Consider the following 60948-nt stretch of genomic DNA (forward strand, 5'->3'; position numbering starts at 1 on the left):
GTGTAGCTACTACACGTGTAGTAGCTACTACACCACCTGCCCCCCCCAACCTGCCCCCTCACCACCTGTCCCCTCACCACCTGCATTCTCACCACCTGCCCCTCACCACCTGCCCCCCCCACCTGCTCCCCCGTGCCGTGCAGAGCTCCATGAGGCTGCAGATGTCAGCGTGGCTTGCCCTCCCCCTCCTCCTCCTCGCTTGCTGGGGGGCCCCGCGGGGGGCCGAGGCCTACGGGGATGGGGCCCCCAAGGAAACCTGCGGCTCCATGACCCCGGGCCACGGGATGGCCGTCCCCAGCCTCGTCTACAGCATCAACGTCTCGGGGACGACCTTCACCAACACCTCCAGCCTCACTGGTGAGGAGGTGGGGGTGGTGAGGAGGTGGTGAGGAAGTGTGTGGGGGGGGGGTGAGGAAGTAGAGGGGGGAGAGGGGCTCTGCGATGATCCACTCACTCATTCAGGTCGGTCACTCGCTGGCTCGCTCACATGGCGGCCAGTCACCTCCTTGTTACTCTTCTACAGCGACGACCACCGTGGTTACTGTCCTCGTTAGTGAGTGGGGTGAGTGATGGCTGGGTGAGTGATTGGGTGGATGAGTGGGTGAGTGATTGGGTGGCTGAGTGATTGGGTGGGTGAGTGATTGGGTGGATGGTTGGGTGAGTGGCTGAGTGGGTGGGTGAGTGATTTGGTGGGTGAGTGATTATGTGGGTGAGTCATTGTGTGGGTGGGTCATTGTGTGGGTGGTTGGGTCATTGTGTGGATGGTTGGGTGAGTGAGTGGCTGGGTGAATGATTATGTGGGTGAAGTGAGTCGGTGAGCGAGCGTTGCCAAATCCGCCTGCGAGTCTCTCTCGAACTCACCAGATGAGTTCGAGCTGAAGCGGTCGCAGTCAGCGAGCGCCGGCGGCTTCGCAATGCTCGCGAGTTGCATTCGCGTGGCTGCGTCTGGTGGTGACTGGTGGGGGGAAGGGGGTGGCACGACATAGAACGTGGACTCTTACCCAACATTCATCCGGGTGGCGTTTTCTCTTTACCCACCCAATTATGAGAAGTAAAAATCAATCCCTTCTTCTTCGTCTTCACGATGGCGGTCGGTGGATTGGGATTGGTGGGACCCCACCCCCTCCCTCCGGTGCCCCACCCCCCCCCCCCGTGCCCCCCCTACCCCAGTGTTCCCCCACCCCAATGCCCCCCCACCGGTGCCCCCCCCACCGGTGTCCCCCCACCCCCTGGTGCCCCCCCCACCCCCCGGTTCTCCCCCCACCCCCCGGTCTCGATTCGGTTGACAGTGAAGCCATTGGCGGCGTAGGAAGGTTGAGGCCGGTGGAGGCTCGACCGGCAGGGTCCCCTGGACGAGATGTTTATTGTTGACGTCGGCTGCCCGTGAGCTTGATGTGAGCACACGGAACCCCCCCACCCCCTCCCCGCTTCCCCATCAGTGACCGTGAACGGAACCTACCAAGGTGTGATCATGCAGGCCCGGGCTCCAGGCTGCTCCACTCCCGTCGGGACCTGGGCCACTCCACCCGCAGACACCAAGGTCATGCAGGTATCACCACCTGGACCACCACCACCCACACACCGAGCCTCACCTGGGCCACTACCACCACCACCCACACACACCGAGCCCCACCTAGACCACCACCACCCACCCACACACACCGAGCCTCACCTAGACCACCACCACCACCCACACACCGAGCTCCACCTGGGACCACCACCACCACCCACACACCGAGCCTCACCTGGGCCACTACCACCACCACCCACACACACCGAGCTCCACCTGGACCACCACCACCACCACCCACACACTGAGCTCCACCTGGGCCACCACTACCACCACCACCCACACACACCGAGCCTCACCTAGACCACCACCACCCACACACACCGAGCCTCACCTAGACCACCACCACCCACACACCGAGCCCCACCTGGACCACCACCACCCGTGGACACGAAAGGAATTTTAGTTCTCATAATTGGCGACTTAATGATCGGAGTGTGATATGATCACAAATCGTAACCAAATTAGTTCCTAGTTCAGCACTAACCGGTTGTGTGTCGGAGAGTAAACTCACAACGTTTACAACTCGAGCACCGTGACGATTCGAGTACCGTGACGATTCGCTGGTGGTTACAACAACAACAACAACCAGCAGCAGCCTCATCAGGCGACAGCCAGAATCGGCAATGTTGTTTTACGTTCCAACACACACCTGGTTTGCGCTGTACTAAGTCACTAATCGTTCTCGTTGTGTTTACGTGGCACAAACCTCCTTACTGACTGGCTGTGTCGGGTGGTGGCGGCGGGTTAATGACACATTGATATATTTACGCGATCTAACACAAAAAACAAGCTCCTTTATTAGAGTTTAAGACGTAGTAGGCTTTCACGACCAATATCATCCATAATACAGGTTTTTTGGGGTTAGATCACGTAAATATATAAATGTAGTTAAACCCGCCATTACCCGATGCAGCCAATTAGTAAGGGTCGTCACATAAATAGAATGTGGCCAATTCGTCACCAGTTTTATAATTTTAGCTTGACCCCTCCCTCTCCACCTCCCTCCCTCCTATCCCCTCCCTGTTACCTCCCTCTCCTCCCCCTCCTCCCCTCCCTCCCTCTCCTCCTTCTCTTCCCTCCCCCCATTCACTCCCCCCCCAGTGCTCGTCTGCGAGTGACACGATGACCATAGCAGCACGACGAATAAGGTCAACTCCGTTTACATCTGGACTTCTCCCAAGAGCGGAGCGCCAGCCAGCGTCGAGTTTGTGTAAGGCTTTGGTATCTGTGTGAATGTCTGTGTGGCTTTTTTATCTATGTGTGTGTTGGTGTGTGAGTGTCTTTGTTATCTGTGTGTCAGTGTGTGTGTCTGGAAGGATGCCCTGATGGTCCCCATCTTTAAGACGGGAGACCGCACAGACTGTAACAACTACAGGGGCATCTCACTCCTCAGTGTGACGAGAAAGGTCCTGGCAAGGATTATTCAACTCCGCCTTGCTAGGCACGCTGAGGAGAGGCTTGTGGAGCCCCAATGTGGTTTCAGGAAAGAGCAGTCCTGCACAGATGCCATATTTTCTGTCCGTCTGCTACAGCAGAGATGTAGGGAATTCCAACAAGACCTACATCTCTGCTTTATTGACCTGGTCAAGGCCTATGATACCATCAGTAGGCCTGGGCTCTGGGTTGTTCTTCGTGCTTTCGGAGTCCCTGACCCGCTGCTCACGATCATTAAGGACCTTCATGATGGTGAGCGGGCCCGGGTAAAACTACGTGGCCGGGAGTTAGAGCCATTCCCTGGTCACCTTGGGGTGCGACAGGGATGTCCTCTGGCTCCAACATTATTTAACATTTATTTCGACCACGTAGTTCGTGAAGCCTTCAGTAACTGTACCGGAGGAATTTGCATCTGGTACAGATACAATGGGAGGCTGATCGATGCCCGGGTGCGGTCAAGGGATGGCTCCCTATTGGTCAACTATGTTACGTATGCCGATGACCTGGTAATTGCGGCTCACTCAGAGGAGAAGTTGGAGGCGCTGCTGCTGAAACTGGAGTGTGCCATTAAGAGGTGGGGCCTTACCATCAGCCCCACCAAAACGAAGCACCTGCCTGGGTATTTTGTACCATCGGGCACTCCACCCCCACAACTCCCAATCGGTGATGGGGCAGTTGTGGAGAGAGTGGAGAGTTTCCCATACCTGGGCAGTGTGCTCATGGCCGGCTCCGGTTTAACAGCAGAGGTCCCACTCCGATTCAGTCGAGCGGCATTATCTTTTCATCGGTTGTGTAACGCTGTGTGGAAGCTACCTGGTCTGTCGCTCCGCACGAAGCTTCGGGTCTTCTCGGCCACAGTCATTCCCTCCCTTCGCTATGCTTGCGAAACGTGGACCCCCCTAATGGAACATCTTCTCCGGCTAGAAACATTTAGGCTGGCCTGCCTACGATCAATCCTGGGTTTAACCAGGCTGGATTGTGTGAGGAGCTCACAAATCCTCGAAAGATCTGGACAAAGTCCCATCAGTGAGCTCCTCCGGCAGGCAAGGCTGCGTTGGCTGGGCCATGTAGCCCGCATGCCCAATCACCGCATGCCCAAACAGCGTTTGTTCGACTGGATCAAGGGGGTTAAACGGGCGCAGCACGGGCTAGAGAAGAGATGGAGTGATGTGGTACAAGAGGATGTGGAGCTGAGTGGACATGCCGATGACTGGTACCAGCGGTGTCAAGATCGGCCTCTGTGGAGGAGGCTCGTGAAGGATGCTACTGGGCAGTTGGAGGCAGTCGCCCTCCAACAACAACGGACGGCGGAGGAGTGACGCTCACAACAACGAGCAGAGCACCTGGTGGCTAAAGCACAGCAAGTTGGCACAGTAGGGGGCACAGGTGGTACATCAGCCAGTTATCTCGGTCATCTCAGTCAGTCGACCCGTGGCACCTGGGTCTGCCCTGTGACCTCCTGCCAGCGGGCATTCGACACTTCACGTGGCCTCAAGGTGCACATGGCCTATCACAAGCGTCGTGGTGACGTCACCGCCACTTAGTGGCGTATGGCGGCTGTTGTTGTTGTTGTGTGTCTGTGTGGCTTTGTTATCTGTGTGTCGGTGTGTGTCAGTGTGTGCGCGTGTCTGTGTGTGGGGAGCAGTCGCAGTTACTGCGCCCCACCTCGAGTCCCGCTCACAGCCACCAACCAACACCAGTGACGGGTTAATTGGGCCTCCCCTAGGTCGACTCCGCCTCAAATGAGTACCTGGTGTAGCGGTGTGTAGTAAACATCGCTACTGGGGTCTGTTAAGGCTACACGGGGGATCTTTGTGTTTGTTTGTGATAAACCGCTGCGCCACCACTCCCCAATACCCATTCCAACTTCCTGCCATTCCCCACTAAGTGACGGTGACGTCACCACGCCGCCCGTGCCAGGCTAGGTGCACGTTGTGAGGCCACCGTCACGTGTCAAAGGCTCTCGCGGCTGGCAGGGGGAGGTCACAGGCCAGAGCCCAGATGCCACGGGCTGACTGATGCACCGTCTGTGCCTCACCATCATCACCCTCACCACCACCGCCATCATCTTCATCACCAGCACCACCACCACCACGACGATGATGACGACGATGATGATGTTGACGAAGATGACGATGACGACGATGATGATGACGATGTGAGTTCCCGTTGTGCCCACAGGGCGACCGTTGCTCAGAACAAGGATCAGTGGATTAAGAACATCAAGTCCGCAGCCGTCACGGCCCAAGGTAGCACACACACACACCCGCACACAGACTCACTCTCACACACAGACTCACTCGCACACACACACACCCGCACACAGACTCACACACACACACACACCCGCACACAGACTCACTCACACACAGACTCACTCGCACACAGACTCACTCGCACACAGACTCACTCGCACACAGACTCACTCACACACAGACTCACTCAACACACACACACACACCCGCACACAGACTCACTCACTCACACACAGACTCACTCGCACACAGACTTACACACAGACTCGCTCGCACACAGACTCACATACACACAGACTCGCTCGCACACAGACTCACACACACACACAGACTCACACCCACACAGACTCACACAAAGACACAGATCCCCTGGGTAGCCTGAACAGACTGTTGGGGCAAGTGCTGTTAGCGAGCAGCACCTACGAAGGCCGACACTGTGGCACACGAGGGGGTGGGTGGCCAGCACCACGCTCGTCCGCATTTGTCTCCCCAGTGGCGATGTTTACTACACACCGCATCAGGTACTCATTTGAGGCTGAGTCGACCTAGGGGAGGCTCAGGACCAGTTCAGATAATCGTCACCGATGTTGGCCGTGAGCGGGAATCGAACTTGGGTCGTAGCTGGGTTCTTAGCGCAGCGTAGCGCGAACCGCTACACGACCGCCCCCCACGTAACCATCGTCTTGTGGGGAACATCGCCACTGGGGAGACAAAGGTGGCCGGGCGCGAAGGTTGACAGACCCAACCCCTCGTGTGCCACACTGCCGGTAGCCTTCCTAGGTGCTGCTGCTGCTACTCGCTGAAAGCACTTGCCCCAACAGTCTGTTAGAGGCTACACGGTGGAACCTTTGTCAATATCTTATTAGGTCTTCTGGCTCCGCGTCACACCCACAGATCGGCCACGTAGATTCAGCTCCTGCCTTCTAAAAACAGATTAAAATTTGAGCATTAAACCGATGATGGAGTTGGAACGGTGGCGCAGTGGTTAGCGCACTGCGTTCGAACCATGGATGAAGTGACCCGAGTTTGATCGCTAACCGCTGCGCCACCACTCCCCGTTCCCGTCAGCAAATTCCTATACCGTACACTCTGCACGAACACACATACTTGCTCGCATACCTCGGCCACACGTATCCTCATAGCTTCACGCACGTTACAAAGGCGGCAGGGCGTGGTGCTGGCCACCAACCCCCTCGTGTGCCGGTAGTCGGTTGACAGCACTTGCCCCAACAGTCTGCTAAGGCTACACGGGGGACCCTGTGTCTTTTGTCTGTGTGCAGGATACAGCACCATCACCACGACCTGCGGAGCAGGACTCGGATCGACGTTCCGGTCTCCGGCCTCCATCGCGTGGACCCTGCCGCTGGGCATCATGGTCTTTATGATAGCCCGTGTCTAGATGTTGATGGCACACATTCACTCTCCCACTCACATACTCACTCTGACACTCTCACACTCACCCTGACACTCACTCTGACACTCACACACTCACTAACAGACTGTTTGGTCAAGTGCTGTTAGCGAGCACCTATGAAGGCTGGAACGGCACACGAGGGGGTGGGTGGACAGCACCACGCCCAGCCGCCTTCGTTTCCCCAGTGGCGATGTTTACACACCGCACCGGGTACTCATTTGAGGCTGAGTCATCCTAGGGGAGGCCCAGGACCGATTCAGATAATCGGTGTTGGCTGTGAGCGGGAATCGAACTCATGTCGCCGGGTTCGTAGCGCAGTGCGCTGACCGCTGCACTACCGCTCCCCACTACACACACGCTGGACACACACGTGTACACACACACACACATGTACACACACACATGTACACACGTACACACACGCACGGACACAACAACCGCCATTCGCCACGGAGTGGCGATGATGTCACCACGACGCTTGTGCCAGGCTATGTGCACCTTGAGGCCACATGAAGTGTCGAACGCCCGCTGGCAGGAGGTCACGGGGCAGACCCAGGTGCCACGGGTCGACTGACCGAGATAACTGGCTGATGCACCACCTGTGCCCCCTACTGTGCCAACTCCCTGTGCTTTAGCCACCCGGCGCTCCGCTCGTTGTTGTGAGCGTCGCTCCTCCGCCCTCCGTTGTTGGAGGGCGACTACCTCAAACTGCCCAGTAGCGTCCTTCACGAGCCTCCTCCAGATGCCGATCTTGACACCGCTGGTACCAGTCATCGGCAAGTCCATTCAGCTTCACATCCTCCTGTACCACATCACTCCATCTCTTCTCTAGCCCGTGCCACGCCCGTTCGGCCCCCTCGATCCGGCCGAACACGGACACACACACGGACACACACACACACACGGACAGGGACACACACACGGACACACACACACGGACAGCACTTGGCCTGATTCGACCTTGATGCAGGGCGCACCCTTCGGCAGCCACATCCCGCCTGAGACCTTTCTGTTCGAGGGTTAACGCCTCTGTTGGTTTATTTTTAAATGATGTGAAGCGTCACTTGATGTTTGGTGTGGACGATAATAAAATGGTGGTGGATAAAAAAAAGCACACAAAGCGGGGGGGTTGATATTTCCGGGTCTGAATTCCAGAATACACCACGACCCAAAACCACCCCAACTCCTACCACACACACACCACACACCACCCACAGACACCACCCCAACTCTCACCACACACACCACCCACACACACCACCCACACACACACACCACCCACACAAACACACCACCCCAACTCTCACCCCACACACACCACACCACCCCAACTCTCACCCCACACACACCACCCACACACCACCCACAAACACACCACACACACCACCCCAACTCTCACCACACACACACACCACCCCAACTCTCACCACACACCACCCACACACACACACCACCCCAACTCTCACCACACACACCACCCACAGACACACACCACCCCAACTCTCACCACACATCACCCATCCACACACACACCACCCACCCACCCCACCCACACATACACCACCCACACACCACCCCAACTCTCACCACACACACACCGACGCTGCTTGTGTGGTGAATCAAATTCGAGCGCGAGATATAAAAAGGTGACGTTTTAGGCAGTGGTCCTCGTTCTTTATGGCACAGGGAACATCTACACAATGTGTATACCCGGGTATGAAGAATGCGGGCTGTGGCCCGAAACGTCTATTATTTATATAAACTAAACGATGTTTTTTCGATTTAAAGCTTTCGTGACTGCAGGGATTCATCTTCTTGGTTCTTTCGGTAAAGTCACGTAGAAGGGAAGTAATAAAATAATACTTTTATTATGTTTTATTTTTATAATTTTATTATGTTTTATTTTTATTATTTTATTACTTCCCTTCTACGTGACTTTACCGAAAGAACCAAGAAGATAAACGATGGTTTATTTACCAGGTAATAAGGCCCCACTGAGTTATGTAGCTCTTGTCAGAAGCGACCTGGCGACAAATGACATCCCAGCGAAGTGGCTGATGCCATCATCACCATCGTGTGATATGTATAGCAGGCAAATACTGTAAACGCGTTAAGTTGATTCATAAATGTGGAGGGGGATAAATCCACGAGACCACGGGGGAGGGTGAAAGAGACGCAAACTCCAAATATACAGCAGCAGGCATTGTCATGGTCGGGATCAAACCCACGACCTCCTGTACACCAGGCGAGGGAGTAAACATCTCCTAGCCACCGCGATACAGACGAGTCTATAGAAGATGGCCGAGTGGGAGCCCAAGGCCACCCTCCGTGAGTGATCGTGGGAGGTTCACGTCGCGTTCTTTACCGAGATGGGCCGCGAGCGTTCCCAGCGGCAGCTGCCGGGGACCCCTCCTCTAAGTTCTCCAACGCGGGTTCGAGCACGGGCCTGGCTCTACCTCAAGGGTGGCACAGTCGGGTTTCATATTAAACCCGATCATCTGAGATTGGGAGAAATCCGGTTAAGTTGGTTCTAATTGCAGAACCGCCAACTTCTCAACGATGGGCTTCATCCATTCCAAGCTCAGGAATTCACTGGCGCCCACGATTTCGGAAGAGAAGCTCTTGCTCATCGAGACCAACCTGCCCGCATTCTACCACTACCCCGTGCCCGACGGCCCGAGTACGATAATAGCAGCACGGACGAGGAAGCAGCCTAAGCCTTGGATCAGAGTTTCGTATTCATTAAACCAGGTTTTAATTCCCCGAAATCGGGCTTAATTGTATTAAAGAAAAAAACCCGATGCCTGCCGCTGGAAAATCGGGTTTTTTCCACCCATGCTCTACATGAGCCCCCGCTGACGCCGAACGTCAAAACCAGACCTTGCAAATGAACACCTGGACACTTTACCCCCAGACCAGGAGCCTGAACAGACGTGGGGCAAGTGCTGTTAGCGGCACCGACGGAGGGCGGAACTGCACACGAGGGGGTTGGGGTGGCTCTCACCACGCCGCGTCTCTATTTGGCGCTCCCATCATTCTAGTTTTTTGAGAGTTTGCTGTTGTGACTTGCTGACCGCGCGCCAATACCGGACGTCACAGCTCATCGGATTCCTCCTCCTAGAGTCGATATATATACTATATATACTATCTCTCTCAGGGCTAACAGCACTTGCCCCGACAGTCTGGCAAAAGCTACATGGGCGATCTTTGTCAAGACAGCGTTTATATAGGTCATGTGGCTCAGTGTCACACCCACAGACCGGCCACTTATACTCACATCTTGCCTTCCAAAACAATTCAACTTGTGCTGTAAACCGAGGATGGCGTTGGAGCGGTGGCGCAGTGGTTAGCGCACTACGAGGAAGTGGCCCGAGTTGGATTCGCTAACCGCTGTGCCACCACTCCCCGTTCACGTCAGCGAATTCCTATACCGTACACTCTGCACGAAGACACATACTTGCTCACATACCTCGGCCACACGTATCCTCATACCTTCACGCATGTTAGAAAGGCGGCCGGGCGTGGTGCTGGCCACTCACCCCTCGTGTGCCACAGTGCCGGTAGCCTTCGTCGGTGCTGCTACTCGCTGACAGCACTTGCCCCAATAGTCTGTGAAAGGCTACACAGGGGACCTTTGTCTGTGTCTCCTCGTGTGTGTGCTCTCAAATTACTACCTGGGTGCGGTGCGTACTAAACATCGCCGCTGGGGAGACAAAGGCGGCCGGGCGTGGTGCTGGCCACAACCACCACCTCCCCCCCAACCCCCCTTCGTGTCGGAGTCCCAGACCCTCATAGGCGCTGCTGCTGCTGCTCGCTCTGGCTGGCAGTGCTCTCCGCTGATATCTTGTGGTGGCCACCCCATCAGGAATGGGTCATTTTGTCGGAGCACCTACAGCTAGCCCCGTAGAGCGAGTCCTCGTTTAACGCGCCCGTCGGAGTCGTAGCAGCAGTACGGTGGTAGATGCGCTCCTGAAAAGTGCCGCGTTAAGCGAAAACAAATTCCCATTAACATTGAACGCTATGGGAGCTTTTAATATTGATTGCTATGGGAGCCATTAACATTAATCGCTATGGGAGCCTTTTAACATTGAACGCTATGGGAGTCTTTAAAATTGAACGCTATGGGAGCCTTTAAAATTGATCGCTATGGGAGCCTTTAACATTGATCGCTATGGGAGCCTTTAACATTGATCGCTATGGGAGCCTTTAACATTGATCGCTATGGGAGCCTTTAACACTGAACGCTATGGGAGCCTTTAACACTGATCGCTATGGGAGCCTTTAACATTGATCGCTATGGGAGCCTTTAACATTGATCGCTATGGGAGCCTTTAACATTGAACGCTATGGGAGCCATTAACATTAATCGCTATGGGAGCCTTTAACATTGATCGCTATGGGAGCCTTTTAACATTGTTCGCTATGGGAGCCTTTAACATTGATCGCTATGGGAGCCTTTAACATTGATCGCTATGGGAGCCCTTAACATTGTTCGCTATGGGAGCCTTTAACATTGATCGCTATGGGAGCCTTTAACATTGATCGCTATGGGAGCCCTTAACATTGTTCGCTATGGGAGCCTTTAACATTGATCGCTATGGGAGCCTTTAACATTGATCGCTATGGGAGCCTTTAACACTGAACGCTATGGGAGCCTTTAACATTGAACGCTATGGGAGCCTTTAACACCGTACACACAGCGAATAGCAGCTCCTCCATCGTTCCCAGGGAGATGGGGCCAAGGGGTTGAAGTCGACGGCAAATGTCGGTGGTCCGTAGAATTTATTTAGGAGGGTAAAACGCATAAGCAGCAGGTCATTCCTGACATGCAATACTCTGGAGTCTACAAACTGAGTTGTACCTGCGGTAGCAGCTACATTGGGGAAATGAAACGACATATCTCGGACCGGGTACGCGAACACAAGGCAGATCTGAAACACGGCAGAACCAATACCTCTGCCGTAGCTGACCATTGTCATAACGCTGTGGGCTCGCATGATATTGTTTTTTTCCGAGACCAAGGTGCTCTGCAAGCCGTTGGGCTACCTTCAAAGATTTGTACATGAAGCCATCCAGATCTATAAACACAGAGATAATTTCAACTGGGAAGATGGATACGAATTGAGCAACCACTGGAAGGATGTTATCAACCAGGTAAAACCTGAACTGGTCGTGATTATTTCCAACTTTCTGAGTTACATTTCCAAGTGAAATGTCTTTACGTTGACAGACTATATCCCTCTGGCCAGCTCTCCCGTCGCCGCCGCAGATCTTACTCTGCCCCCCCCCCCCCATCTCTAGCCCTGCCCATGTATTCTACTCAAATAGTCAACATAACCTCGTGCCACAGCAGCTCTCTCGCCTACTTCAGCAGTTTTTTCTTGCCGTAGTTGTCCCACCTGATGACGATTGCTTGTGTTGCGATCGAAACGTCGTGATTTTTTTGATTTTATTTCTACCTACGTGATTTACCGAAAGAACGAAAGAGTACAGAAAAAAAACTATTGGACAAATTTGGTTAACACAAAAAAATGCAAAAAAAACGAGTTTGCTGCAAAAAAAAATAGAATCGTTGTTGTTTCTAAATGTTCTGCGCATCAAGCGGCAAGTGGCGGAGCAGAGCTGCCGTGAGCCGGACCTGCGCGGGTGGCAGTGCTTTTTATCAGAATCTCTATTTAGACTGCAGGAGGAATCCGATTAGCTATGAAGCTCTTTTCACAGATGTCCAGTAGGGGCGGGTCAAAACGTTACAATACAAAAACACGATAGGACTGCAAAGTACAAGAAAGGTAAATTAATCACTCTAACACCTACAAATAAACCAAAGTCATACCCACCCTACCAGACAAAGCCCACTGAGGTATTTTATTATTTTTCAAAAGCAAGCTGGGCAGAAATGAAGGCTCAACGAAGTGGCTGATCATTTGGACATTTGTTGCAGCAAAATAATCTAAACACTCGAAACGCATTTTCTAAATGTGGAGGGATAAACCGGAGGACGCGGAGAAACAACGCGACCACGGGGAGGACGTGCAAACTCCACATAGTCACAGGCGTCAGGGTCGGGATCGAACCCCCGACCTCCTACATACCATGCGAGGAGGATAGCATCTCGTCACAGTGGCGCAACTTCAATAAATAAAGTAGACAAGTTCAGCTTGCACCATCAGTTCCGACCCTTATACTCGAGAGATGAGCGGGGGAGGAGGAGGGGGGGACACCGCGGGGAGCAGACAAACACAAGGGGGACCACATTGGTCACGAGGGGCCACGTCGGCTCGGAAAAATTGTGCAACGTGGAACATTGCGCAATATTTCTTAATTCTGCTGAAGCACAAGGTGTAGTGGTCTCGTCGTTGCGCTGCCCGAGGGGACTCGAAGCAAACGTCGCAGCCCCGAATGACCCCTCCCCGAGCGAGAGGACGAACCTCGCGCAGCAGCGCGGTGTCGGTCAGAGGACCGCGACGCTGAGGAGATGTTGACTACCTCGCCTGGTATACAGGAAGTCGTGGGTTCCATCCCGGCCCTGACGATGCCTGTCGTACATTTAGTCACGTGCATTTTTCTCCCGCACCCCCAATTTTTTCTCTCTTAACATTTAGAAACATGCATTTAGTAAAGTCACGTAGAAGGGAAATAATGACGTTAGGAAAAACCGCCACTTTTTTCAAATTGTCTTGCTGTGGATTTCACAACTGATGATGATTGCTTGTGTTGCAGTCGAAACGTCGTGAGAATTTTTATTGGTTTATATTAATATTATTTTATTATTTCCCTTCTACGTGACTTTACTGAAAGAACCAAGAATATGAATCCCTGCAGTCACGAAAGCTTTAAATTAAAAAAATGCATTTAGTAGTAGCAAAGCCGCTATTTTCATTTTTAGCAGGTAAAAGCCCACAGAGCCATATACATAGCTCTAATTAAAAAGCGACTGGACATGACAAAAAGTGGCCAATCGTCACGCCGTGCGCTTCAGAAGAATTCAAAATATTGCAAAATTTCAATTGCGCAATTTTTCATCTAAATCGCTGTGGCACCGTTGACCAATGAGTGCCACCGTTTTTGTCCAATCCACACTGTGGCCCCTATACCCCCTCATCCCTCGATTGTATAAGAAGCCCTGGCGCCCACGCAGGTCCGGCTCACAGCACCTATGCTGCTCCACTCACCGTTTGCACGCAGAACATTCGCAAACACCAACAATTTTAACATTTGAACAAAAGACATTTTCATTATTTTGTGGTTGTGTGCTGTTAACCTACGCCGGCTTATATAAAAAACAATTGGCCCCATCATTTATTTTTGCTCAAAGTTTTTATGTTTTACTATCCGAAATAAATTAATATTGAACACTAATATTTGTAGTCGACTTAAACCCTGTGGCCTCGTCTCTCTCTGGGAATTATGGAGGCGCTGCTGGCTGTGTGGATGGTGGGGTTGGTGGGTCTGCACAGAGCTCAGGGCTACGATGATGGAGCACCAGCGGATGTCTGCACCACCATGCTTCCAGATCACGGCACCAACACACTGACCGGCACACCCTACTCCATCGTCACCAACAGCAGCACCTTCACCACTGGCACCAAGGTTAACGGTGAGTGAATGACCCCACCACCCACCACCACCCCGACACAACTCCCTCCGCTCGTCGACTGTACGTACGTTGAGCTTCTTTCACACCGAACGTAGCCAACCGTGCTAGTCGCAGGTGCGGATTCCTCCATCCCGTATCGCGGACTCAGTCGACAGGACTGACCGCTGCTCATCTGCACGGCGTTCAACCATCACGGATCGCTCACTCAGCTATATAGTCGCTTGGAAAACGAGCAGATGCTACTGTGTTGTACTCTACTTAATTACGACAAGGCACCCTCGATTAACGAAGATATTTGTTCGTAAGTCAAAACGTAATAGCGCTCCATATTTTAATTGCCACACGATCATTGCTATGCAATTTGTTACGGTTCAACAAAAAAAGGGAAGCAGTTAAACTAATGAGAAATATTGTACATTTGCACGTAACACTGTGAACAAAAATACTGCACAGTAAATAAAACACAAATTAAAGTAACATAACATAAAAAATCCGTTTATTTTAACTTACCTTGAGTCAGGATGCTGGTTTGCTTGTATGAAGGGACGCAATTAGTCACCAAAATTGCACTCACACAGGGCACGCGCACACACACAGGGCACGCGCACACAGACACACACACAGGGCATGCACCCACACACATAAACACACACAGGATACGTACGCACACTCCAACTATCCCCCACTTAGCTTTAACACACTTTTGGAGAGCAGCGCCTATGAAGGCCGGCACGGCACACGAGGGGTGAGTGGAAAGCACCACGCCCGGCTGCCTTCGTCTCCGTGGTGTAAATATTTACACACTGCACCAGGCACTCATTTGAGGCTGAGTCGACCTCGGGGAGGCCAAGGAGCGGTTCGGATAATCGCCACTGGTGTTGGTCGTGAGTGGAAATCGAACTCGGTTCGCCGGATTCATAGCGCAGCACGCTAACCAGTGCACCACCGCTCCCCATACACACACCGCTCTCTCTCACACACACACTTTCACACACACACCGCCTTCTCTCACACGCACAAACACTCCCAGCGCAAGTTTGACTGATGACATATCGCGCAGGATCGCTCCGCTGAACAAAATTGTTCCCGCAGTTCAGTTTGCAAGTGCGAGGTCGCGTTTTAAGTCGTCAAAATAAATATATTTCATGGAAGCTAGTTCGTAAGTCGGGTGTACGTAAATGCGGGTGTTCTTAAGTTGAGGACTGTTTATGTTTTGCGCATTTCATTTGAACCTGGGGGATGGTTGATATGCACTGTACGGACATCTGGTGCCAAGACTGTTGAATTTAAAAACTGCAGTGCTCTGCGTGTTATCCCCCCGACGACCCATTTGGGAGATACAAATTTGTGACGGACGGACTTTTGCAATTCATTATGAACATTGCGCTGACTGAAAAATGTCCGCGTGAAGTCTCCAGTGGCGAAGCCGACTTGTCCTCTAGAGCTCTGTCCGTCTTCAATTCAAGAGAGCGCTGGGCTGAAATTCACGGGTAATTTAAAACGAACCCGTTTGTCCACTTTTACTGTGGAGCCTTCCCGGCCACTGCTCGCGTCACGAAAGTGGTGAGAAGCGCGACAGCCGAGCTAAGGTGGGGGGGGGGCTGTGAGCGTCTCAGAAATTGTCGCCTCCTTGTGTCTGTCCACAGTCACCATCGTGGGCACCTTCAAGGGCTACTTCCTGCAAGCGCGAATACCCGACAACACGACCATCGTGGGCACATGGGACACCCCACCTACAGGCAACAAATTCGTACAGGTGACTCAGCCCTCGGTTGACATCATCCTCATAATCACGATCCATGGGCAGATAGTCCGTAGGTGTCCACTGCACATCTCGTCATTTGTTTCCACTTTCCTTTGCCTTGTGCAACATGCTCAAGTACATCTTGTTAGCACCAATCTCTTATGTCGTCGTCAAGCCATTCTCTGAGGCATTTCTCTAGTTCCGGTTCCTTCCATATTTCTGAACAACACTTTTAATTTTCATCCTACATGTTGTGTGCCAGTTTCCTTCTCATCACCGCCTGTATCATCCTCAGGTCGTCTCCTTCTACGTGCAACCTTGTTTTGTACTTCTACGTTGGTCACTCTTTAGGTCCTGCCATTACTCCTTTTGGTTCTTGATCATCACTCTTGGCGGATGTCGTTTAATCTGCCACGACCCGACAGCCAATTAGTGAGGTATGTCAAGTAAACAAAACATGGAAATTCGGCACGATTTGGATGGAATGTGGTGGGTGGTTAATGCCCAGGTTAAGGGATGTTTCAGGCTGGACATTGGCCCATTCTAAGCACGTAAAGCCCCTTTAATTCAAGGCGAGGCGAGGTACGGGGGATCAACACGGCTGGGGCATGTGGTCATCCTGTGCATGTTTCATTCATTGCCAACCCGGCCTGGGCTGTACAACGGCTAACAAAGGGCTCCATAGGCTCATTGGGTTAACTCCAGCTTCAATAACAATGTCCGATGTCGTTTTGTTTCTGTGTCTTGCAGTGCAATTCCGTGGCAAACGCCGCGGTGACGCACTCCACCAGCACCTCCAAGACGAACCTGAGCTTTTATTGGATCCCCCCGACTACAAGCCCTCCCAGCTCCGTAGTGTTTGTGTGAGTTCACCGTCACAGGGCACTCTTACACGCACATTCCACTTGATTATTATGGATATTAGTACTAATTACACGCCACAGTGGCTACGAGATGTTAACTACCTTCGCCTGGTACACATGAAGCTGTGGGTTCGAACCCGACCCTGACGCCTCTATATTTGGAGTGTACGTGTCTCTCTCCATGTAGTCATGTGGATTTTTTCTCTGGGTCCTCCGTTTTTTCCCTCCACATTTAGAATGGCCACATGTTTAGAGTATTTGGCTGCTATAAATTTTCACATCAGCCACTCCGATGAGCTATAATTTTTGGCCAGATCGTTTCTGCAAAATATCTATATAGCTTAATGGGTCTTACCTGGTAAAATAAAAAAAATATTATTGGTGTAAGGAATGCCTAGAGAACCCTATAAAGGGATACGGTGAGTCCTCGCTTAATGCGTGACGGTGTTCACACTACAACGCGTTTTTTCTATAATACGGTTCTTTCGTTTGGGAACGTTTATCTTGCCGTTATGTGATGTTATAACGAGGAACGTGCCCCATTATAACGCGGAACGTGTCTGTTTCAACGCGGAGACCGGTAGGGAAGACAAAGGGAGATTGGTGGAGAGGCCTTTAAGGTTCCAGAAAGGACAGAGAAGAAGATAAAAGGAGCGGGTAGAAGGGGTTCGGTGTGGTGCATTGTAACGGAGCGATTCCCTGAAGCGATATGCGCTGTGTTGAGGTGACAGAGTTCACGTTCAAAGGCTTACCTTGGACTGCAACTCTTTACTTTAATATTACTCCGCTTGTCTACCTGGGAGAGTCTCGCTGAATCTCAAGACCCTTTTCTCTGGAGGGTCCTGTCAAGGTGTCGCATCTGGGGGGTGCGATCCTACTGTACGTCATCTCTACTGAGTAATCTCCGGTTATTTGTTTTTTAAATTTCGGCGTTAATTGGCCACTAAGCAGTTGCATTGTCTTCTGATGGATGTCCTCTCCCCACGTGACGACTTTTGTTTACGTTTCCACATCGGCAACTCCATTGGGGAGTAGCCCCCCCTCCTTGTCTTTCTCCTCTCGTGAATCATAACTAGGGGGACAGTCTTCTTCTTGGTTCTTTCGGTAAAGTCACGTAGAAGGGAAGTAATAAAATAATAAAAATAAAACATAATAAAATAATTCTCACGACGTTTCGGCTACAACGTAAGCAGCCGTTCTCAGGTGAAGAATGAAACACCACCAAGCTTGGAGCGTATATTTAAGTTGGGTTAGAGGGGGGGAGGTGGGAAGAAGAGCGCCTTGACAAAATCATTTGCATATCAAGAGGAATTTAGCATATGGAAAATGCGTAGGAGGTGGGTGGGGGGGTTTCAAATTAATATTATGCCCGTGCATTATGCAGGATTAGCAGCATCAAAAGGAGGGGGAAGGGGGGTAGCATTAACAAAGGAAAGGAATGTTAATAGTATGTAGCTGCAGTTACTAAACAACCAAGTAAAAAAAACTAAAGTATAAACTACATAAACAACTAAAGTATAAACTACATAGCATCATCAGTATACTTACTATACTCTACAATAAGCTGAGTTACTAACAGTAAATAATACATTACAATTCTACATCGTAAAAATTATATAATACTAGCAGAAGTATCCGGCGTTGCCCGGGTGAAAAATATATTTCTTAATAAGCTTACATATATATACAAATACTCACCACTCACGCTCACCACTCACCCTCACCACTCACCCTCTCCCTCACCACTCACGCTTACCACTCACCCTCACCACCACCACTCACCCTCACTAATCACCCTCACCACTCCTCACTGCTCCCTAATCACCCTCACCACTCATCCTCACTACTCACCTTCACTCACCTTCACCACTGACCCTCACCACTCACCCTCACCACTCATCCCCACCACTCACCCCTAACCATTCACCCTCACTACTCACCATCACCACTTACCCTCACCACAAACCCTAACCACTCACCCTCCCCACTAACCCTCACCACTCACCCTCACCACTAACCCTCACCCTCACCACTCACCCTTACTACTCACCATTCAACCTCACCACTCACCCTCACCACTCACCCCTCACCATCACCACTCACCCTCACCACTCACCATCACCACTCACTCTCACTACTCACCATCACCACTCACCCTCACCATTCACCACTCACGCTCACCACTCACCACTCACCACCACCAATCACCCCTCACCACTAACCCTCATCACTCACCTTCACCACTGACCCTCACCACTCACCCTCACCACTCATCCCCACCACTCACCCCTAACCACTCACCCTCACTACTCACCATCACCACTTACCCTCACCACTCACCCTCACCACTAACCCTCACCACTCACCCTTACTACTCACCACTCAACCTCACCACTCTTCCTCACCACTCACCATCACCACTCACGCTCACCACTCACCTTGACCCCTCACCCTCACCACTCACCCTGCCTACTCACCACTCAACCTCACCACTCAACCTCACCACTGACCACTCACCCTTACCCTCACTACTCACCCTCACCACTCACCCTCACTACTCACCCCTAACCACTCACCCTCACTACTTACCCTCACCACTCATGCTCACCACTCACCCTTACTATTCACCACTCACCCTCAACATCAACACTCACCGTCACCACTCACCCTCACCACAAATCCTAACCACTCACCCTCAGCACTCACCCTCACCATTCACTCTCACCACACCCTCACCACTCACCCTTACCACTCACCCTTACCACTCACCCTCACCACTCACCGTTACTACTCACCACTCAACCTCACCACACACCTTCACCACTCACCCTCACCACTCACCCTTACTATTCACCACTCACCCTCAACATCAACACTCACCGTCACCACTCACCCTCACCACTCACCATCACCACAAATCCTAACCACTCACCCTCAGCACTCACCCTCCCCACTCACCACACACCCTCACCACTCACGCTCACCACTCAACCTCACCACTCAACCTCACCACACACCTTCACCACTCACCCTCACCACTCACCCTTACTATTCACCACTCACCCTCAACATCAACACTCACCACTAACCACTCACTGGTGATGGTACCTGCTATGACTACAGCAGTGCATATTGTGGTGGTACCTGGTATGATTACAGCAGTGCATACTGCTGTGGTGGGACCTGCTATGATTACAGCAGTGCATACTGACTGATGGTACCTGCTATGATTACAGCAGTGCATACCGACTGTGGTGGTACCTGCTATCACTACAGCAATGCATACTGTGTTGGTACCTATGATGACAGCAGTACATACCGAGTGTGGTGGTACCTGCTGTGATGACAGCAGTACATACCGAGTGTGGTAGTACATATATTACATACACAAATAGTTTAATGTACGTAAAAAGTATTTGTGTATGAATTTAACGTGTTTAGGAGAATAAAAACTGTAATACTAAATAAGCAATGGAACTGTGAACCCAAATGATGGACCACATAATAAGCCAGTGTGGTTTCCGTCTCTTCAATGTAGGAATAACAGGACTTGCATAAGCTCTCTCCTGAAGCCCTTTCGTTGCCAGCAGACCTGAACATTGACATTTAGCTCTCCAAAAGTGCCATACACAAGAAGACAAACAGAAACATGTATTTAATTGTAGTTAACATTTATTTAGTGCCTTTTTATACGGCTCTTGACTCAGGTTCAACCGCAAGAAACCAAAACATTAAAAAAGAACATCTTAAAGTGACGACGCGCGACAAAAACATCCAGGGAAAAACTGCAAAATCTTCCTGGAAAAACTCCGTGTATCAACGCTGCGCGCAAAAATCCCAGTGGGATGCAAGTCTAACAATAACAACCATACAACAATTTAGATTAAAGATATCAGGCTAACTCTGTACTACTACATAACATGTACATGCCTTGGTCTTTTATCGAATCCAATGAGTCGTAAGTAGATGGTCAATGGTAGAAAAACACGTATTTATTTGTACTATAGTAAGGCACTGCAAAAAACACAGACTATATAACTTGTAATAGGAAAAAGGGGGAAATGGGGAGAAGGGAAGTAGGGCAGGTAAGATCCTAGGCGAAGGAACAACAGCGCACGGGCGGTGCCGCAAACAACCGCTGACTGCAAGATCGCCGACAGGTAAAACTGCCACTTTTTGCTGACCAACACCCCCCTATCAAAGAGCTTCTTTGTAAACAATATTTCTGGTCCTGCCTGCTGGTGCAAAGTAATGTAAATAGTTTTCACTGCCTACACGAGAGCATCCAACATAAAGTTGGCCATGAGAAAAGCAGTGAGTTCCCAAATTCAGTCCCACCACTTTTAAAGATTGTCCTTGCGCCTTGTTAATGGACATGGCAAAGCTGAGCTGGATGGGGAATTGAAGCCTCTTAAATTCAAAGACTGTGTCATTAGGGATTATAGGTATGCGAGGGATAAAGACGTCCTCACCTTTAGAATTGCCTGTAATGATTGTAGCTTTGATAACATTACAATGTAATTCTGTAACAATTAACCTTGTGCCATTGCATAGTCTAGGTGGGTCCAAGTTTCTCAATAGCAAGACAGGTGCCCCCATTTTTAGTAGCAAGTTGTGTGGTGGTACACCCGGGAGCTGCAGAGAATTCAAGAATTCAACTGGATAGTGAACAATTTGATCATGGTCCAACACTGTGTCAATAGATTTGTAGGACTTGCTCTCTCCAGATAATTTCTGCAACAACATGGAATTTATTCTGTGAACGGCATCATTTTTTGGAGCCAAAATGGCCCTCTCCTCTAGCCAGACAACATCTTGAAAGTGTTGTTGCATGTTTGGGTACACTTTTTCCTCCAGTTCCTCTTCCGAAGTGGAAAGGATGCCTTTAGACATGGTGATAAGTCCATCTGTGCCGTCAGCAAGAATTATGCCATTTCCAATATCAAGGAGAGCTTCAGCAAAGTTTCCTGCCTCTTGGTCTCCATGGAGATATACATGCATGTTTGTAGTTAGTCTCAGTTTCATTACGTGCCTCCAGAGGAATGAAGACTTGATGCAGGCATTTAACTCATCAGCTTTGGTCCCTCGAAGTACCACAGGCAAGGTTTGTCGGAAGTCACCAGCCATAAGAAAAGTTACACCACCCATAATCCTGGAATTGTTGCGGAGGTCCTGCAAAGTTGTGTTGACAGCCTCAAATGCTCCCTTGTGGGACATGGTGCATTCATCCCACACTATTAATTCACAATTAACCAGGACTTGTGCAAGGGCAGTCCCCTTTGAAATATTACAAACGGGGTTTTCTTGTCGGGATAGATCTAATGGAAGCTTGAATGTGGAATGGGCAGTTCTTCCTCCAATAAGCAGAGTCGATGCAATCCCTGACGATGCCACAGCCAGAGCAATTTTCTGCCTCTGGCGAACCTTAGCCAGGAGCAGGTTGAGAAGAAAGGTCTTCCCAGTACCGCCAGGTGCATCAAGGAAAAACATGCCTCCATTTTTAGACTCAATGTCTTCCAAGATTTTCCTGTAGGCTTCTCTTTGTGCATCCATCAGCTTTGGTTCATTCTCCTCAATAAATTTAAGAAGCTCTAAACCATCATAGGATATTTCACGTACGATCTCTTGGGCAAGGGCATGCAGGTTGTCCCTGGAGGGTGTTGGTAGTCCGAAAGAGTTGAGGTCTTTACCACCAATGGAGCGAAGTTTGTCTTCAAGGAGGATGAGGGCCTGGTTAAAGATGACATCAGAAAAGGTCACCTCGAGGTTGGGACTTTCTTGTTGAGCTCTGTGGAGGATGTCCTCACTCATGCCCTCTTTGTATTTTTCCCAGAGTCCCATGGGGTTAGATGGGCTGCAAACTTGAAGAATTATGCAGAAGAGCAATCTGAGTTGAGAAGGGGACTGACTAACAGAAGCTTCTGTCATAGCTTTATCAAGATGCTGACCATCCTCAAGAATTCCACGAAGATTGCAAGCTTCCCTGTATGTTTCACAAACAACTCCTTCCACTGTTTTGAGGTCTTGGAAAGATTTAGGCCCTTTCACAACATGGAGAAGCATTCGCAGAAAGTAGCACTCCTGATTGTTGGGATGAACTGTGTAAACTCTTCCCAAGGCATCAGATTCACCGTCACCAGCACGTCGCTTCCATTTCTTTTGAGCAGTCCACGTATAGTAGGAGGGAACTTGATGGTAGAGCAGGTTGGCAGCAAATGGGTCACTTTGGCACAAAACAAAAAACGCCATCAGGGTTGTATCTTGTGGAGCCAGGGCCTGTTCTTGGGCATTTCCTTCGGTGAAGTAGATGCGTTGACCATTTTCGAGGTGAACTGCCAAATGGACCACTGTGGGGGAACGCTCATGGATGGGGAAGCCAAGAATTCTCCAAATGGCCTCATTGGTGCTGATGTATCTTCCTTTGACAAAAAGCTGAACTTCATCCACACTTTGCCCCTCTTTTTGTAAGGCAAATACGGCCATGTCAGACCCTTTGTTGATGTATTTGCAAACATATTTGATGGCTTTCACAGAATTGCAGAATTCCACATTAATGTGGGCCTCAAATATCTTGCAAAGAAGAGGGCAGTAGGGAACGATCCACTGGTTGTCAACCTTCATTTCAGAGTTAGTGCTAGGTCTGAGCTTTGTTTCAAATCCACCATCTTCTATATTTCTGCGACGATATAGAGGATAGCCATCATGCCCTGCCTGAGTTTCTTTCAAAAAGTTTCTTGGATACTTCTTGGTACACTTGCGGTCTTGCATTGGGCAGGGTCTTGATTCGGGTCGGGTAGCTCAGCACAGATGATTGAGTCAATGTCATTCGCATGAATTTTTTCCCTCATCCATAGCAATATGTGAGCATGAGGAAGACCACGTTTTTGCCACTCAATTGTGTGCAAGTTACATCTTGTCTTCCCAAAGACGCCACCTTCCTTTGCAATGATGTCATGTCTCTCTGTTGGCTTTTGGTTTTGATAAAGTTCAACCTGGATCTCCTTCTATTTTGGATTGCAAGTGAAGGTGATAAAGAGATCGGGCCTGCCAAATTGCCTGATATAGGTCATGGCATCTTGAGTCCTCTCGTGCATGTATATTGGGCCACCTGTGAAGGATGAAGGCAAGATAACTAATCTCCCCACATTCTGAACGTTTGCATCTCCGTCGGCATTGATAGCGTCCCTTAGATGAACATACTGTTCTACACGCAGGCGTTTTTGATTGAGTTGAATGTAAAGAAGGCGCTCACTCTCAATTTTGGCATACTCGTCAACAACATACTGGTGAAAGAGGTTGGCGCACCTCAATATGTGATTTCCGCCTTCCCTGTCCATGATCATGAAGGAATAGAAGTCCTTAGAGTAGACAGTTTTTCGAGGATGACTTTGTCCAGTTGCTTTTATAATTTGAGGAATCTGGATGTGGTACCCATCTTGCCCTTGCCACAGTATAATGGGGTATTGTAGGGCATCATATGCTCTGTTTGTCTCAGGAATTCGTTTGATGGTGTTGTCTTGGTATCGAAGCACAATGTCTCTCTTACCATGTTCTTCACCCACCATGAGAACAGCAACCTCACCACAAGTTGGGGCATTGAACCTCTGTGCATGCTCCCCGCTTGGGACCTTGGATGCACTGATTACAACCTGATAATCATTGGAGGTGACTTGTTGTGCTGCATGTTTGAAACTTGTAACCAATAAATTGTGTTGGTTGAGCATCCCTTGGAGGGAGAGGACAATTTCTAGTCTGGCACCAGGAACATTGCTGCATCGCTGGTTGCCTTGCTGACCTTCATCTCCCATGAAGTATATCTGAAGAAACTTTGGCTCTTCGCCAGTCAGTGGCTGAATGGATCCAATTCGATGATAGACTTGGCCTTGAACTTTGAATGTGGGCATAAATCCTGGCTCCACTATCTCCTTAGTCGCACCAAAAGAAGTCATTTGAAAGCAGGAATTGTACTTCCTGATGTTGGTCAGAAAGTGTTTAGACTCCGGGGTGTGACCAGATACCGAGGATTTGAGTGGCTCGGGGGGCGTCTGCACAAGGCAAAGTTTGACTTTTCCATCACTGCAGCACATTCCCTTGGATTCTCCTTTCCACTTTTTGGCACCACATTCTGCGCAAGTAATTGACATACAGCCTAATATCACCATGGATTGATAATCGATCTCTGGTTGGTAAATAAAAGCTGCTCTGTTCCAGTCCGGGTTATTTCTTCTTGTTCTCAATGCAGCCGCATCACGGACTTGCCTCTGGCGCACCATTTTATGATGTTGTGGTTCCTCAACCCGTGCCGCTGCAGTGACTGTGCGCTCCCTGGCTTGTCGAGATGCACGATGCTCAGGGTTTTCTTCAACCCGTGCCGCTGCAGTGACTGTGCGGTCCCTGACTTGTCGAGCTGCACGATGCTCAGGGTTTTCTTCAACCCGTGCCGCTGCAGTGACTGTGTGGTCCCTGACTTGTCGAGCTGCACGATGCTCAGGGTTTTCTTCAACCCGTGCCGCTGCAGTGACTGTGCGGTCCCTGACTTGTCGAGCTGCACGATGCTCAGGGTTTTCTTCAACCCGTGCCGCTGCAGTGACTGTGCGGTCCCTGACTTGTCGAGCTGCACGATGCTCAGGGTTTTCTTCAACCCGTGCCGCTGCAGTGACTGTGCGGTCCCTGACTTGTCGAGCTGCACGATGCTCAGGGTTTTCTTCAACCCGTGCCGCTGCAGTGACTGTGCGGTCCCTGACTTGTCGAGATGCACGATGCTCAGGGTTTTCTTCAACCCGTGCCGCTGCAGTGGCTGTGCGGTCCCTGACTTGTCGAGATGCACGATGCTCAAGGTTTTCTTCAACCCGTGCCGCTGCAGTGGCTATGCGGTCTCTGGATTGCCGATATGCACGCTGTTCAGGATTTTCTTTAGTCCGTGCTGCTGCAGTCCATGTGCGGTTTCTGGCTTGTCGAGATGTACCCTGTTCAGGATTGACTTCAGCTTGGGTTGCTGCAGTGGCTGTGCAGTCAGTCGTTTGTTTTAGTGCACGCTGCTCTTCAGTTTCCTCAGCCTGTGCTACTGAGACACCTTCGTTGTTTGTTTGAGAAAGTTGCTGCTCCTGCGTTGTTTGTTTTGCGTGGTACAGCGCCACTCTCTTCGGGTGTTTTTTTTTCTTGGAGAGGCTTGATTTTTTTCTTTTTGGCATTTTTGCCGCGAAGAAAAACCTCACTCCCATCACCACTCAGCAAGCTTGTTAGCGTAATAGGCCTGGCCTATCTCTCTCCTCCTGTGATCTTTATTTCCAAGTTTTTTTTAGAGGAGCATTCATGTATCTGTAATTATGAGATGCACACCAACGAAATTTTATAAAGCATAAAAATGTGACTCCTATCATTTTACCAACATAACAATATAATAACCTCAGGACTATATCTAAAAGAATATTATGAACTTATCAAACTATAAGTTGATAATGAATGAAGTAGAATCATGAGGGTTTTTCCGGCAGGTTGTTTTTCAACTTTGCCAAGAAATAGTTTCAAACGAAATAAATAATGAAAAGGAAAAAAAGTATCATACCTGAAAATATGAGCAGATGCACAGCAATCAAAGCCAATTCACATCACCGCACTGATCAACCACTGTACGGGATAGATTGCAAATATTCTAGAACCATGACGAAAATATGTAATGTCTTAAATGATAAAAATCGTGTTTCAATATCAAACTCTTAACTCTGAATATATTTGCCATCATAAAAATTCATCAGAAAAATAACATTGCTTAATCCCTGTCAGTTAATATAAACATTGCAATAACATACATTTTAAAAGGTAGTAGTTATCTATGTTTTAAAGATGCTGTAAATCTGTGTGTTGCCTGTAATGTCCACCCTAATTCTCAATAATGATAAGACCTGCTGATCAGATGCAATACACAGTCTACATATCACATCTAAAAGATGTAAAATATAATAAACATCTCAAAAATGTAACATTTAGCAAAACTATCTTCTAGAAACATGTAGAGTATTTTCAAAACACTCTATAAAAGTCAAGCACTGATAACAAAGCACAAATGAAGTAATATATGAACGCAAAATATGAGCCTACAATATTGTAAAAATAACATATTTAGCAATGAATGATAAACTTTTTTTATATCTGAATGAAAACAAACTCTTCCACAAATAATAATGTAATTGTGCTCTCTCCATCAGCTCAATGTTGAAATTAAAGCTGCAGGACGGCCATTTAGTAATGGTTAATTTCGCAAAAACATTATAACGAAATAAAGCACTAAATGTAATCAAATATCATGAAAAAAACGTCCTATTTCGAATCACTATAACATATAAATCACCCTCACAGTACTATATAAAAAATATAAACCTGACCCATGCAAACCCAACAAGTTAAATGCAATTGTTAATAATAAAAAAAGAATGTAAAACATATTTAAACCACCATTTTGTTTTATAAATTTGCCGCGAGCAAAAGGATGAAATAAAAAAATCAAACTCATAAATAAAAACGTTTCTTACCTGTAAATGTGTAGATGGACAGCAATCAAACGGAATGAACATCACCTAATGGCTCAATTCCTGTATGGACAGGATTGATTGGAAGTGTTAATATTAGATATTAATCAAATTAGAAAAAGTGTATAAAATATCAAACTCTTAAATGTGAATATATTTACTATCATGAAACATAGTTTAATCCCTAGCAGTGAATATAAAAGAACAGATAAACTATTTAGAAAATTTAATCATTTACCTGTTTTTAAGGAGCTGTAAATCTGTCTCACCTATACAGTGTCCAGCGGAATGTCAAAAATTATAACACTTAGGCATCATAATGCACATTAAACGTATAACATCGGAAAGATTTAACATTTAAAAAAATCTCCGAAAAATGAAACATTTAACCAAAATATGTAATAGAAATATATAGAGTATTAATACTAAATGCTCGTCAGCCACTGCGATAATACAGTATAAATAAAATATTGAAATATTGCAAGATATTCTAATCAAATTATGGTAATATACCATCAATTAGGCAAATAACAAAAATGACCATGAAGATATTAAGCAACCATTCTTTCTTATATGTGAATGCAATGCAAACAATGTCTACAAAAAAAAACTCAAAATTCTCAAAAAACTAATTTATAGTCCATGGTGAAGGCAAAATATAGTTATTTTAAAAGAGAAGTAGTTAAATATCACATTTATAAGTGTGAATAAACACTGTATAATCTTGATGTGAAGCTTTCGTGACTGCAGGAATCCATACTCTTTGATTCTTTCTGTAAAGTAACGTATTTAGAACTAAAATAATTAGTAAAAAAAAGTATAAATACTGTATTAAAAAAAATTTTAGTCCCTGGTGGCGATGTTTACTACACATCGACGCCACCGTGGCGACGCTCACCTCGCCCACGCCCGCTTGGACGATTTTCACCCGGCACCCGGCGCGCTTCCTCCAGGCAGCTCCTCTGCAAGAAAGGCGGCACACAGAGCACGCGCCCATCGCGTCGGGACGTCATTAACACGCACGCACACCGCGCTGCTGCATGCGTGGTGTGTATATAGAGCGGGTAGTGTGGCGGTTAGCGCGCTGCGCAACGAACCCGGCTACCCGGGTTCGATTCCCACTCACGGCAGACACTGGTGACGAATATTTGAACCGGCCCTGGGCCTCCCCTAGGTCGATTCAGCCTCAAATGGGGTAGCTGGTGCGGGGTGTTGGTCGTGAGCGGGAATGGAACTGGGGTCGACAGGTTCGTAGTGCAGTGCCGTTACGGGTACACTACCAACACACGCACACGGACTGACACACATACATGGACTCACAAACACACACGCTTGGACGTACACACCTAAAAAAAAATCTTAAAACAAACCTTATTTAGTTTTTGTGACACGGACAGTGATAAAATTTTTAATGGTAAATATTAATTTTTTTTTACCAAAAAGTACACATTTGTTAGTCCTTGGGTAGTAAGTGTTACTTTCTATGCGCTGACATCTCAAAAGTTAAAAAGGGCTAAAATTCCCCTCAAACTTAGTTTTTGTGACACGGACAGTGATCAAAATTTTATTCGTAAATATTTTAAAAAATGTTACCAAAAAGTACACATTTGTTAGTTCCTGGGTAGTGTTACTTTCTATGCGCTGACATTTAAAAAGTTATAAATGGGCGAAAATTCTCCTCAAACTTAGTTTTTGTGACACAAACAGTGATAAAATTTTAATCGTAAATATTTACAATTTATTTACCAACAAGTACACATTTGTTAGTCCCTGGGTATTAAGCTTTACACACACACTTGGACTTACACACCTAAAAAAAATGCTTAAAACAAACTGAAAGGATTGTACTTGTTTCTATTTACGTGACATTACCGAAAGAGGCAAATATAAAATGAAAGCAAACCTGTTTTAAATAATAAATTAAGTACGATAATACATTATCCGCCATTTTGATTTTTAAATTTTCCGCGAGCGAAAGTGTGAAATAAAAAGTTACTCATATTAATAAACTTATGTTACCTGTAACTGTCCAAATTCACACAAATAAACCCGAATCAACAAAACTCACTGACCAACCCTCGCAAGGAGGAGGGAAGTGTGAATAAACTGGAGCGAAAAAGAAAGAGAATTATTTATAATTTATAAAAAAAAACTCTTAAAAGATCAAATTTTGTATCGATAATAAACACTGCAACAGAAAAGTGATTAGTGTTTTAGTCCCTGGGTAGTCAGGGTTAATTTATACATGCTTATGCCTCAAAAGTACCAAAATACTATAATTCCCCTCAAACGTAGCTTTTGTGACAAGGACAGTGATATTTAGAAATACTGTATAGCTATTTTCAATGATAAAACGCGGTGTGCATGTGTCATTCCTTCACGTAAAGTCCTGGTCACAAAAGCAAAGTTTGTGGGGAATTATAGCCTTTTTTGAACTTTTGAGGCATAAGCACGTAAAAGGTCACCTTTATTACCCAGGGGAAAAAATCGTGTTACATCGTGTACGATCATCAAACATTGCTCAACCTCTATCATCTTCTTACCTAATAATTCAGAGTAAGAAAAAGTAGTACTGTAAACAGTAATATCTAGCTATGTTTTAACGGAGCTGTTGTAGTGACATAGAACGGTCACTACTGTGTCGGCCCGTACGAGGGCTGGGGGCCCCAAAGGGGGTGCCTGGGGGGTCACGTGGTGGAAGGATCCGGACCTTCCCAGAGGTGGGGGAAGGGAGGCGTGGCCTGGGAAGTGAGGCGTGGCCTGGGAAGGGAGGCGTGGCCTGGGCGGAGCCGGCCACGCCAGAGAGGAGATATAAGCGTGGTGTGAACGCAGAGCAGGGCTGTTGTACTGTACTCCGAAGAGTGAAGACACCATCGGTCGTCAAGTCCCGAGTCGTCGTCCTGGGCCAGGCAGGCTGTTGCCTGCCTGGTCCAGTCTGTGTCACGTTCCAGAGTGTTAGTGAGTTGAGGAAGGTGGTCACCACCTCATGTACCGTGTTATATTAATTACCGTTTAATAAATAGTGTTGCCTCCAAGCTGCGTGTGTGTGCACCTAATTTGAACCCACTACATTTGGCGTCAGAAGTTGTGGAAAAATAAATATTGCTAGGTGTTATCCTAGGGAAGTAAAATGGGCACACGAAAAACAAATACAAAACTCATCTGGACGTCTTCGTACGACGGGGATGGTGTGACGACCGTCCTTCGGACAGCCCCGGGGATGGCAGCCCCGGTGACAGAGAGAGAAAGAGATGGCACTGCACGCGGAGCGGCGGGACTTGCATCACACTGCTGTTTCGCCGCCATCGGGAACGGAGCGACGGAGCCGCGGCGAGAGGACACCATCGTCGCTGCGGGGGCTGGCGGGGGAGGCCCGGGCATGCGGGCCACGCGGTGGGCCCGCCATTTCGGCGGCTGGTCGGAGCGCTGTTCCCGCCAAAACGCCGTTCCCGCCATTTCGGCGGCTGGTCGGGGCGCTGTTCCCGCCAAAACGCCGCTCCTGCTGCCGAAATGCCGCTCTCGCCGACATCAACGCCTGCAGAGGGGGAGTTCCAGCCTTCTGCTCGAGCGCGAGAGGTGGATGGGTTCGCAAGAGCAGGCCGTGTTCACCATGAAAGATTCTTCGGGCCGTCCCAGTGCTCCACCTTGCCGCCCTCCGCTATGCACAGTTTTCAAGGCGAGTCGTGACATGACAAGCACCCGGCCCCAAGAAAAATAATAATAATCTTCACCCATCTTGCGTGTGCCGGGTTGTGATCGCGTGTGTTTTTTTTAACTCGCTGGGTTGCGGAGCGTGTTCGTCCGGTTGTGTGCGTGATAAATTGACGCGGCGTCCTTGCAGGGTGTCTGCTTGTAACAATGGTTGTTGTTAATTACGGCGTCGAGATCGTTATCTTCAGGGTGTAGTTAATGATTAATTCGTTGTTGGGTGTCCCGAGCTCCTTTGATATCCTGTAGGTTGCCGTGTTAATGACTCGTGTTGTTACATCGTTGTGTTGCGAAATCGCCATTGTTATTGTGTATACTGTATGGAGTTTCGCTCGTGATTGTCACGTGTAACTGTAAGAAACTTTGATCGTCATTGTTGCCAAGGTACAGACCGTATGGAGCTTTGCTTAGAATTGTTAACAGTGTATGGAATGTTGGGTACTTGCTTGTGATTATTTACTATGTACGGATTGTCTGGAGTATTGATTGTGTGTGTTGCCATGTGGGGACTGGATGGAACATTGCGCCAAATGATTGACTGTATGAACTTCGTATACTGCATATACTGTATTAATCAATTCGGCGATTCTTGGGGTTTGTGTATAGTTTTTTTTGCTCTCAAAATTCGAATGCCCTGAGTCCCATGGTTAATGTTGAAGGGGATTTTGAAATGACAGGTTCGGTTTGTTTCAAACTCACTGGTTGGTTCCTGTCCGTTGTTGCACAGATGATGTCTTTTGTGCGGGAATGCTCCTTGTGTTCTACATGGATCGGGGGTGCGTTTCCGTTAATTGCCGTCAAATTGCGTTGCTCTCTCCACTCGGTTGGTACAGCTGCATGCTGCAATGCGAGTCTCGGAGATGATGTGTACGGATACGGGATGTGAGGTGTATTGTTGTGATCATTGAATATTCGGGATCGTCACAAATTGTGCGTACCTGTTCGGCATTGGATCAGTTCTGTGGGGGATCATAATTCAAATTGTATGTGTTGTGATGGTGTTAAATTGCGATGGTGACATGCTGCCAGGGATTTGGAATTGTGGTGCTGGCTGTCACTTATCTTGGGGCGCAGATCCTGACCAGGATGGCCCAGTGAGTGTTGTGTGTCTAACATGAACGTTGTGGTCCCGTCATGCTATGGCTGACGGCTTGACCTGACAGCCCGGAGATTGAAACACTCCGTGGTATGTCTAGCCTAGTGGGCTGTGCGCTCACAGGGCTCGGAGAGTGTGGTCCCGTCATGCAATGGCTGACGGCTTGACCTGACAGCCCGGAGATTGAAACACTCCGTGGCATGTCTAGCCTAGTGGGCTGTGTGCTCACATGGCTCGGAGAGTGTGGTCCCGTCATGCTATGGCTGACAGCTTGACCTGACGGCTCGGAGGTTGAGACCCTCTGAGGCGCGTTGAAACAGTGGGCTGGAGATTCGTAAGGTTCAGGTGTAGTTGTCCTGTTACGTTGGAACTGTATCCCTCAGTTGTTAGGGTGCATGTTGTGCAGTGAGTGAACGATGGGTCGTCTCAGCTCGGTCGGTACAGCTATATGCTTCGATGCGAGTCTTGGAGAGAGACTGGGTCATCTCAGCTCGGTCGGTACAGCTATATGCTGCGATGCGAGTCTTGGAGAGAGACTGGGTTAAAATCCCACCGATATGGCCGACGCGTGCTGCTGGTTGTGACGCCGCGTCGGAAAGGCGGTGGGGTGGTAACATGGAAATTCCCCCCCCGATATGGCCGACGTGTGCTACTGGTTGTGACGCCGCGTCGGAAAGGCGGTGGGGTGGTAACATGGAAATCCCCCCTCCGATATGGCCGACGCGTGCTACTGGTTGTGACGCCACGTCGGAAAGGCGGGGGGGTGCTAACGGGTGACTGTCATTGCATGCGTGATTCTAACGGGGGGGGGGGGGGGGCTGTGCTGGAGCGTAAGTGGGTTAGCCGGTTTTCATGTATATTTGTTGTTAATTCCCCGTTTTCTATGCGGTTCCCTTTAACCCTCGTCGATTCTGTATATATTACGTGATTGTATTTCTTATCGGTCGCCGGTCATTTATTGATGTTGCTGGTTCGGAGGCACACCTTTTCGATGTTTCACAGTTGTGTTACAGCCGGGACGGCTGTGTGTTTATACAGGGGGGGGTGATGTAGTGACATAGAACGGTCACTACTGTGTCGGCCCGTACGAGGGCTGGGGGCCCCAAAGGGGGTGCCTGGGGGGTCACGTGGTGGAAGGATCCGGACCTTCCCAGAGGTGGGGGAAGGGAGGCGTGGCCTGGGAAGTGAGGCGTGGCCTGGGAAGGGAGGCGTGGCCTGGGCGGAGCCGGCCACGCCAGAGAGGAGATATAAGCGTGGTGTGAACGCAGAGCAGGGCTGTTGTACTGTACTCCGAAGAGTGAAGACACCATCGGTCGTCAAGTCCCGAGTCGTCGTCCTGGGCCAGGCAGGCTGTTGCCTGCCTGGTCCAGTCTGTGTCACGTTCCAGAGTGTTAGTGAGTTGAGGAAGGTGGTCACCACCTCATGTACCGTGTTATATTAATTACCGTTTAATAAATAGTGTTGCCTCCAAGCTGCGTGTGTGTGCACCTAATTTGAACCCACTACACTGTTAATAAGCGCGACTCACCTTGTAAGCTTGTCCACGGAATGAAAATCCCCCTCCCCTTCCACCGACGGCGCGTGTGTGCGTTGCCAGGGGCAACCCCCGGTCAGCGTTTCGCGCATGCGCAAATGTCGCGCGTGGAGCGGCAGGGGAAAATAAATAATGTTGAATATCATTTAATCGATAATTAAACCACTTTAAAGGTGACGGATGAAAAACGGACATGCCTATTCCCACCGCGGGGCAAGGGACGTGCCTCTTGGGCAACGCTGGGTATATCGAGTTTATACCACAAAGTCGTCGCCTGAGACGCGTGGGGTGTCGAGGCCTAGTACCGTGCAGAGCCTCCGGCCTCGCCTAGATTGCCCACCCGGCCGAGGCTGGGTGCTGTGGCCGTCACCCCCCCCCCCCCCGCGCTACAATAATACTGTCTAATCGCTATTATTTTATTATCTACCGACTCTATGATAGTGATTGCACACATTGGGGTGGGTGGGGAGTGAAGAGGACGTGAAACTTTGATGAATTTACCTCAGCGTCGCGTGTTAATGCGTGCGCATATTTTAACGGGAATTAAAAATGGCGTCCACCTCGAAGCGGCGTTGCTAACCGTTGCCAGGGGCCAACCGCCCGTTGCCAGGGGCAACCGCCTTCACTCATGCGCAACGGCGTGCTTCGTTACGTGCTGGTCGGCAATAATAAATAAATAAAGATAAATCGCACTAAATCGATAATCGGTCCGATTTAAAGTTTAGAGACGAAAAATCGGAAATGCCTAAGTTTACCGCGGGGCCGGGGGCGTGCCCACCTGCAAAATTTAATCTCGGCGAACCCCACGGTCCGAGAGCTAAATCCCCCGGAAGGGAGCGTACGCAGACGGACAGACAGACAGACAGACAGACAGACGGACAGACAGACAGACGGACAGACAGACAAAAAGTGACGTTTATAGGTAAGATGCTTCCATCTAAACTTTATTCTCTTACATCACACGAGTCTACACCGTACTATATACTGCCATAGACAAACCCAACATTAAATTATATACTGTATTGCTATAAACCACCCTATACCTTATACATTTTAATATAACACTATGTATTATTCTACCCACCCTAATGTGTATCACACCGCTATATGTTTACTATACAATTACGATACTATATATTACTTTGTACATTGTATTAAGCCTATAAATGTTATACTATTTGTTATTATACACTGTACCATTGACCGTCGTGTCAATGGGCGAGTCGTGGGGGAAAACTTGCAGTGGAGCAAAGGATCCATTCCCTGCGGAGAATACAATGCCAGTGAGTGGAACGCGGTCTGAAAGTCACCGTAAACGTGAACACAATCAGTTAAGATCCGAAATGGTTTATTACGTCCTTCCAATGATTGCTAAGCCAGAATCCATCTTCTCGGTTGAAATTGTCTCTGTGTTTGTATACGTGGATCGCCTCATGAACGAATCTCTCATGATAGCCAGATGGCTTGCAGAGAACCTCTGTCTTGGAGAAGTCAATGTCATGTGAGCCCACTGAGTTGTAGCAGTGATCTGCCACGGCTGAGGTGTTTGTCCTACCGTGTTTCAGGTCTGCTTTATGTTCACGGATGCGGTCCGAGACATGTAGTTTGGTTTCTCCAATGTAACTGCTACCACAGAGGCAACTTAGTTTCTAAACGCCAGGGTACTGTATGTCTGGAACCACATCTTTTACAAACGGGACCAGATCACGGATTTTATGTACTGTGTTGAATCGGACCTGGATCTTGTGTTTAATCAGGATTTTGGAGATCTTTTTGTGACCCCAGCAATGTAGGGTAAGTTGATTGTCTTGAAAGGCTCCTCAACAGGATCCTTCTTGATGGTTGGAGTGATGGCTTTGCGGATTGTGTAGTTGGAGTAACCATTAGCCTTAAGAGCTTGGCGTACGTGTTTGAGTTCACTGGCAATGTGTTCCTGGTCGGAGATGCATTGGGCTCTATGGTATAGAGTCTTGATGAGGGAATTCTTCTGGGATGGATGGTGGTGGGAATCCGGTTTTAGGTAAGCATTCGTATGGGTGGCTTTCCTGTAGACAGAGCAGCTCATTGAACCATCAGGTCTCCTTTTAATTAGGACATCCAAAAAGGGTAGCTTGCCATCTTTTCGACTTCCATGGTGAATCTGATGGCTGGGTGTATGGAATTGATGTGGTCGAGAAATTGGTCTAGAGCAGGCCGGCCATGTGGCCAGATGACAAAAGTGTCGTCTACGTACCTCTTCCATAAGGTCGTGCGTAGAGTGGCAGTCTGGATGGCGTCAGTCTCAAATTTCTCCATGAAGATGTTGGCTACAACCGGAGATAGGGGGGAGCCCATTGGGGTGCCCTCAGTTTGCTTGTAGAAAGTTCCATTCCAGGTGAAGTATGTATTGGTTAAGCAGTGTCTCACCAGGGGGGGTACCCCAGCATTCAGTCCTTGGTGAACCAAGTCTTCAATGGTTGCGATGGTGTCAGGTACAGGAACTTTGGTGAATAAGGAAACCACATCAAAACTGACAAGCAGGTCGTCTGGGGACAGGGCAATCCCCTTGATTGTCGATACCAGGTCAGTAGAGTTTAGTACCGCAGAGGTGATTTTTCCAGTGAAAGGCCGTAGGATTTCAGACAAAAAACGAGCCAATTTATAGGTGGGGGAGTTGATAGTAGAAACAATGGGACGTAGAGGTGTGTCTTCTTTATGACAGGTTGGCTAAATAAATACACAATAAACAAAATATATTTCTGAGACCAGAGGTTATATCAAAGGGTTCTTCCGAGGGGCGTTTGAGTGCCAGCAATCATGGCCAGACACGCTCCCTATCACCCTCCATGTCACGCAACACCTCAGCTCAGTCCCTCAGCACGGAGTCCACCCCAACATCTCATTTGTGGGAGTGGCCTGCTGTGCACGTGAGCAATTACAGCAACACATAGCAGCAGTGCACAATTGTGCGTATGATTCATTACGTGTAAGCTCACACTGACGACTCTGTAGAGGCGAGGCCTCAAGTTGTTACACGCCTGACCTGTGTGTCCACCCCACAGAGCGACCGTGGTCAAGACGAAACAGGAATGGCAAATTAACGTGCAGTCGGCGAAGGTCAATGCCTCAGGTGAGTTCACGAGCGCAGTGGTGGTCCACCCAGAAGTGGCTGGGGCTGATTTCCCACTCGGGTGCCTTTCCGTGTGTCGGTCTGTATCTTCCTCTCCTGCATGGGTTTCCTCTGAGTTCTCCGTTATCTTCCAAATTGACTGGTATTGGTCAAGCATCTCAATGCGGAAAGAAAATTACCTGCAACACATCCCGCTCCTCAATGAAAAACATCCGCCATATAGCCTTAACAGACTGGTGGGGCAAGTGCTGTTAGCGAGTAGTAACACCTCTGATGGCCGGCACCGTGGCACACAAGGGAGTGGGTGGCCAGAACCACACCCGGTCGCTTATGTTTCCCTAGCTGCAATGTTTTCACACAACACCAGGTACTCATTTGAGGCTGAGTCGACCTCGGGAGGCTCAGGAGCAATTCAGATAAACGTCACCAGTTTTGATGGCCGTGAGCAGGAAAAAAACTCGAGTCGCCAGGTTCGTAGCGCATCACGCTAAACGCCAAATACCGCTCCCCCAAATCATAAACTACCGTGAGAGGCAGCGCCTCCCTTCACGCGAGCCTTTTGATGCAAGTATGGCGCAAATACCGAATTAACACCATTATATTAACGATCGCATGGCAACCGCCTTTGGGTAGCGCTCGTGACCTTTGAAAAGCACCCAGAGACCTGCTCCATGCCAAAGCTTACAAATCTCCTTACGAACGTACGTCAGCGACAAAACCTTGTGCTCACGTGTGTGTGAGCAAACCGGAGGACCCGGGGATAAACCCTACATGTGTACGCAGGGGACAACCATACAGATGGGCCAGATGGGTAATACTGCAGTCCGCACCTTGCTGTGCCACCTTCTCCTGGAGAGCCAGGGATACGAGGCACCTTGTCAACGCCCACGCGAAGGGAGTTTTACAATGACTGTGTGTGATCCCGCATCTCCAATTATCATGGTTGGATACGTATGGTGTGAAAGAAGTTCAACACAGACACACATAATCCAACACAGCGCTGGTTCACAGGCGTACATAGCCACGATACCAGGCCTTGGAAAGTGGTGCATTAGGCATCACGTGCTAACATACCTTCTTCTGTTATGTGTGAAAAAGGGGAGAATTAAACTTACAAAAATCTCCTATTCCCTTGTGTGTGCTGCAGGTTATGTAGCCACAACCAAGGCACCAGCTAAGACCACAACGAAGTCACCAGTTAAGACCACAGTCAAGCCATCACCTAAGACCACGGCCAAGCCAGGCAACTCTGCCGGGCGTTCGGCCCTCGCCATGTCTGGGCTCTCCCTGGGCGCGCTGCTCGTGGTCGTCACAGCCGCGTGCTGCCGTTGATTCCACCGGCGAAGTCACGGAGTCCCTTCACTGCGTGCAGCGGTCCGGAGTGGTGGAGTGGTGACGGAATGTTGGTGGGGTCGTGGGGTGGGCGGGGAGGGGGGGGCATTCCACCAATGCCGTCCATTTGTGGGTGCTGAGGGAAGGTGTTGTCTGGGTTACATCTTAATCATTAAACAATATTCTAAAATTAATCATTGTCCTCGTCGTCATTGTCTATGCCAGTTGTTCTCAACCTTGTGTTGCTGCTACTGTTACCCTAATTATTTAATTTTGTTTCAACCAAGTACCTTGCCCGATCCAACACGGGTTTGAGATATATATGTATGAATGAGCATAAATATTCGAACAAATTGCCCATTTCGTGATGTATTTAAGTAGCTAGTTATTGCAAGCAATGCTTAATTTGTTCACGCTCGCTGGTTACTCTTGGCAACCATATTGTTTACCATCACTGAGTTTAGAAAGGTATTTTATAACGTTTTAGGTTACCGTATATATTCACATTTTCTCGTAGTTATTTTTTCTTGGGCAGATTCACACAACATGATTATTCACCAATGACTCTTCACGTATTGTAGAATTTCAGATATTTATAAATCACCTCGCATATCCCCCTGGGACATTGCCACGTGTACCCCCCCAGGGGTCCACGTACCCCCCCGGTTGAGAACCACCACTTCGTGGGGCAGGGTTTCCCCAAATGCAGTCCCCGCAACCAACCGACCAACCGCCGCCACGCTCCGTCCTTCCAGCATTTACAAATTTACTCCATCCCCATTCAACGGTGGCCTTGAACTCCGTGCAGACCCACCAACCCCACACCGTACACACAGCCAGCAGCGCCTTCCTCGTTCCCAGGGAGATGGGGCCAAGGGGTTGAAGTCGACGGCAAATGTCGGTGGTCAGTAGAATTTATTTAGGAGGGTAAAACTCAAAAGCAAAAAAAACTATTGGACAAATTTGGTTAACACAAAAAAAATGAGTTTGCTGCAAAACAAAATCAAATCGTTGTAAATGTTCTGCACTTCAAGCGGCAAGTGGCGGAGAAGAGCTGCCGTGAGCCGGACCTGCGCGGGTGGCAGGGCTTATCATCAGAATCTCTATTTACACTGCAGGAGGAATCCGATGAGCTATGAAGCTCTTTTTCACAGATGTCCAGTAGGGGCGGGTCAAAACGTTACAATACAAAAACACGATAGGACTGCAAAGTACAAGAAAGGTAAATAAATCACCCTAACTACAAAAAACTAAACCATCCTACCAGACAAAACCCACCGAGGCAATTTATTTTTCAAAAGCAAGATACGAAGGCTCAACATATGGCAGCGGCGTGTGAGTGAGCTGTGTGTGTGAGTGAGCTGTGTGTGTGTTTAAATTGAGAGTCTCTAAATATCAAATCTTTAGGTGTTACTTACTTAGTAATTATATCCAAACAAACGAATGTTGCAGTGAAGAAACAACAGTTTTCCGCATTCTCACCCAGCAGGTTGCTGTGCCTTGCTTTGATCAGAATCGACTTTTGTGAAGTAATCCCACACCGCATGTTTCGATATTCTTCACGGTGTAATCTAGATTTGAAGTTTTCGTGACTGCAGGGATCCATACTCTTTGGTTCTTTCGGGAAAAGTCACATAGGTATAAAAATTTAATAAATGTAGTCACGACGTTTCGGGTGCAACACAAGCGTCCGTCATCAGGTGGAACACCCACAGTGGCCCACTTCAGCAATTGTTTTCTTGCTGTGGATGTCCCACCTGATGACGGACGCTTGTAATGCGTCCGAAACGTCGTGATTAAATTGATTTTATTTTTTATACCTACGTGACTTTATTGAAAGAACCAAAGAGTATTCTTCACGGTGATTAACTGCTCCGTTTATTAACTTTAATTTTCTACTTCACTCAGATTCGAATTTTCGTTATCACTAATTCGCTACGGAACTATTAACTAGCTGAATATCAATATTGTCAGACTTCGAATCTCGGTATCAACACGCGTGTAGACTGAAGCGAACGCAACACATGAAGCCAAGGCGGGCAGACGGCTGGGAACAGACAACAGGGGCACTTTGTAGTCGCCCTGCCAAAGAGACTCCACCCACGCATGCCGATGTAGGCTGCCGTTTGTTGACATTATACAAATACAGGTATATTTATTCTAATTTAAGATTTATTCACTTTGTTTATTGAGTTTAAATGTGATAAAGGCCTAATCCGTCAGCACACTCGCCTAAAGCCCTCAGCTTTCTGTATTGTAATTTTTTTTTAGTTTTTTAATTTGTGTACATTTATGCACTTTCAAATATAAATGTACGTGTCTATATTTATTATAGTACAAATGCACGAATATTTATTCAAATTTAAGGTTTATTTACTTTGTTTATTGAGTAAAAAATTATCAAGGCCTAGTTCGCCAGCGCCTCGTCTAAAGCCCTAGGCTTCAGGCTTTTCGTATTGTGTATTTATTATCCTTTAAGGTTTATTAATGAATATGAGGAAGCCACTGGGGCAGATTGAAAACGACTTTCTTTAGAACTGTTTTTTTGCGTGTTGAGTTTGTTGTCCTTCCCCCGCACTTCCGATTATCACGGTCGGCTATGTACGGTGCGAAAGAAGTTCAACGTAGGTCTGCGAGCTGCTCGCACGAGACGACCTGGTGGCACCCAGGACGGGTCGTAGCAGGCCTTCGGGACGTTTAAAACCACGCAGATATTCAACTCAACACTCACAAACACCCACACACAAGCACACACACAGTGACAACAACCGCAATTTGCCACAAAGTGGCGGTGATGTCACCACGACGCTTGTGCCAGGCTATGTGCACGACCCAGGTGCCACGGCTCGACTGACACACACACTCAGACGAAGACCCCATTTAGCCTCAACGTGCTTTTGGGGCAAGTTGATGTTCCCGAGCAGCATAAATGGGGGCCGGCATGGCACAGGAGGAGGTGTGTGGGTAGCACCAGGCCCGGCCGTCTTTGTCTCCAAAAGTCACAGGGAGCAGCACCCAGGTCCCTGCGGACCACCGTGGTCGTGGTGGTGAGGAGTGACGCGTCGCTCATGCTCGTGTGAGGTGCACGGAGAGTCTGTGGCGAAAGTGCTTGAGAGCCACGGCAGAAGGACTACGACACCATGGCGGAGGTGACAGTGGTGAAGGAGGGCTGGCTCTATAAGCGTGCTGCAAGCAACTCGGACGATGAGAAATCAGGTGCAGACCACGCTCCGCTCGCTGTCCTCGAAGTTCGAGGATATGAGCACATGCAACGACCTGATCGGCAAGCACGGAGCCACTCTCCAGCGCTCGCTCAACGACCTGGAAACCCTTAAGCTGCCACCCGAGTGCAGCAAGAAGCAAGGCCGTCAATGAGCGCGCAACCCTTTTACGCTTCACCTCCAATGCTATGATCAATAGTGATCTCTTGCTCTAATGTCATATTGAGGGCGGTGCTCATCTCCAAAAACTCAAGCACACGGGCGAGAAGCCATGCATGTGTGACGAGTGCAGCAAGACGTTTCTCGCGCTCGGCCTACAAGTATTTTTTTCGCTTGTGTGTTAAACTGTGTGTACCCTTGATATTTTAAAGATGGCAGTTCTCCTGCTGCTGTGTATCCTACTGCTGTCCCTCCTGGCCATATTTAGTGCCACACTCAACTCTACCACCAGCAACCCTCGTTATTTCTCGTCCATACTTGTTGCTAAATTTGCCACTACACCTGCTAATGAAACAGCTTATAGACACTTCTACACTCCATCATTTTATCCTTTTAAACCCTATCTCTGTCCCATTACTTCACCAGCACTCCTTCCAAACTTCATTCTCCTCTTAAAAATGTCCCCATCTGTGAGCTGCTGCTATTCGTCCAAGGTTCGCCACTCTTCATCCTTTCACAGAAAATACCTGTGCAAACTATTAATTATACTTTTCTTATTTCTAGGAGGTATTGAGCTTCATCCTGGCCCAAATGTAAAGAACTCATATAATTCTGTAGATTTTTCTGGCAGAAAAGGTGTTGGTGTTCTACATGTCAACATCTGAGGGCTTGTGATTATATTAAGTCAACTAAAACTAGAAGTGGTAAATCTGGACCCGGACATTTTTTGCCTTACAGAAACATTTCTCACTCCTTCCGTAAATGACTTGCAGATTAAGATTGACAACTACAACCTTTTTCGGCTTGACCAAGGGTCTAAAGGAGGTGAAATTGCCATCTATGTTCGTAATACTATTGCATGTTCACCAGCTCACTCCTTGTTAAAAAAAATTGTTTTGAAGGTATGGCTCTCAGGATAACTCTCCAAAATAATCAACAGATATTGGTAGTGTGCTGCTATAGACCGCCTAGTGGTAAGGATGTTGAAGCTGTGTCAGCACTGAGAGAGCTTCTTGGGGGCCTCCCTGAAGGTGAAATAGATTTTGTGGGTGATCTGAATTGGAATTGGCTAAACCCGCCGGCCGTGGCCACAAATTTTGCAGATGAATTTAACCTATTACAATTAATAAATGTCCAACAAGCCCCAACCTAAAAAAATCCGGGACAGTAATCTCTGCTTAAAGTCCTATTGACTAATGCCCCTTACAATTTCCCGCTTACTGGTGTTCTGAGTAATAACCTTAGTGATCACTCCTTCAAATTTGGGGTGAGATCGTCAGCTAGACCCAAAGCCCCCCTAAATTGGTTGATAAGCACTCCATGAGACACTTCAGCATACAAGCATTTACTAATGATGTGCTTCACTCGGATATTGACAAGGTCTGTCATATCCCCAACCTTACTACGGCTTGGGAGACCTTCAGGCACACGTTTCTCCAAATTCTTAACAAACATGTTCCGTTGGTTAGATTTAAAATTAAAGGCAACCGCCCACCATGGTTTGATCTTTTGATTACTAAGCTCATGAAAACTAGGGACAGGGAATGTGCTCAGAAAAGTAAGTTGGTCAATGACTGGCTAGAATACAGGATTTTAAGGAATAGATGCGTCAAAAAAATACGGTATGCAAAAAATGCTTACTTTTCCTCCACTCTCCTGGAATCACATGGCAATGCCAGGATCTTCTGGAAAACAATCAAATTTATCGAAAAGGCATCGAACACAGATAATCTGCCCATTGCGCTGAACCGAAACGGGGACTATTTTTCAGAGCCCCAAAAAAAGTCGACAATTTTAACCTCCATTTTTCTGAAGCTGGTGACCTTTTTCATAATGTATTGGGAGTCACCCCTGCTCATACAATTTCCTACACCCCTGTCCAAACATTAAACGAATTTAGTTTCCAGCCTATCCACGAAAGTAATGTGCTGAAACAACTGTCCTACCTCAAAGGGTCCTCCTCTACCGGAGCGGATAGTATTCCCGTCTTTGCTCTGCTAACTGTTGGTCACCTAATATGCAAACCTATAGCCCATATTTTCAACCAGTCGATCAAAGAAGCATCAGTACCTCTAGAAGGGAAACATTCCTATGTTCGTCCACTTCACAAAGGTGGCCCTAAATATGATCCAAATACTCTTTGGTTCTTTCGGTAAAGTCACGTAGGTATATAATAAAGTAAATTAAATCACGTTTCGGGCGCAACACAAGCGTCCGGCATCAGGTGAGACAACCACAGCAAGAAACAATTTCTGAAGTGGGCAAAAGGGCTACTGTTACAAGAGGCTATATAGGTAAGAGAGGGCGGAGGAGCAAGGGGGGAGAGATAGAGAGAGGGGGGGGGGGAGTGCTGCGAGAACGTTTAGAGGACGATCAGACAAAATGCCGGGGGGAAGTGGGCGGGGCTGGGAGTGGGAGGCTGAAGAAGCTGGAGATGCGGAAATGAAGGCAACACCATAAAGCAGTTAAGGTTTTAACTGGTTAATAACATCCTTCCAATGATGAATGGGTACTTGGACTGCATTATGAGCAAAGCTATTTCTCCAACCATGGAGAAACAACCCCCTGAGATGCCGATCAAAACCATCAAGTTACCATACATAGCAGGCGTTACCAAAAATATTTCCAAAATCTTAAAACACAAGATCCAGGTCCGATTCAGTGCAGTACAAAAAAATCCGTGTTTAATCCCATCTGTGAAGGATGTCATTCCTGACATGCAATATCCTGGAGTCTACAAACTAAGTTGCACCTGTGGTGGGTGTTACATTGGGGAAACGAAACGACATACAGTCATACCTCGATATATGACCGCTTTAGAATACATCGAGGAGGAGGAGCACAATCAGGAGGAGGGGGGGACACACAGCGTCGAGCAGACAAACAAAAGGGGGACCACATTGGTCACGAGGGGCCACGGCGGCTCGGAAAAATTGCGCAACGCAGAACGTTGCGCAATATTTCTTAATTCTGCTGAAGCACAAGGTGTGCTGGTCTCGTCGTTGCGAACGTCGCAGCCCCGAATGACCCCTCCCCGAGCGAGAGGACGAACCCCGCGCAGCAGCGCGGTGTCGGTCAGAGGAACACGACGACCCCTGCTGTATATTTGTGTGTGACGAGATGTTAACTACCTCGCCTGATATACAGGAAGTCGTGGGTTTCGTCCCGACCCTGATGATGCCTGTTGTATGTTTGTAGTTTGCACGTCCGCCCCCTCACCATGCTTGTGGATTTTTCTCCCGTGACCTCCGTTTTTTTTTCTCTCCACGTTTAGAAACATGTGTTTAGTAGTAGTAGGAAAGCAACTGCAATTTGTATATTTACCAGGTAAAAGCCCACTGAGCCATATACATAGCTCTTATTAAGAAAAGACCTGCACATGACAAATGATTGCTCAACGAAGTGGCCTATCGTCACATGTGCGCTTCAGCAGAATTTAAAATATTGCAAAATTTCCATTGTGCAAATTCTTTGTCTAAATCGCTGTGGCACTGGTGACCAATGAGTGCCCCCGTTTTTGTCCACTCTACGCTGTGGCCCCGATACCCCCTCATCCCTCGATTGTATAAGAAGCCCTGGCACTCACGCAGATCCGGCTCACAGCACCTATGCTGCTCCACTCACTGTTTGCGCGCAGAACGTTCGCAGACACCAACATTTTGTACATTTGAACAAGAGACATTTTCATAATTTTTTGGTTGTGTGCTGTTAACCATTACCAGCTTACATTTTCAAATTTGGGCCCAACATTTATTTTTGTTCTAAGTTTTTGAGTTTTACTATCCGAAATAAATATATATTAACCACTAACATTTGTCGTAGACAAACCCTGTGGCCTCGTCTCTCTCTGGGAATGATGGAGGCGCTGCTGGCTGTGTGGATGGTGGGGTTGGTGGGTCTGCACAGAGCTCAGGGCTACAGTGCTGGAGCACCAGGGTCCACCTGCACCACCATGCTTCCAGATCACGGCACCAACACACTGACCGGCACACCCTACTCCATCGTCACCAACAGCAGCACCTTCACCTCTGGCACCAAGGTTAAAGGTGAGTGAATGACCCCCCCCCCCACCCACCACCACCCCGACACAACTCCCTACGCTCGTCGAATGTACGCACGTTGAGTTTCTTTCACACTGAACGTAGCCAACCGCGCTAGTCGCAGGTGCGGATTCCTCCAGCCCGTATCGCGGGCTCAGTCGAAAGGACTGACCGCTCATCTGCACGGCGTTCAACCATCACGGATCGCTCACTCACTCAGCTATATAGTAGCTTGGCAAGCGAGCAGACGCTACAGAGTTGTACTCTACTTAATTACGACAGGGCAGCCTCGATTTACGAAAATAAATTTTTCATAAGTGTTGCCCATACAGAGTTTCGATAGAACCTCGCGCTGACTCAGAAAAATGTCTCCAGTGGCGAAGCCGACTTGTCATAAAGGGCCCTGTACATCTCCAATTCAAGAGTGCGCTGGGCATAAAAGCACTGGGAATTGAAAACGAACCTGTTTGTCCACATTAACTCTGGAGTCATCACGGCCACAGCTCGTGTCACGAAAGGGGTGAGTAGCACGACAGCCGAGCTAAGGTGGCGGGGGCTGTGAGCGTCTCAGAAATTGTCGCCTCCTTGTGTCTGTCCACAGTCACCATCGTGGGCACCTTCAAGGGCTACTTCCTGCAAGCGCGAATACCCGACACCGCGACCATCGTGGGCACATGGGACACCCCACCTACAGGCAACAAATTCGTACAGGTGACTCAGCCCACGGTTGACATCATCCTCATAATCACGATCCATGGACAGATAGTCCGTAGGTGTCCACTGCACATCTCGTCATTTGTTTCCACTTTCCTTTGCCTTGTGCAACATGCTCAAGTACATCTTGTTAGCACCAATCTCTTATGTCGTCAAGCCATTCTCTGAGGTCTTTCTCCCTTTCCGGTGCCTTTCATATTTCCGAAAAACACTTTGAATTTTCATCCTACATGTTGTGTGCCCAAGTGCCAGTTTCCTTCTCATCACCGCCTGCATCATCCTCAGGTCGTCTTCTTCTACGTGCAACCTTGTTTTTTACTTCTACGTTGGTCACTCTTTGGGTCCTGCCATTACTCCTTTTGGCTTTGTGATCCTCACTGTTATGTATTCCATGCAGTCGTGTGTAGACTTCCCATTTATACAAATTCCTTTACCCATAAGAAGTTATTGAGTTACATCTCGTAAATGTGTCGTTAAATCCGCCACCACCCGACTCAGCCAATTTGTAAGGTTTGTCCAGTAAACAAAACATGGAAATTCGGCACGATTTGAATAGAATGTGGTGGGTGGTTAATGCGCGGGTTAGGGGATGTTTCAGGCTGGGCATTGGCACATGCTAAGCACACAAAGCCCCTTTAACTCAAGGCGAGGCGAGGGATGAGGGATAAACACGACTGGGGCACGTGGTCATCCTGTGCACGTTTCCTTCATTGCCAACCCGGCCTGGGCTGTACAACGGCCCACAAAGGGCTACATAGGCTCATCAGGTTAATTCCAGCTTCAATAACAATGTCCATTGTCGTTTTGTTTCTATCTCGCAGTGCAATTCCGTGGCAAACGACGCAATGACGCACTCCAGCAGAACCTCCAAGACGAATCTGAGCTTGTATTGGATCCCCCCGACTACAAACCCTCCCAGCTCTGTAGTGTTTGTGTGAGTTCACTGTCACAGGGCACTCTTATAAGAACAACCCACTGGATTTTTATGAATATTAGTACTAATTACACGCCACAGTGGCTACGAGATGTTAACTACCTTCACATGGTATACAGAAAGCTGTGGGTTCGATCCTGACCCCGACGCCTCTATATTTGGAGTGTGCATGTCTCTCTCCATGTGGTCACGTGGGTTTTTCTCTGGGTCCTCCGGTTTTCCCTCCACATTTAGAATGGCCACATGTTTAGAGTATTTGGCTGCTATAAATTTCCACATCAGCCACTTCGATGAGCTATATAGCTCAATGGGTCTTATAAGGTAAAATAAAAAAAATATTATTGGTGTAAGGAAGGCCTAGAGAACCCTATGATGGGATACGGTGAGTCCTCGCTTAATGCGTGACGGTGTTCACACTACAACGCGTTTTTTCTACAACACGGTTCTTCCGTTTGGGAACGTTTATCTTGCCGTTATGTGATGTTATAACGCAGAACGTGCCTGTTACATCGCGGAGACCGGTAGGGAAGACAAAGGGAGATTGGTGGAGAGGCCGTTAAGTTTACAGAAAGAACAGAGAAGACAAAAGGAGCGGGTAGAAGGGGTTCGGTGTGGTGCATTGTAATGGAGAAATTCCCTGAAGCGGTATGCGCTGTGTTGAGGTGACAAAGTTCACGTTCAAAGGCTTACCTTGGACTGCAACCCCCTTACTTTAATATTACTCCGCTTGTCTACCTGGGAGAGTCTCGCCGAATCTCAAGACCCTTTTCTCAGGAGGGTCCTGTCAAGGTGTCGCATCTGGGGGGTGCGATCCTGCTGTACGTCATCTCTACTGACTAATCTACAGTTATTTGTTTTTAAAATTTTGGCGTTTTTTGGCCACTAAGCGGTTGCATTGTCCTCCGATGGACGTTCTCTTCCCAAGAGCATCGGGGATTGGTTCTACTCGACGACTTTTGTTTACGATTCCATATCGGCAACTCCATTGGGGAGTAGCCGGCCCTCCTTGTCTCTCTCCTCTCGTGAATCGTAACTAGGGGGACAGGTCGGCTAAATAAATACACAACAAATAAAATATATTTCTGAGACCAGAGGTTATATCAAAGGGTTCTTCCGAGGGGCGTTTGCGTGCCAGCAATAATGACCAGACACGCTCCCTATCACCCTCCATGTCACGCAACACCTCAGCTCAGTCCCTCAGCACGGAGTCCACCCCAACATCTCAATTGGGGGAGTGGCCTGCTGTGCACGTGAGCAATTACAGCAACACATAGTGGCAGAGCGCACAATTGTGCGTATGATTAATCACGTGTAAACTCACACTGACGACTCTGTAGAGGCGAGGCCTCAAGTTGTTACACGCCTGACCTGTGTCCACCCCACAGAGCGACCGTGGTCAAGACGGAACCCGAATGGCAAATGAACGTGCAGTCGGCGAAGGTCAATGCCTCAGGTGAGTTCAGTGGCAGGGTTTTATTTCTCACTCGGGTGACTTTCCGTGTGTTGATCTGTAACTTCCCCCCCTCTCCTGCATGGGTTTCCTCAGAGTTCTCCGGTTTCTTCCAATGTGACTGGTATTGGTCAAGCATCTCAATATGGAATTACCTGCAACATGTCCTGCTCCTCATAAACAAACATTCCCCGTATAGCCTTAACAGACTGGTGGGGCAAGTGCTGTTAGCGAGTCGCAGCACTTATTAAGGCCGGCATGGCATACGTGGGGGTGTATGGCCAGAACCACACCCGGCCGCTTTTGTCACCCTAGCCACAATGTTTACACACACCAGGAATCAATTTGAGGCTGAGTTGATCTAGGGGAGGCTCAAGACCAGTTAAGATAACCGTCACCGATGTGGATGGCCATGAGCGGGAAACGAACTCGGGTCACCGGGTCTACAGCGCAGCGTGCTAACCGCCAAATTCTGCTCCCCCAACTCATAAACTACCGTGACACGCAGCGCCTCCCTTCGCATGAGCCTTGTGTTGTTAGAACGGCGCAATTACTGAATGAACTCCAGCATATCAAAGGTCGCATGGCAAACGCCGTTGAGTAGCGCTCGTGACCTTTGAAAAGCACCCAGAGACCTGCTCCATGCCGGCAGCGCCCATTCACAATGATCCACCGGCGCCATCGAAGCCCACAAACCTCCTTCCGAAAGTACGTCAGCGACAAAACCTAGTGCTCACGCGTGTGCGACACCCGGAGAAACCCCTACATGTGTACGCAGGGGACAACACTCTGTCCCATACAGATAGGCCAGATGGGAAATACTGCAGTCCGCACCTTGCTGTGCCACCTTCTCCTGGCGAGCCAGGGATATGGAGCACCTCCTCGACGCCCATGTGGAGGGAGTTTTACAATGTTGCGTGTGACCCCTCACCCCCGATAAGCATGGTTGGCTACGTACGGTGCGAATGAAGTTCAATATACATACGTGATCCACAAACTCTCGTTGACTCCACAGCGCTGACTCGCAGGCATGCATAGCCACAAGACCAGGCCTTGCAAGTGGTGGATAAGGCTTAACATGCAAAAACTTTCTCTGTCTGTTTTGTGCGAGAGGAGCGATGACAATATTTACAAAAACCTCATTCCCTTGTGTGTGCTGCAGGTTATGTAGCCACAACCAAGCCACCAGCTCAAACCACAACCAAGCCACCAGCTCAGACCACAACCAAGCCACCAGCTAAGACCACAACCAAGCCACCAGCTAAGACCACAGCCAAGCCACCAGCTAAGACCACAACCAAGTCACCAGTTAAGACCACAGCCAAGCCACCAGCTAAGACCACAACCAAGCCACCAGCTAAGACCACAGCCAAGCCACCAGCTAAGACCACAACCAAGTCACCAGTTAAGACCACAGCCAAGCCACCAGCTAAGACCACAACCAAGCCACCAGCTAAGACCACAGCCAAGCCACCAGCTAAGACCACAACCAAGTCACCAGTTAAGACCACAGCCAAGCCACCAGCTAAGACCACAGCCAAGCCACCAGCTACGACCACAACCAAGCCAGGCAACTCTGCCGGGCGTGCGGCCCTCGCCATGTCTGGGTTCTCGCTGGGCGCGCTGCTCGTGGTCTTCACAGCCGCGTGCTGCCGTTGATTCCACCGGCGAAGTCACGGAGTCCTTTCAGCGCGTGCAACGATCCCTAGAAGTAACGATCTTTGGTGGGGGGTGGCGGGGAGGGTGGGCAATGGGCCGGGTTTCTAACTTCATTCACAATCCGGCAAAACAACTCATATCGCTGCGACGAGGCGATTCGGTTGGAACGAGCGGAGAGGGGCGGGCGCCATCCACTCGGACCCAGCATCTAGAGTGACCACGAGTCCCCAGGGCTCTCCGTTCGCCCCACGTTCACTCTCTTGCACTCTCGCTCACAGCGCACCTCCGGTCCCTCGTGACCCTGCCTCTCCCGTCCCTCTCCACTCCAGCTCAACGAAAAATCTCCACCAGCGCTGAAATACATCTCCTTCTCTCCTCCGCCTGTTGTCCTTGCTTCTCTTACCCCCCCCCCCGCCCTTTCCGTCTCGAATCTTCTCCTGTCCCAGATACGCCCGGTCGCTCCGTACCCTTGGCAACTCCCGCCAAAATCCCCCCCTCCTCCGGCTCCCTCCTCGGGTAACGCCCCCACCTCATCAGCCGATCTCCATGGCAACTACCGCCACCACTCATCCTCGAGACGTTTGTCCCAACGTCACTTGGCCGCCTTCTATCCATCGACACCTGTACACTCACCCCGTTATCTCCCCCTCATCCCATCCTCACTCTAGCCAGGTTCCATTTTGTCCCCCGCCACCCCAACCCAAAACTCTCGAGGCCTGTCCCCGGGAGTAACTTTAAGCCCATTGCTGTTAATCGCCGCCGAACCCCCTTTGACACGAGCCCGGTGAGAGCATTCCACCGTGCCATTTGTGGGTGCTGAGGGAAGGTGTTGTCTGGGTTACATCTTAATCAATAAATAATATTCTAAAATTAATCATTGTCATCGTCGTCATTGTCTACGGCAGTTGTTCTCAACCTTGTGTTTCCGTTACTGTTACCCCACTCGTTGAATTTTGTCTCAACCGAGCACCTTGCCCAATCCAACAAGGTTCTGAGAAATAAATGTACGAATAATGAGCATAAATATTTTAACAAATTGTACATTTCGTGATGTATCTTTAAGTAGCTAGTAAATGCAAGCAAGACTTAATTTGTTGGCACTCACTGGTTACTCTTGGCAACCATATTGTTTACCATCACTGAGTTTAGAAAGGTATTTTATGACGTTCTAGGTTACCATATATATTTACATTTTCTCGTAGTTATTTTTTCTTGGCAGATTCACACACAATGATTATTCACCAATGATACTTCCCGTATGATAGAATTTCAGACATTTATAAATCACCTCGCGTACCCCCCTGGGACATTGCCACGTGTACCCCCCAGGGGTCCACGTACCCCGCGGCTGAGAACCACCACTCCATGGGGTAGGGTTTCCCCAAATGCAGTCCCCGCAATCAACCGAACGGTGGCCTTGAACTCCGTGCAAGACCCACCAACCCCACACCGTACACACAGCGAATAGCAGCGCCTCCATCGTTCCCAGGGAGACTGTGCCAAGGGGTTGAAGTCGACAGCAAATGTCGGTGGTCAGTAGAATTTATTTAGGAGGGTAAAACTCAAAAGCAAAAAAAACTATTGGACAAATTTGGTTAACACACAAAAAATGAGTTTGCTGCAAAACAAAATAGAATCGTTGTTTGTAAATGTTCTGAACTTCAAGCGGCAAGTGGCGGAGCAGAGCTGCCGTGAGCCAGACCTGCGCGGATGGCAGGGCTTCTTATCATAATCTCTATTTACACTGCAGGAGGAATCCGATGAGCTATGAAGCTCTTTTTCACAGATGTCCGGTAGGGGCGGGTCAGAACATTACAATACAAAAACACAATAGGACTTCAAAGTACAAGAAAGATAAATAAATCACTCTAACACCTACAAATAAAACTAAACCATACCCATCCTACCAGACAAAGCCCACTGAGGTATTCATTTATTTTTAAAAAGCAAGCTGGGCAGATATGAAGGCTCAACAAAGTGGCTGATCATGCGGAGGGAAAAACCGGAGGACGCGGAGAAACAATTAACGCGACCACGGGGAGGACGTGCAAACTCCACATAGACACAGGCGTCAGGGTCGGGATCGAACCCCCGACCTCCTACATACCATGCGAGGAGGATAGCATCTCGTCACAGTGGCGCAACTTCAATAAATAAAGTAGACAAGTTCAGCTTGCACCATCAGTTCCGACCCTTATACTCGAGAGATGAGCGGGGGAGGAGGAGGGGGGGACACCGCGGGGAGCAGACAAACGCAAGGGGGACCACATTGGTCACGAGGGGCCACGTCGGCTCGGAAGAATTGTGCAACGTGGAACATTGCGCAATATTTCTTAATTCTGCTGAAGCGCAAGGTGTAGTGGTCTCGTTGTTGCGCTGCCCGAGGGGACTCGAAGCGAACGTCGCAGCCCAGAATGACCCCTTGCCGGGAGGACGAACCCCGCGCAGCAGCGCGGTGTCGGTCAGAGAACAGCGACGACCCCTGCTGTATATTTGCGTGTGACGAGATGTTAACTACCTCGCCTGGTATACAGGAGGTTCGTGGGTTCCATCCCGACCCCGATGATGCCTGTTGTATGTTTGTAGTTTGTATGTCTGTCCCTCACTCTCCCGTGACCTCCGTTTTTTTTTGATTCTCCACGTTTAGAAACGGATGAAAGCAACTGAAATATTTTTTTTACCAGGTGAAAGCCCACTGAGCCATATATTTATAAATAACGCGATTTAACCCACAAACCTTTATTATGAATAGTACTGGTCGCGAAAGCCTACGTGTTAAATTGAGCCAAACACATACCTCTTTTTAAGAAGTGACCTGGACATGACAAATGATTGCTCAAGGAAGTGGCCTCTCGTCACACCATGCACTTCAGCAGAATGCTAAATATTGCAAAATTTCAATTGCGCAAACTCTGTCTAAATCGCTGTGACAGCGGTGACCAATGAGTGCCCCCGTTTTTGTCCACTCCACGCTGTGGCCCCTATACCCCCTCATCCCTCGATTGTATAAGAAGCCCTGGCGCCCACGCAGGTCCGGCTCACAGCACCTATGCTGCTCCACTCACCGTTTGCATGCAGAACATTCGCAAACACCAACAATTTTAACATTTGAACAAAATACATTTTCATTATTGTTTGGTTGTATGCTGATAACCTTCGCCGGCTTATATTTTAAAATTTGGCCCCAGCATTTATTTTTGCTCAAAATTTTTGAGTTTTACTATCAGAAATAAATATATATTAACCACTAACATTTGTCGTACACAAACCCTGTGGCCTCGTCTCTGTCTGGGAATGATGGAGGCGCTGCTGGCTGTGTGGATGGTGGGGTTGGTGGGTCTGCACAGAGCTCAGGGCTACAGTGCTGGAGCACCAGGGTCAATCTGCACCACCATGATTCCAGGTCACGGCACCAACACACTGACCGGCACACCCTACTCCATCGTCACCAACAGCAGCACCTTCACCTCTGGCACCAAGGTTAACGATGAGTGAATGACCCCACCAACCACCACCACCCCGACACAACTCCCTACGCTCGTCGACTGTACGTACGTTGAGCTTCTTTCACACCGAACGTAGCCAACCGTGCTAGTCGCAGGTGCGGATTCCTCCATCCCGTATCGCGGACACAGTCAACCGGACTGACCGCTCATCTGCACGGCGTTCAACTATCACGGATCGCTCACTCAGCTATATAGTCGCTTGGAAAACGAGCAGACGCTACTGTGTTGTACTCTACTTAATTACGACAAGGCACCCTCGATTTACGAAGATATTTTTTCGTAAGTCAAAACGTAATAGCGTTCCGTATTTAAATGTCCATTAAAGTAGCATAACATTAAAAAATCCGTTTATTTCAACTTACTTTGAGTCCTGATGCTGGTTTGCTTGTCAGAAGGGATGCAATGAGTCACCAAAATTGCACTCACACAGACACACACGGGGCACGCACACACACAGGCCACACACACACAGACGCACACACATGGGGCACAACAACTAAGTGGCGGTGATGAGCACCACGACGCTTGTGCCAGGCCATGTGCACCTTGAGGCCACGTGAAGTATCGAACGCCGGCTGGCAGGAGGTCACGGGGCAGACCCAGCAGGTGCCACGGGTCGACTGACTGAGATGACCGAGATGAATGGCTGATGCACCACCTGTGCCCCCTACTGTGCCAACTTGCTGTGCTTTAGCCACCCGGCACTCCGCCCTCCGTTGTTGTTGGAGGGCGACTATCTCCAACTGCCCAGCAGCGTCCTTCACGAGCCTCCTCCACAGAGGCCGATCTTGACACCGCAGGTACCAGTCATCGGCAAGTCCACTCAGCTCCACGTCCTCCTGTACCACATCACTCCATCTCTTCTCTAGCCCGTGCCGCGCCTGTTTAGCCCCCTCGATCCGGCCGAAAAGCTGTTTCGGCATGCGGTGGCTGGGCATGCGGGCTACATTACCCAGCCAACGCAGCCTTGCCTGCCGGAGGAGCTCACCGATGGGACTTTGCCCAGATCTTTCAAGGATTTGTGAGCTCCTCACACAATCCAGCCTGGTTAAACCCAGGATGGATCATAGGCAGGCCAGCGTAAATGTTTTCAACCGGCGAAGATGCTCCATTAAGGGGGTCCACGTTTCGCAAGCGTAGAGAAGGGAGGGAATGACTGTGGCCGAGAAGACATGAAGCTTCGTGCAAAACGACAGACCAGGTAGCTTGCACACAGCGTTACGCAACCGATGAAAATATATTGTCGACTGATTCGGAGTGAGACCTCTGCTGTTAAACTGGAGCCGGTCATGAGCACACTGCCCAGGTATGGGAAACTCTCCACTCTCTCCACTACTGCCCCATCACGATTGCGAGTTGTGGGGGTGGAGTGTCCGATGGTACAAAATACCCAGGCAGGTGCTTAGTTTTGGTGGGGCTGATGGTAAGGCCCCACCTCTTAGGGGCACACTCCAGTTTCAGCAGCAGCGTCTCCAACTCCTCCACTGAATGAGTGGCAATTACCAAATCATCAGCATTTATAACGTGGTTGACCAATAGGGAGCCATCCCTTGACCGCACCCGGGTATCGATCAGCCTCCCATTATATCTGTACCAAATGGAAATTCCCCCAGTACAGCTACTTAAGGCTTCATGAACTACGTGGTCAAAATATATGTTAAATAATGTGGGAGCCAGAGGACATCCCTGTCACACCCCAAGGTGTACAGGGAATGGCTCCAACTCCCGGCCATGTAGTTTTACCCGGGCCCGCTCACCATCATGAAGGTCCTTAATGATCGTGAGCAGAGGGTCCGGGGCTCCGAAAGCACGAAGAACAACCCAGAGCCCAGGCCTACACACACCCACTTTCACACACACACGCACAAACACTCCCAGCGCAAGGTTGACCGATGACATATCGCACAGGATCGCTCCGCTGAACAAAATTGTTCCCGTGGTTCAGTTTGCAAGTGCGAGTTCGCGTTTTAAGTCGTCAAAATAAATATATTTTATGGAAGCTATTTCGAAAGTTGGGTGTTCGTAAATGTGGGTGTTCTTAAGTTGAGGACTGTCTGTGTTTCGCACATTTCCTTTGGACCTGGAGGATGGTTGATATGCACTGTACCGACATCTGGTGCCAAGACTGTTGAATTTCAAAACTGCAGTGCTCTGCGTGTTATCCCCCCGACGACCCATTTGGGAGATCCAAATTTGTGACGGACGGACATTTTCAACTGATTATGAACATTGCGCTGACAGAGAAAAATGTCTGCGTGAAGTCTCCAGTGGCGAAAGCGAATTGTCCTTTAGAGCCCTGTGCGTCTCTAATTCAAGAGAGCGCTGGGCATAAAATCACAGGGAATTTAAAACGAACCCATTTGTCCACTTTTACTGTGGAGTCATGCTGGCCACTGCTCGCGTCACGAAAGGGGTGAGAAGCGCGACAGCCGAGCTAAGGTGGGGGGGCTGCGAGCGTCTCCCAAATTGTCGCCTCCTTGTGTCTGTCCACAGTGACCATCGTGGGCACCTTCAAGGGCTACTTCCTGCAAGCGCGAATACCCGACACCACGATCATCGTGGGTACATGGGAAACCCCGCTTACAGGACACAAACTCATACAGGTGACTCAGCCCTTTGTTGACACATCATCCTCATAATCACGATCCATGGGCAGATAGCCGTAGATGTCCACTGCACATCTCGTCATATGTTTCCACTTTCCTCTGTCTTCTGTCCACATGATCAAGTAGTGGCCACATATTCTTGGTTCTTTCGGTGAAGTCACGTAGAAGGGAAATAATAAAAATAAAACATAAGATAAAATTCTAACGACGTTTCTCGCCACAACGCAAGCAGCCGCCCTCAGGTGAAGAACAGGGCTGTCGGAAAGACAGCGTCCTAATGAGTGGCCACATCTTTCTAGCACCAATCTCTTATGTCGTCGTCAAGCCATTCTCTGAGGCATTTCTCTAGTTCCGGTTCCTTCCATATTTCTGAACAACACTTTTAATTTTCATCCTACATGTTGTGTGCCAGTTTCCTTCTCATCACCGCCTGTATCATCCTCAGGTCGTCTCCTTCTACGTGCAACCTTGTTTTTTACTTCTACGTTGGTCACTCTTTGGGTCCTGCCATTACTCCTTTTGGCTTTGTGATCCTCACTCTTGGCGGATGTCGTTTAATCTGCCACCACCCGACAGCCAATTCGTGAGGTTTGTCAAGTAAACAAAACACGGCAATTCGTATCGAATTGAATAGATGGGTGGTTAATGCGCGGGTTAGGGGATGTTTCAGGCTGGACATTCTAAGCACGTAAAGCCCCTTTAACTCAAGGCGAGGCGAGGGACGGGGGATCAACACGGCTGGGGCACGTGGTCATCCTGTGCACGTTTCCTTCATTGACAACCCGGCCTGGGCTGTACAAATGCCATTAAAGTCTCCATAGGCTCATCAGGTTAATTCCAGCTTCAATAACAATGTCCGATGTCGTTTTGTTTCTGTGTCTCGCAGTGCAATTCCGTGGCAAACGCCGCGGTGACGCACTCCACCAGCACCTCCAAAACTAAAGTGAGCTTGTATTGGATACCTCCGACTACAAACCCTCCCAGCTCCGTAGTGTTTGTGTGAGTTCACCATCACAGGGCACTGTTACGCGCACAGCCCACTATATTATTATGGATATTAGTACTAATTACACGCCACAGTGGCTACGATGTAAACTACCTTCGCCCGGTATAAAGGAAGCTGTGGGTTTGATCCTGACGCCGACGCCTCTATATTTGGAGTGTGCGTGTCTCTCTCCATTTGGTCACGTGGATTTTTCCCCGGGTCCTCCGTTTTTTCCCTCCACATTTAGAATGGCCACACGTTTAGCGTATTTGGCTGCTATAAATTTCCACATCAGCCACTTTGATGAGCTATCATTTTTGGCCAGATCGCTTCTGCAAAATATCTATATAGCTTAATGGGTCTTACCTGGTAAAATAAAAAAAATATTATTGGTGTAAGGAATGCCTAGAGAATCGTATGAAGGAATACGGTGAGTCCTCGCTTAATGCGTGAGGGTGTTCACACTACAACGCGTTTTTTCTATAACACGGTTCTTCTGTTTGGGAACGTTTATCTTGCCGTTATGTGATGTTATAACGAGGAACGTGCCCCATTATAACGCGGGACGTGCCTGTTACATCGCGGAGACCGGTAGGGAAAACAAAGGGAGATTGGTGGAGAGGCCTTTAAGGTTCCAGAAAGAACAGAGAAGACAAAAGGAGCGGGTAGAAGGGGTTCGGTGTGGTGCATTGTAACGGAGCAATTCCCTGAAGCGTTATGCGCTGTGTTGAGGTGACCTTGGACTGCAACTCCCTTACTTTAATATTACTCCGCTTGTCTACCTGGGAGAGTCTCGCTGAATCTCAAGACCCTTTTCTCAGGAGGGTCCTGTCAAGGTGTCGCATCTGGGGGGTGCGATCCTGCTGTACGTCATCACCGAGTAATCTGCGGTTATTTGGTTTTTAAAATTCGGCGTTTTTTGGCCACTAAGCGGCTGCATTGTCTTCCGATGGACGTCCTCTCCCCAAGAGCGTCGGGGATTGGTTCCGCGCGACGACTTTTGTTCATGATTCCACACCGCCAACTCCATGGAGGTGTAGCCGGTCGTGCTTGTCGCTCTCCTCTCGTGAACCGTAACTAGGGGGACAGATCGGCTACATAGACAACAAAGATAAGAGATTTCTGAGACGATGACGAGTAGATACTCTGCGTTGTGTTCTGAGAAGTTGGAGACTCCACAACAGATGAGCACCAGAGGTTATTTCAAAGGGTTCTTCCGAGGGGCATTTGAGTGCCAGCAATCATGGCCAGACACGCTCCCTATCACCCTCCACGTCACACAACACCTCAGCTCAGTCCCTCAGCACGGAGTCCACCCCAACATCTCAATTGGGGGCGTGCCCTATAATCTGAATAGTCGACACACTGCTGGGCGTGGCCTGCTGTGCACTTGAGGCTTGGGGTCCATATAACTCTGATCATCATCGTTATTTATACTAAAAAAACACATAGCTTGCTCTCCGTCGCAATTACAGTAACACATAGCGGCAGTGCACAATTGTACGTATGATTCATCACATGTAAGCTCACACTGGCCACTCTGTGGAGGCGAGGCCTCAAGTTGTTACACGCTTGACCTGTGTGTCCACCCCACAGAGCGACCGTGGTCAAGACGGAACCCGAATGGCAAATGAACGTGCAGTCGGCGAAGGTCACTGCCTCAGGTGAGTTCACGAGTGCAGTGGTGGTGAACCCAGAAGTGGCTAGGTTTTATTTCTCACTCGGGTGCCTTTCCGTGTGTTGGTCTGTATCTTACCCCCCTCATCTGCATGGGTTTCCTCCGAGTTCCCCGTTTTCTTCCAACATGACTGGTATTGGTCAAGCATCTCAATGCGGACAGAAAATTACCTGCAACACATCCCACTCCTCAACGACAAACTATCCCCCATATAGCCTTAACATACTGGTGGGGCAAGTGCTGTTAGCGAGTAGTAACACCTCTGACGGCCGGCACCGTGGGACACAAGGGAGTGGATGGCCAGAACCACGCTCGGTCGCTTTTGTTTCCCTAGCCGCAATGTTTTCACGCAACACCAGGTACTCATTTGAGGCTGAGTCAACCTAGGGGAGGGCTCAGGAACAGTTCAGATAATCGTCACCGGTGTTGATTGCCGTGAGCAGGAAACAAACGCGGGTCGCCAGGTTCGTAGTACATCACGCTAACCGCCAAATAAAGTACTGACAGGCAGCGCCTCCCTTCGCATGAGCCTTGTGCTGTTAGAACGTCGCAATTACTGAATGAACTCCAGCATATCAAAGGTCGCATGGCAACCGCCGTTGAGTAGCGCTCGTGACCTTTGAAAAGCACCCAGAGACCTGCTCCATGCCGGCAGCGCCCAGTCACTATGATCCAATGGCGCCATCGAAGCCCACAAATCTCGTTCCGCACGTACGTCAGCGACAAAACCTCGTGCTCACGTGTGTGTGAGCAAACCGGATGACCCAGAGAAAACCCTACATGTGTACGCAGAGTACAAAACTCTGTCCCATACAGATGGGCCAGATAGGTAATACTGCAGTTCGTACCTTGCTGTGCCACCTTCTCCTGCAGAGCCAGGGATATGGGAGCACCTCCTCGATGCCCATGTGGAGGGAGTTTTACAATGTTCGCGTGTGATCCCGCACCTCCGATAGGCACGGTTGGCTACGTACGGTGCAAAAGAAGTTCAACATACATACGTGGCCCACAAACTCTTATTAACTCCACAGCGCTGGATCGCAGGCATGTAATCAGGCTTAACATGGAACAAATTTCCCTGTCTAATTTGGTGTGAGAGGAGCGATGACAATATTTACAAAAACCTCATTCCCTTGTATGACAATATTTACAAAAACCTCATTCCCTTGTATGTGCTGCAGGTTATGGAGCCACAACCAAGGCACCAGCTCAGACCACAGCCAAGCCACCAGCTAAAACCACAAACAAGGCACCAGCTGAAACCACGACAAGAGAACCAGGAGAAAATGAACCTGAAGAACCAACCAAAATCGCAACCAAGGCACCAGCTGAAACCACAGCCAAGCCAACAACTAAGGCCACGACCAAAGCACCAGCTCAGACCACAACCAAGCCATCAACTAAGACCACGGCTAAGCCAGGCAACTCTGCCGGGTGTGCGGCCCTCGCGGTGTCTGGATTCTCCTTGGGCGCGCTGCTCGTGGTCGTTACAGCCGCATGCTTCCGCTGATTCCACCGGCGAAGTCACGGAGTTCCTTCAGCGAGTGCAACGATCCAGAGTTGTAACGATCTCTTGTTGGGGTGGGGGGTGGCGGGGAGGGTGGGCAGTGGGCCGGGTTCCTAACTTCATTCACAATCCGGAAAAACAACTCGTATCGCTGCGACGAGGCGAATCGATTGGAACGAGTGGAGAGAGGTGGGCGCCGCCCACTCGGACCGAGCGTCTAGAGTGACCACGAGTCCCCAGGGCTCTTCTTTTGCCCCACGTTCACTCTCTTGCACTCTCGCTCACAGCGCACCTCCGGTCCCTC

General features: G+C 49.0%; 3 protein-coding genes across 5 annotated transcripts in view; all 3 read left to right on the forward strand.

Annotated features, from left to right (window-relative positions):
• Positions 1-7835, forward strand: part of LOC133362918 (defense protein l(2)34Fc-like) — a 9276-nt gene extending 1441 nt beyond the window's left edge. The window contains exons 2-6 of the mRNA XM_061581898.1: positions 144-357; positions 1440-1549; positions 2675-2783; positions 5189-5256; positions 6543-7835. Coding sequence (XP_061437882.1) covers positions 150-357; positions 1440-1549; positions 2675-2783; positions 5189-5256; positions 6543-6647 — 600 coding nt within the window. The 5' untranslated portion in view covers positions 144-149 and the 3' untranslated portion in view covers positions 6648-7835. The remainder of the gene's footprint in view (positions 1-143; positions 358-1439; positions 1550-2674; positions 2784-5188; positions 5257-6542) is intronic.
• Positions 7836-13802: 5967 nt separating this feature from the next.
• On the forward strand, positions 13803-38267 carry LOC133362914 (putative ferric-chelate reductase 1). 2 transcript variants are annotated; one of them, XM_061581893.1, is made up of 6 exons: positions 13803-14273; positions 15920-16029; positions 16768-16880; positions 36786-36853; positions 38001-38014; positions 38081-38267. In XM_061581893.1, exons 1-6 carry the CDS (start codon positions 14084-14086, stop codon positions 38183-38185), a joined length of 600 nt encoding a protein of 199 aa, XP_061437877.1. In that variant the 5' UTR covers positions 13803-14083; the 3' UTR covers positions 38186-38267. The 2 variants fall into 2 exon arrangements, with proteins under 2 accessions (XP_061437877.1, XP_061437876.1); XM_061581892.1 differs by having other exon boundaries at positions 13804-14273; positions 38001-38267.
• Positions 38268-45178: 6911 nt separating this feature from the next.
• Positions 45179-60722, forward strand: LOC133362904 (putative defense protein 3). Of its 2 annotated transcripts, none has more exons than XM_061581867.1 (5): positions 45179-45611; positions 46207-46316; positions 57361-57473; positions 59056-59123; positions 60319-60722. In XM_061581867.1, the coding sequence occupies exons 1-5, from the start codon at positions 45419-45421 to the stop codon at positions 60645-60647; spliced, it is 813 nt and encodes a 270-aa protein (XP_061437851.1). In that variant the 5' UTR covers positions 45179-45418; the 3' UTR covers positions 60648-60722. The 2 variants fall into 2 exon arrangements, with proteins under 2 accessions (XP_061437851.1, XP_061437850.1); XM_061581866.1 differs by lacking the exons at positions 57361-57473; positions 59056-59123; positions 60319-60722 and adding exons at positions 47141-47253; positions 48639-48706; positions 49866-51267 and having other exon boundaries at positions 45180-45611.
• The last annotated feature ends 226 nt before the right edge of the window (positions 60723-60948 follow it).

This window comes from Lethenteron reissneri, unplaced genomic scaffold (assembly GCF_015708825.2).
Source record: "Lethenteron reissneri isolate LAM-NWPU_2019-01 unplaced genomic scaffold, ASM1570882v1 scaffold_1638, whole genome shotgun sequence".
Classification (NCBI taxonomy): domain Eukaryota; kingdom Metazoa; phylum Chordata; class Hyperoartia; order Petromyzontiformes; family Petromyzontidae; genus Lethenteron; species Lethenteron reissneri.

What these genes read in the sequence shown, in the direction of transcription:
- LOC133362914 (XM_061581892.1), top strand. Translation starts at nt 14,084, where the DNA reads ATGGAGGCGCTGCTGGCTGTGTGGATGGTGGGGTTGGTGGGTCTGCAC. An exon ending in CAGGCAACAAATTCGTACAG is followed by an intron (nt 16,030 to 16,767) that starts GTGACTCAGCCC and finishes TGTGTCTTGCAG; the next exon opens with TGCAATTCCGTGGCAAACGC. An exon ending in GGCGAAGGTCAATGCCTCAG is followed by an intron (nt 36,854 to 38,000) that starts GTGAGTTCACGA and finishes TGTGTGCTGCAG; the next exon opens with GTTATGTAGCCACAACCAAG.
- LOC133362904 (XM_061581866.1), top strand. Translation starts at nt 45,419, where the DNA reads ATGATGGAGGCGCTGCTGGCTGTGTGGATGGTGGGGTTGGTGGGTCTG. An exon ending in CAGGCAACAAATTCGTACAG is followed by an intron (nt 46,317 to 47,140) that starts GTGACTCAGCCC and finishes TCTATCTCGCAG; the next exon opens with TGCAATTCCGTGGCAAACGA. An exon ending in CCCAGCTCTGTAGTGTTTGT is followed by an intron (nt 47,254 to 48,638) that starts GTGAGTTCACTG and finishes TCCACCCCACAG; the next exon opens with AGCGACCGTGGTCAAGACGG.